At 42.5% G+C, this 72,089-nt stretch overlaps 2 protein-coding genes and 1 non-coding gene across 3 annotated transcripts; 1 reads left to right on the plus strand and 2 right to left on the minus strand.

The window, feature by feature from the left end:
• Positions 1 to 16,948: 16,948 nt before the first annotated feature.
• Positions 16,949 to 17,024, minus strand: trnav-uac (transfer RNA valine (anticodon UAC)). Its single transcript has one exon. It is a non-coding gene; the product is annotated as a tRNA-Val (tRNA).
• Positions 17,025 to 23,092: 6,068 nt separating this feature from the next.
• Positions 23,093 to 56,884, plus strand: LOC106574324 (ATP-binding cassette sub-family B member 6). Its single transcript, XM_014150166.2, has 20 exons — positions 23,093 to 23,315; positions 24,566 to 25,093; positions 26,887 to 27,030; positions 29,246 to 29,435; positions 29,697 to 29,789; positions 32,198 to 32,390; positions 37,567 to 37,688; positions 41,276 to 41,385; positions 41,641 to 41,706; positions 48,037 to 48,162; positions 48,964 to 49,040; positions 49,309 to 49,372; positions 49,988 to 50,073; positions 52,737 to 52,794; positions 52,952 to 53,056; positions 53,297 to 53,471; positions 53,844 to 53,956; positions 54,454 to 54,548; positions 54,845 to 54,913; positions 55,200 to 56,884. The coding sequence occupies exons 2-20, from the start codon at positions 24,578 to 24,580 to the stop codon at positions 55,357 to 55,359; spliced, it is 2,562 nt and encodes an 853-aa protein (XP_014005641.2). The 5' UTR covers positions 23,093 to 23,315; positions 24,566 to 24,577; the 3' UTR covers positions 55,360 to 56,884.
• An 11,531-nt stretch (positions 56,885 to 68,415) lies between these two features.
• Positions 68,416 to 69,751, minus strand: LOC106574382 (high affinity cAMP-specific 3',5'-cyclic phosphodiesterase 7A-like; the record flags this gene model as incomplete). The annotated part of the gene is made up of 1 exon (XM_045696697.1): positions 68,416 to 69,751. A coding segment is annotated over one exon (1,221 nt), but the record flags the coding sequence as incomplete, so codon positions are not given.
• Positions 69,752 to 72,089: the final 2,338 nt, after the last annotated feature.

A 72,089-nucleotide genomic window follows, 5' to 3' on the forward strand; every position in this document is an offset into this window, starting at 1 on the left:
GGTATTAGGTGAACAATAGGTAGGTAAAGAAATAAAACAACAGTAAAAAGACAGGCTATATACAGTAGCGAGGATATAAAAGTAGCGAGGCTACATACAGACACCGGTTAGTCAGGCTGATTGAGGTAGTCTGTACATGTAGATATGGTTAAAGTGACTATGCATATATGATGAACAGAGAGTAGCAGTAGCGTAAAAGAGGGGTTGGCAGGTGGTGGGGGGTTTTTGTTGTCTTCACTATTATTCTACAATGTAGAAAATAGTACAAATAAAGGAAAACCCTTGAATAAGTCGGTGTGTCTAAACTTTTGACTGGTACTGTATATTTGACTACTTTGAGTATTTGAAAGTTGGTATTTTTTAATAAACCACAAAATACAACTATTTTCTGTCCAGGTCTGGTTGCCATATTATTATCCAATTATTTAAAAGGGAGTGAGTCAGTATGAATCTGGGTGAAAAACAAAGTGACATACTGTATTTCATATTGAAAACCAGCAATCAAGTATGTAAAAAACGAAAATCCTTTACATTCAATAGAAATGAGTCAGCCTAAACAACGGAATGCACTGAACACAACTTGAGGCCCATCATTCAGCCAATTGTTCTCAAGATCTTTCTTTTGTTTGTATTATGTGGCAGGCAAATTTTTGTCTTTTGTTTTGTGAATAATAATTCAAATGGCCTTCTCATAATTTCCCTCAAATTACTTCTCTTTCATTACAGACTCCATTGAAGCGATAATAAAATTCAATAGCACTTCAATATGTTTCAGAATAATTGACAATGTTGTTACAACATTTTTTTTTTTGAGCCTATAAAGTTTGCCCATAAATAATCTGCATCTGAATTCACTCTTCTTCAACAAATGATTTACCCAATCTGCATTATTTAGCCAATCTAGTCATATTCCAACGGTTTAATAATTTTTAGAGTGAGAAGCTTGGGTGAATATGTTTCTGCAGTATGAAGGGGCTGGTATGGGTACGTTTCGCTGTTGGCGTTGGGACTGGTGTTTTGCGGGTGCTGTTTGGTGGGGCTGCCAGTTGAGGACTTGTGGGGCATCTGTTTCTCAAACTAGACACTCTAATGTACTTGTCCTCTTGCTCAGTTGTGCACCGGGGCCTACCACTCCTCTTTCTATTCTGGTAGAGCCAGTTTGCGCTGTTCTTTGAAGGGAGTATTACACTGCGCTGTACGAGATCTTCAGATTCTTGGCAATTTCTCGCATTGAGAAATTCAATTCTCAGAACAAGAATAGACTGATGAGTTTCAGAAGAAAGCGCTTTATCATTTTCTCTAGATATTTGTAATGTTCTTTTACATACTAACATCATTTGAGCCGGAATACAGTGAAGAGGAGTTGAGACAGCGAGAACAAGAATTGCGAGACCAGCAAGCAGCGATGGGGAGCCACGGGCAGACTAGTGGTGCCTATGCAGGTGCTGTCTAGCCATGCCGACAGAAGCGAACGTGGTCCCGTGTGGCTCAGTTGGTAGAGCATGGTGTTTGCAACGCCAAGGTTGTGGGTTTGATTCCCGCGGGGGACCAATACAGGAAAAAATGTATGAAATGTATGCATTCACTACTGTAAGTCGCTCTGGATAAGAGCGTCTGCTAAATGACTAAAATGTAAAAATGTTTACTTTATGTACTCTTTTAATGTTGACTGATGGTTTGTTCTGTTCATTTTCGCTCACTGAGTGAGCAGGGGTTTTGTTGACGGACGTTCCCATGCCTTGTAGGAGGTATGTTCACAGACCTTGACAGTGTGTGTCTGCGTGCCTGCATGCGTGCGCGCACATAAACACGCACACTTTTGTCCACGTGGACAAGTGCCCGCGTGTGTGTTTGCCCGTGTGTGAGTGTACTTTATGTAATGACCGTGATGATACCCCTCTCGGCTGATAGTTCTGTGCTGCTCTAAGTAACAGCACCCAGGGGAGAGAGGATTTACAACCCGTCAGCTGCTCAAAGACTAAGCTTAGCGTCATTCAAACAACTGCCTCCTACGTGCACACACGTGCACTTAAACACACTCAGGTACGCACATACACATGAAAGCATGCACCTACACGTGCACTCACACAGGTAAGCATACGCACGCATACGTGCACCCAAATCAGAACCTCTTTCAATCACTTATGAATGATGATATGGAAGTGGTCATGAGGAATTTATGGAAGACATATGGAATGTAGAATTTATCTTTGCAAATCCCAGGAATGTTCCTGCATGGTATTGTTTTAGCGAGAAGATGATTATGCCCAGTACAGGAGAAAGGAATCTCTAGGCACAGTGTGGTGAGACTCCGCACACACACACACACACACGCACACACACACACACACACACACACACACACACACACAAATACATAGAAGCGCACACACTAAGAGAGGAGGGGGTTGAAGATAGCTAGAAGACGGTGCAAGGATGAAAGAAATAGCTGGGGATGAAAGTAACGGAGAGAGAAGACAGAGGAAAGGTCATAAAGTCTTGTTTAATTTTTGTAATAAAGTAAAATATAATTGATAGGAAATAGGGCCCAATGCTGTTATCAGTCTCTCTCAAGATTTTATTTTGCAGGGCCTCTGAGACAAAGTTTTCATCCCAAATGGCACCCTATTCAATATTGGCACTGGTAAAAAAAATAAAAAATAGAACCTGAAAGTGTTCTTCGGCTGTCCCCATAGGAGAACCCTTTGAAGAACCCTTTTCTGTTCCAGGTAGAACCCTTTTAGGTTCAATGTAGAACCATTTCCACAGAGGGTTCTACATGGAACCCAAAACGTTTTTCCCTATGGGTACAGCCAAAGAACCCCTTTGGAACCCTTTTTTCTAAGAGTGTAGGGAATAGGGTGCCATTTAGGACAAAGACAAAACAGCACTGGGACAGTGGGACACTAGCTGTAAACAGTTCTCTGTAGGATAAGCAAGCCTCACAAAAGGCCTTCCTCTCATGAATAGACCGCACACAAAGAGGCAGCACCCGCACTTTCCATAAATACACTACACAAAACAACAAACACCCCAGAGTCGCCGGGCAAAATATATCTCCCCAAATACCACATAATGCATCAATATCCGGTCTTTATTTTTGAAACTGTTTAAAAAGGCGTCACCCTAGGCTTATTTGTGTGAATGCCCAGTGAAGGGACCCTTGGACTCGCCACCAACTGCCTGGCCTGTCCTGCAAACAAATGTGGGGAGGAAACACAGACTTCACACGTGTGTGTGTGTGAGCGGGGGTTGTATCTGGGGGGACTGTATGTGTGTGCACGTGTATATGCGCACACACACGTGTGTTCATTCGTGCATATTCAGTGATATCCTGAGCTCTGTATTTTGAGTGGGAGCCGTCCAACCTGTACTTGTAGAAACAACAATGGCTGTTATAATGAATGCAGTTGTACAGTAGGAAAGAAAGGGACACTGTGATTTCCTATGAACAAAATAACATAAGAACAGAGGTCAGTGGTGAGTCAAGCTTAACCATCAGTATCACATTTAAAGAAGAAATGTGTGCCCAGAAATGGCCCATCTGGCATGCAACATTAGTACAAAAAATATATATATTTCTTCCAGATGTTCCAACTCTTTGAATACACAAATTGTAACTGCTGAGTTAAATATGTGCATATTTGTGTAAAACATCAATGGCCCTTTGAGCTATTCAAGGTGATTTTCACATAGTAGTGGAAACAACAGATCATTCCCCAACAGACTAGGAAAGAAACTCAGTTTCGCTCTACTCCAGACACTGGCTCCCTGCTGGGCTTAGTCTGGGCGAGGGTGTCGAAAACTCAGAGACGTACCATAGAAAAATTATCCCTACGAATATGACTCATGAAATCTGCTGCATTCAATGTTTGTAAGAAAGAGTACGGGCAAATAAGATCAGTGTGTGTGCATTCTTGTCCGTGTGACATCATCTATGTACTGCGTGATTGTGTGTATGTGTACATGTACTTGGGTGATTCCATGTATGTTCGTGTGGTACCGTAACATGAAACATATTGGCAGGGGAACATGCCAGCCGGACACACCGTTATTCATCAAACAGTAGATGTTTCCCAAATTCCCAAGCCCCCAACCAAATAAATAATCGGCCCTGTTTGACAGAGTGAGAGCCCCTTGTCTCCAGATGCTCTGACCTGGCGTGTCACACACACACACACACACACACACACACACACACACACACACACACACACACACACACACACACACACACACACACACACACACACACGCCTGCCTGTCTGTCTTGTATCCATCTGCACTACACAAGGCCTCCCCATCCCCACCAACCCCACAGACAGACACCCAGAGGGGGATCGCATTGCCTGCAAATGATCACACACCAACATGATGGATGGCTATCCTGACTCGGTAATGCATAAATGCAATATCTGTCACGGTCTGTCCCGAGGCAGAGGTAGTAGCTCTTTTTAAAATTGACGCTTACGTGGCCTGGGGTGGCCTAGCGAACTGCCAGCATGGGTTTAAATCCAGCGCACTGCACTTTCAGCAATCTCTCTATCTCTCTTTCACCTCTGTCTTTATCCAAAAACATACAGACAAACAATATATGTGACTAAATGTTTTACACTTACTTTCCGGCAGTTTCTCCAGCCACCTGCCAGACTGGGAGTAGGACCCACTCTTGCGGAAAGAAGATACCCCTCCTCCGAGTGCTCCCCGGGTGCCAGATCACAACCCTTATACTTAATTGAACACTTCCTACAGTTCTTATAGTTCATTATTCATAGTTGCTATGATTGGGACAATGTACAGTGGGGGGGGGGAATATTTGATCCCCTGCTGATTTTGTACGTTTGCCCACTTACAAAGAAATGATCAGTCTATAATTTTAATAGTAGGTTTATTTGAACAGTGAGAGACAGAATAACAACAACAAAAATCCAGAAAAACGCATGTCAAAAATGTTATAAAATGATTTGCATTTTAATGAGGGAAATAAGTATTTGACCCCTCTGCAAAACATTACTTAGTACTTGGTGATAAACCCTTGTTGGCAATCACAGAGGTCAGACGTTTCTTGTAGTTGGCCACCAGGTTTGCACACATCTCAGGAGGGATTTTGTCCCACTCCTCTTTGCAGATCTTCTCCAAGTCATTAAGGTTTCAAGGCTGACGTTTGGCAACTCGAACCTTCAGCTCCCTCCACAGATGGTGTTCTTGGAGTCATAGGCAGCATTCCTCCTCATCCAAACACGGCGAGTTGAGTTGATGTCAAAGAGCTCCATTTTGGTCTCATCTGACCACAACACTTTCACCAGTTGTCCTCTGAGTCATTCAGATATTTACTGGCAAACTTCAGACAGGCATGTATATGTATTCTTGAGCAGGGGGACCTTGCGGGCGCTGCAGGATTTCAGTCCTTCACGGCGTAGTGTGTTACCAATTGTTTTCTTGGTGACTATGGTCCCAGCTGCCTTGAGATCATTGACAAGATCCTCCCGTGTAGTTCTGGGCTGATTCCTCACCGTTCTCATGATCATTGCAACTCCACGAGGTGAGATCTTGCATGGAGCCCCAGGCCAAGGGATATTGACAGTTCTTTTGTGTTTCTTCCAGTTGCGAATAATCGCACCAACTGTTGTCACCTTCTCACCAAGCTGCTTGGCGATGGTCTTGCAGCCAATTCCAGCCTTGTGTAGGTCTACAATCTTGTCCCTGACATCCTTGGAGAGCTCTTTGGTCTTGGCCATGGTGGAGAGTTTGGAATCTGATTGATTGATTGCTTCTGTGGACAGGTGTCTTTTTTACAGGTAACAAGCTGCGGTTAGGAGCACTCCCTTTAAGAGTGTGCTCCTAATCTTAGCTCGTTACCTGTATAAAAGACACCTGGGTGTCACGTCCTGACCAGTAAAGGGGGTTATTTGTTATTGTAGTTTGGTCAGGACGTGGCAGGGGGTATTTGTTTTATGTGGTTCGGGCTGGTTGTGTTAGTAGTTGGGTGTTTGATTTATTATTCCGGGTTTTGTGCACTGTTCTATGTTAATGGATTTCTATGTTTAGTCTAGTCATTTGTATTTCTATGTTTAGGTAATTGGGGGTTGGACTCTCAATTGGAGGCAGGTGTTTTCTAGTTGCCTCTGATTGAGGGTCCTATAAATAGGTATGTGCTTGTGTTAGTATTTTGTGGGAGATTGTTCTTGTTTAGCTATGTGAGCCTGACAAGACTGTCAAGTTCGTTTTGTGTTTTGTATACGTTTTTGGTGTTTTTTCCTTCTTCACATAAATAAAAGAAGATGAGTGTACATTTTCCCGCTGCATCTTGGTCTCAACCCTACGACAACTGTGACACTGGGAGCCAGAAATCTTTCTGATTGAGAGGGGGTCAAATACTTATTTCCCTCATTAAAATGCAAATCAATTTCTAACATTTCTAGCATGCATTTTTCTGGATTCTTTTGTTGTTATTCTGTCTCTCACTGTTCAAATAAACCTACCATTAAAATTATAGACTGATCCTTTCTTTGACAGTGGGCAAACGTACAAAATCAGCAGGGGATCAAATACTTTTTTCCCCCACTGTATGCTCACTTTGAGGACCCTGAACTGTGTGGCTCAGTTGGTAAAGCATGACTCTTCAATGTCATGATTGTGCGTTAAAATCCCTCAACTGAAAATGCATGCACGAGCCATTGTAAATTGTTTTGAATAAAAGCATCCGCAAAATGGCATATATTATTATATTCTGAACTACTACTAGATGTAGGCTGTATCTGTAAAAGCGCATAATGATAGAAATGAAAGTAATGTTCAAGGCAACCCAGTACATCAAGGCAAAGTCAGACCGTAGTGGTGTGCTATGCTAGCTCACATGCTAGCCTTCTTGAGGGGTTGGAGAGGCCACCAATGTGATCATCAAGATGCTGTAGCCTATACATCTACACTGAACAACAATATAAACGCAACAAGCAACAATTTCAAAGACTTTACAGTTATAGCTCACTGAGCCAAGACCTCAGAAATACATTTGTAGACCTCCACAAGTCTGGTTCATCCTTGGAAGCAATTTCCAAATGCCTGAAGGTACCACGTTCATCTGTACAAACAATAGTATGCAAGTGTAAACACCATGGGACTGCGCAGCCGTCATACCGCGCAGGAAGGAGACGCATTCTGTCTCCTAGAGATGGTGCGAAAAGTGCAAATCAATCCCAGAACAACAGCAAAAGATCTTGTGAAGATGCTGGAGGAAACATGTACAAAAGTATCTATATCCACAGTAAAACGAGTCCTATATCGACATAACCTGAAAGGCCGCTCAGCAAGGAAGAAGCCACTGCTCTAAAATCGCCATAAAAAAAGCCAGACTACGGTTTGCAACTGCACATGAGGACAAAGATTGTACTTTTTGGAGAAATGTCCTCTGGTCTGATGAAACAAAAATATAACTGTTTGGCCATAATGACCATCGTTATGTTTGGAGGAAAAAGGGGGAGGCTTGCAAGCCGAAGAACACCATCCCAACCGTGAAGCATGGGGGTAGCAGCATCATGTTGTGGGGGTGCTTTGCTGCAGGAGGGACTGGTGCATGTCACAAAATAGATGGCATCATGAGGGGGGGAAATTATGTGGATATATTGAAGCAACATCTCAAGACATAAGTCAGGAAGTTAAGGCTTGGTCGCAAATGGGTCTGCCAAATGGACAATGACCCCAAGCATACTTCCAAATTTGTGGCAAAATGGCTTAAGGACAACAAGGTCAAGGTATTGGAGAGTCCATCACAAAGCCCTGACCTCAATCCTATAGAAAATTAGTGTGTGTGTGCGAGCAAGGAGGCCTACAAACCTGACTCAGTTACACCAGCTCTGTCAGGAGGAATGGGTCAAAATTCACCCAACTTATTGTGGGAATTTTTTGGTACTTACTAATGTGTTGTACTGGGTTTGCCCCAAACATAACACTTTGTATTCAGGGAAAAAAGTGAATTGCTTTGCCACATTTCTTGCAGTATTACTTTAGTGCTTTGTTGCCAACAGGATGCATGTTGTAGAATATTTTTTATTCTGTATAGTTTCCTTCTTTTCACTCTGTCAGTTAGGTTATTATTATTAGTAACTAGAATGTTGTTGATCCATCCTCAGTTTTCTCCCATCCCAGCCGTTACATTTTGTAACTGTTTTACTTAAAGTCACGATTGGCCTCATGGTGAGCGGTTTCTTTCCTTTCCAGCAATTTGTCCAGCCAGTGACAAATCTCAGTTTAATCCGTTTTAAATTCAGGCTGTAACACAGCACAATGTGGACAAATGTAAGGGGTGTGACTACTTTCTGAAAACACTGTATTCTGTTCGCAGAAATTCTGGTGGGATGTCCCTTTTTAATAATAAAAGAATCTGTGATACTCCTACACTGTAACTACTGGAACATAAATGTTTTGAATACAATGTCGTATGACAACACCCAAGATGACAGTCAACAAAACAGTATAGTTACCACTGCTGCTTGTCATAAGTGTGATTGTTTTCAATATTTCACCAAAACTATAGGCCCATAGCAGGTCAATGGCAGGCAGACAGAAAGGTTGTCATTCTGACAGAGGAGTCCTGCAAATGTATTCTTTCCCTTGCCAGCTGCCAGTGCTTTCAGACCTTTGGTTACAGAAAGCCTCGGAGTCACTCTAGCTATGATACGAGACTGCCCCTGGTGACCAAAACGCACTGTTGCATGATAGACATAGTACTCAAATGAGTAAAGATGTACGAAAGCTGCTGCTTGTCAAGAAGAAGTCCATGGCATACTACCTTACTGTGCTACCCACCCACTCATATACAGTGGAGTTAATGCATCGCTCGTTCAAGCTACTTTTATTTTTGTCTCTCTCACAGCCACGCTCACTGACGTGTTCATTAAGCTTGTCTTAACTGTGGCACTATCTCTCACTCTTCCCTTCTTCTCTCTCTTCATATCTCCCTTTCTGGCTCTTTGTCTATGTGAGTCTCTCTCACCAACTCCCCCTTCTATCTCTCTCTTCCTCTCCCCCCTCTCTTACTCTCTCTTGAGAATGTATTAAACCTTTATTTAACTCAGCAAGTCAGTTAAGAACAAATTCTTATTTACAAGAAGTGTGGTAAAGGTTTAGTGTTTGCAGAAAGTGTCTGTGTTTGTCAGCGACAGCCTGACTGACAGAGAGATCTTCTCCCACTTCCCTCTTCTCCTTCCTTTCCTCTTCTCCCCTCTTCACCCCATCCTTTCCTCTTCTCCTCCGCTCCCATCTCCTCTTTTCACCCCTCCTCTTTCTTCCTCTCCGCTCTCCTCCTTTCCCTTCCTCTCACACTCCTCAATTAAGAGGACAGTGCTTACAGGGACCAATGACGTGTCCTTCTAAACCATTTCACCTGGGTGTAAAGTCTATTGAATACCTAAAGGATGTGGTATAGTGGTTAGTGCCGTACCTACACCACTCATGTACCAGTGTCTACGATTCACGTTCCGACCCACTTCCTATGAAACACTCTATTCCTATTATTCCCTTTGTCTCCTGTCCAATAAAAATATTAACAAATACTTTAAGAATTTTAGACAGGATATTGTGTTTAAAACAAGATAGTAGATTACCCTCACAGTGGAAACCGACATTATCTAAGTTGGTTTGTCAAGGCAATGATGTTTATTATGATCTTACAGAGAGTTGATGCTGGCAGACTGGCTTGTCTCTTCTGGAGGAGTTCAAGTAAATATTAAGAAAGACATTTGGAGTGCTCTCCTACCGTACTTATTCAAAGATAGAAGTAGAAAAAGATTTTTCCATATTTTCTGGGTAGATTTATAAAAGCCTGTGGCATTTGTGGTGCTAAACATGATGTCCTGCTCTTTCTGAGATTCTGAAATTTGACATTGCCATTTTTGGGATGGAACATCTACACAAACTGTGTACAATGAGAACAACCAAAGGTGTTAATATCACAATCTCAACTGATTCAACTGAGGACATGATCTGAAAACAAAACAACCCTCCCCTCCAAAGAAAGATATAACACAAAGTTGAATGGGTTTATAAACTGTTATCCCTTTGGTCCCTGTTGAGATCTGAATGTAACATTTCTCCATGCTCCAAAGTGCAAGAATATAGGCCTACCATTTTACCGCTGTGCCAAAGCTTTAGATTGATACACCCCCTATCCTTCTCTCACTCTGCCCATCAAACTGTCAGTCAACCCACTTCAGTTCAGACGGAAAGCAACAACATGGAGAGGGAAAAAGAAAAGGGAGAAGAATGAAATAAATAAAATATGGACCTAAAAGAGGCCTTTACGGTCCTGCTGTGCTGCACAGTGAGGTTGAGCCAGCCCCCACAATGAACAGGAGATATGAGCACTGTGAGTGTGTGTCCCAAATAGCACCTTTTTCCCTATGTAGTGCACTACTTTTGACCAGAGCCCATAGGTTGACATTTGGGACGCACGTTGTGACAGACAGGCCATGGCAGCCATCGAATTCATTGGGGACAAAGGAGACGTGTGAGAGGCAGCTGATTGACAGAGGGCCCATTTCCACTCGCACAAAAGACTGGAGAGATGAAGCAGATAAGCCACTCTCTAGACCTTTTGTGAGCGGGCCAAATGATAAGATTTCCCTTTTCGATTCCTACTTATGTGTGTATGCTGCATGGCGATGGACATAAGTTTTTTTAAAGGTTCTTTTATTCCCCTTCTTTTTAAGCAGCTCAGATGTGACAGCTGCCTTTTCATTTAATCTCTGGTCTCCTTTGTCCCTTGGCTGAATTGAAAGCAGGATACTGGTGATAGGCTATAGGGCTTAAAGTGTGGCCCTCATCATGAAAAAGTCGATATACTCCGATATCCTCCAGGATTAGGTGCATTCTGCTGCATTCTGTAGAATATAAAGCATACTTACACATCAGAAATATCTAATTGCAGGTATCTTCTTAAAAAGCATAAAACTGCCAATAAATGTAATATCATGTGTTGTTCTTCTGCCACATTGAATTTACTTTTTTTCCAATCCTCAACACCACTAACAGTAAATTGTTGACACCTTATGGACCTAACCTACTGCTCTGCAACAGTACCCATTGATTCTTGGAGAATATAACTACTACTAAATGCCTCATGAGTTTATTACATCTGTCTTATCCTATCATAACCCAAAATATAAGGTTGTAAATTATTACAATTATTCAAAAAATTGTATAACTTCACTCCTGGGCTACTGGGTGTGCAGGCTTTAGGTCCAGATCTGCAGTAACACACCTGATTGTGTTTTATGGTCCAGAGAGAAGTATTGTACTTTGCTCAGTACAATACCTGAATCAGGTGTGTTAGTGATGGGCAAGAACATAAGCCTGCACACCCACTTACTGTAAATTGGTCTGGATGAGAGCATCTGCTAAATAATGCTCTTGGGTAATGTGAATGCACAAAAACACATATTGTTACAATGATGTCTCTGTGACAGGGATGGAGTGGATAAAGAAGCACCTAGTCAGGTTAGAAGTAAGAAAGAGCATTTTCACATTAGAACATCAAAAAATGTATGTGGAAACCTTCAGTTGTCAAGAAGCAAGAAACAGGCCCATGATGCAATAATGGTTCACATCAGTATTTTCAATCTGTTATGTTTTAATCAGTGACCTTTACCACTGCACTCTGCTCTCTCATCACAAGCACTCAGCATTTCAGAGAAATTATTTAAATTTAAATAACAAAGGAACACAAAACGTACTCTGTTCGAGAAACGACCCAAAAGCAGATATGAAAAGTGCTACTGGCTGTTCTAGATATGTAAATGAAACGTGCTACTGAAGCAAGAAACAGGCCCATGATGCAATCATAGTTCACATCAGCATTTTCAATCTCTGATCTTTTAACCTATCAGTGACCTTTCCACTGCACTCTGTTCTCTCCTCTCATACGATAACTGAGCAAAAGCAGATATAAAGCTAGTCGTTTGTCACAACACATTAGCAGAGACAGAACGTGTACAATGACTTCTGTCACAAAGCTGAACATTCTACTGGCTGTTCTGATGGAAAACATCCATGATGTCTAAGAAATCTATTAGATTAAAATTATGCTTTTTACAACAATCTTGCTTTTTACAACTGTTTGATCTTTAAATCCGAAGCTGAAGAGAGCCTGTTTTTGTGGAACTCTTCTAACACTTCATCTGAAAATTCCACAGTGAATGCCGAATTAAGGGATCGAAATTGATTCATAACATTTCAACTATCCTGATCCAGAACATCGCTGTCAGACACTGGACTATATTGGGCCGAGTGCTGGACAGCTGGCAAGGTGAAACTCCAGAAAAGCATCAACCTCAGTGTCTGCACTACTGAAGCTGTATAATCAGTTTATACGTATGTATGCTCATTTGGGAGGGAAATTGGACCTGCAGTGTGGGGATTCTTGGAGGGATGGTAACTTTACAGTCAGATGGCTCCGCAAGCACTTTTGGGACATGAACAAATCCGCAAAGCCCTTCATGGAGGAAGTAAGGGGCCGGGTGCTGCTGCCTGACAACGGATCCTCTCTCCATATGACCAACTTCACATTTAATGCCGGGTAGTGGAGAGACAGCGTTGTGTTTACAGTCAAACCATGTTAACGATCTACTGTATAAGGCAGTGTTAAGTCACCATTATGTTGGAAAAAAGGCTGTGCTTCCCTGTTTCAACCCTGACCCCAATGGGACAAAGACATGGTGGGGGAGAATCCTCAGTCATCAAGGGAAGCAGACATCGTACGTCGTGAATGAAAGATTGTAAGGAAATTACTCCCTAGTCATCCCATCACTGATGCTCAACCACTCAGGGTTTTATGATTGCCAGAAGAAGCCGCCATCAAGAGTCATCATATCATATTGTCTAATGGTGTGCCCTAAGTCTGAGCCCCTCGAAGAGTTCTTCTCAGAGGGAGGAGAGGTTGCCCTCACATGCAGCTGATGTCCTACAGTATGACAGGGTGAAGTGGTAGAGGAAGACTACAAAGGTGGGCAATGTTATTCTGGACACAATATGTATGGCTAAGTATAAACAATTCCCTGATGTTTTGGAGGGCAGAATGAATGTATTTCACCCTTAGGTCTCTCTGGTCCTCTCTAACCTCTCACCAGAGGACAGTGGGACACTGGTGTGCTCCCATCTCTGACCAGAAGAACATGGTCTGTTTATCAATAACTACAACCTTCTTGATTGAAGGGTAGAGAGACCCGTTTGGCATCGACTCCACATTCTATGCTGTGTACTCTTCACTGCTGGGCTGTGCTATGGGGATGGACTTTGCTGTGATCACTGTGAACCTTAAGACCAGGAGAAGAGACCAGGCTTCCATAAAGACCAGGAGAAGTTACCAGGCTTCCCCTGAAGATCATGAAGTCTGCAGCCAAGACGCTGGGCAGCAGAACAGCAGAGTGGAAGAGGAGAGTGAATAAAGGGAAGAGAGAGAGAGGATACTGAAGAGAAAAGAAAGTGAAGAATAAAGAGAGGACTTTAACATTTTATCTGTTTTTTCACTTGCTCAATCGATCCAGATAGGTTTAAAGTGCACATTCGGCTTAAAAAAAAAATGGACAGTATTTTTGTGCATGTAACAAAGCTAATGTAATTGTGTAGGGCAGTTATACCTTAGCGCAAAAAAGATATATAATAATCCTTTTAAGTATTTCCAAAATAACCTGTACAGTGACTTTGTCTAGGAGTTTGGATATATGAATGTACACCGTTTGTTTTTTTAGACATAAAGCATTGATATTGAGTAAGTTTCGATAGGTCCACTCATTAAAAATAGCTCCACAAAAATGTTGCTTTACCTTAATAATGTGTTACTTCTATGTAAAATTGCGTTCAAGGATTTTGTTAATAGTTCTATGTTAAGTTTATTTTAAGGAATTTTGCTACAGCCACAATCTAGAAGATGTCCTTCATTTGATTTGTCATTTCAATTAATGTTATATACCCAGCTAATTGAATATAATGCCTCATAAGCTTAGTACAACTTTCTTACCCTATCATCATAACCCAAACTATAAGGTTATTAAAGACAAAAAAACTGCCTAATTCACAGTAATGGGATTTGTACCGCACGCAAATGGTTTCTTCACACACCACACTAAGACATTATATAAGTGCACAAGGCAAGACCCAGATGCAGACACAGGAGGCAGAAGGTTGGTGTCTTACAATATTTATTAATCCAATAGGGTAAGGCAAGAGAATGGTCGTGGACAGGCAAAAGGGACAAAACCAGTTCAGAGTTCAAAAGGTACCGAAGGGCAAGCAGAATCAAGGTCAGGGTAGGCAGGATGATCAGGCGGGTGGGAAAGTAGTCCAGAGTCAGGCAGGGGTCAAAACCGGAAGACTATCAAAAAGAGAATAGCAAAAGGCGTACGGTGAAACATACAAGACGAACTGGCACAGAGAGACAGGAAACACAGGGATGAATACACTGGGGAAAATAAGCGACACCTGGAGAGGGTGGAGACAATCACAGGAAAAGGTGAAACAGATCAGGGCATGACAGTACCGCAACCCCCCCACCCACCACCTGGCGTCATACCTGGGGACATACCTGGCTGACTGGGGTGTCGGCGTGGAAATCGGGCGATGGGGGCCGGGTCCAAGATGTCTTTAGCAGGGACCCAGCACCTCTCTTCCGGGCCATAACCCTCCCAGTCAACCAGGTATTGGATCCCCTGCCCCGTGGTCAAAACTTCAGGAGGTGTCTCACTGTATACGCTGGCTGGCCACCAATGACCCGGGAGGGAGGGATGGGCCTGGAGACAGAAGACAAAGGACAGTGAGACACAGGCTTAATCCTAGACACATGGAAGGTAGGGTGAATATGGAGGGTACGAGGTAACACAAGACGGACAGCAGTGGAACTCAGGACTCTGGAGATGGGAAAAAGACCAATGAACTGGGGAGACAGCTTGTGGGACTCTACCCGAAGGGGCAGATCCCGAGTGTAAAGCCATACCCTCTGCCCAATGCGGTAGTGGGGAGCTGGGATCCGGCAACGGTCTGCTTGTCGACGATACCTGGAGTTGGTCTTGAGAATAGGGGATGGAGACAATCACAGGAACAGGTGAAACAGATCAAGGCGTGACACATTATCCCATTCCACTACCGTTTGAAGATTTGTTTTTATACATGGAAGTAGACCATCAGGTTTGTTTAAGTGAGCTGTATTCACATTCTCAGTTGGAGTGCTGATCTAGTTTGGCCTTTTAGATCCAAATCAAGAACGCTACGTTATGTTACGAGAGAGCGACATCATCAGAGCGCACAACAGGACACTGTACTGTCTACACTCGGTTTGTTGTTTACATTAAAACTTTTTAATTAAATTGATTTTAATCTGAACTAAAGTTTGGTTATTCCACAACGCGCTTAGCCTTTACGGCTGGGACTGCAATTTTCCATTTTTTTTGCATGGATTCCGCGAGTGCTAGCTGGCTGTACTACAGACACCTGTCGTCATCGTGGGAAAGACTCATTGTTATCTTTTTGTAAAACAACTGATTGCAGTATAGAGCCAATCTGGATACCAAGCAGATCCTGAGGGAAATTGACGAGTACCAACAGCTTTACGGTATGGAGGAACAACATACTCCTTCGTGGAAAGATCCGACCACCTCACAAAATAACTTTAACCCGACAAAAAAAAGAAAAACAGATTCATCTACAGACACGGACGATTTACTTACCATTGAGGTATGGCTAGTGCTCTGGTTGGAATTCATGCAACACTGGAAAAGTTGTGTGAGGAGGTGGCAGGGCTGAGGGGGAGCTTGGAGTTCAGCCAGAGTGAAATTCTCACGCTCCAAAGAGAAAACGAGACACTCACAGCCAAGGTAAAAATCCACGATTCCAACATGGATTGTCTACTCAGGGAAAACAGGGTGATGAAGGAGACGCTACTAGACATACAAAGTCGTAGCATGTGTGAAAATCAATTTTCTTCTGGGATTCCTGAGACGCATCCAATAATCCAGAGGGCGCGATCAGAGAATTCATGCAATCCGCCTTGAAACTTCCAATAGAGACTGTAAACAAGGCGGCTTTCCACCGAGTACACAGACTTGGAGCTCGGAGCGACAAGACCAAGGGTCTCCGACCGATCATCGCAAAATTTGAACACTACCAACAAAAGGAGCTGATCAAAAGCAGGGGAAGGGAGCTTAAAGGGACTAAATTCTGTCTCAATGACCAATTTCCAAGGGAGATAAACGAACGTCGTAAGAGACTGTATCCGGTAAAAAGACAACAAAGGGAGAATGGTAAGCGTGTCTTTATCATTGTGGACAAACTCCTTATAGATGGACAGCTATTCCGAGACAGCTCCATAACACCGTGGCTGTACTAAATTCTACAGGGACTTCAGGTTACGAAAAAAAATAAGCTATGGGAACTGTTTAAAATATCTGAACACTATGAAGTGGATATGAACACACACGTACTGAACTACATGCTTGCTTACACATACGGACTTATACATACACACACACACACCTGATCTCGCTCTCTTCTCTCACTCTCTCTTTCTCTCTTTTCTCTTCTCTTCTCCTCTCTCCCTCTCTCTCTATTGTCAAGAACTGTTTTATAATTTAATGTGTTTATTGTTTGTCTATCTTTTTTATGTATTTGTCTACAAGTTTATATATGTTTACAACAAGCAAGGGGAAGACATCAAAATAGGGGCATTGGGGAATAATAACATATTGTACGGAATATATTTGTACTGTAGTGAAGCCGTCTCTAGAGTAATGCAAGGTCTCTTTCATGATCATGTGAAATGTCAATTGCTATGGAAATGCTGGGATGTGTTTTTCAATTATGTTAAAGGTAATTATGATTTACATTTTACATTTTAGTCATTTAGCAGACGCTCTTATCCAGAGCGACTTACAGTAGTGAATGCATACAATTTTTTTTCTGTGCTGGCCCCCCGTGGGAATCGAACCCACAACCCTGGTGTTGTAAACACCATGCTCTACCAACTGAGCTACAGGGAAGGCTACTATGATGGTGATACGATATGGATTACAATTATGAATATTAAGGCTATACGCACTACATGTTACACACATAGACACTCAAACATGCAAATTGGCAGAGTTATTATTTATTTGGACATCACACATTATAGTCTTACTCTTATTTAGACATCATACACACTCTCATTATATCATATCCAATATCATACACATCAACCTACTCAGATTTGTTACACACATAATTTGTCTCAATTTTCTAACATCTGTGGCATTGGCTCAATGCAAACAGGCAAACAGGGAAGGGAATACAAAAAAATAATGCTAGAACCTATTTCTTGAATTCTAAATATCAGACATTTGACCTTGATAATACCTCTGATGGCAGTAACTTTACAAGCAGTAATTGTGGTCAATTTAGCCTGAGAATAGTATCTAGTTATGGTAAGGGGTGAAATAAGTATAGCTAGTTATAATTGTAACGGTTTGGCAGATTATAAAAAAAGAAGATCAGTCTTTACTTGGCTAAAAGAAAAGTCATATAACATATACTATTTACAGGAAACTCACTCTACATCCTTAGATTAAATAATTTTCTGTCATGGACAAAGGAACTCAAAGGGTGTGATGATATTAATTAACAAACATTTTGATCTGAATGTGGAAATAATCAGGAATGATTCGCAAGGAAGGTGGATCCTTTTGAATATGAAAGTGGACGAAAAAGAGATTTGGCTCATTAATCTATATGGTCCAAATCAGGATGATCCACACTTCTTCGAAAACACTTATACCAATTTATTGAACTTACAGGCAACAAATGATCTAATCATTATGGTAGGAGACTATAACACAGTGTTAAGTACCTCTGGACCGTAAAGGTAATCACTCTACAAACTATCATCACCGTGCCCTTAAGGAAATCACAAATATTATGGGCACATTAGAAATAGTGGATATTTGGAGACTAAAAAACCCCGACCTAGTGAGATATACATGGAGGAGACTTAATCAAGCTAGTCGTCTTGACTACTTTTTTGTCTCTTTCACTTTTGCATCAAAGGTTAAAAAAGTTTTAATAGGAGACAGAATGCGATCGGATCATCATCTAATTGGCATTCACATAAAACTCTTATAGATTTTCCACGTGGACGGGGATATTGGAAATTGAATCAAAGTTTACTGGAGGACAACTTATTTTTAACTAAGACAAAAATAATTTAGAACTGAATTTTTCCAGTATAATATAGGTTCAGCAAATCCCCTTATTGTTTGGGATGCCTTTAAATGTACCTTCAGGGGTCATTCAATTCAATATTCATCAATAATAAAAAGCAGTTTCTGGCTAAAGAAACAAGACTAACAAGGGAAATCCATGAACTAATAGTACAGGTAGATAGCAATAAAAATGATACTACAGAGATACAAAATAAGTCATAGGAAAAACAAAAAGAACTTGACAAACTTATTCAAGAATTATCTAATGTAATCTATTACAAAAATAAATCAAACTGGATGGAATATGGAGAAAAATGCACAAAATTCTTCCTGAATCTCCAATACAGGAACACTAACAAAAATATTTTCACAAACTCGTTACTGAAGACGGAGTCATCTATGATTCTCCGAATTATATTTTAAAAGAGGAAGCTAATTATTTTAGGCAGATGTTCTCTTTTCCTTCTCATCCTCTCGCACTGAATGAAAATTACGATAAGGAATTCTTTCCAAATAATCTAAAAAATGGAAAATTAACAAATGTACAGAAAGATCAGTGCGAAGGCCAAATTACAGAGGAAGAACTTTTTGAGGCTATTAAATCCTTTCAGTCTGGAAAAACCCCAGGGCTTGATGGCATACCAGTAGAGGTATATCAAGTATTTTTTATATACTAAAAGCTCCATTGTTAGATTGTTTTAACTACTCCTATAGAAATGGTAGTCTGTCAGGTACTCAGCAGGTAGGTCTGATTTCTCTATTATTAAAACAAGACCCAGATGGCAAATATAAAGACCCGGGCTATCTGTAACGGGTTGGTAGTCGTGGTGAAGGAATGAGGCACAGGAAGCAGCGAGCACAGGCTAGTGGCGTATTTAATTTACACTCACACATAAAACAAATATTCCCAAACACAGGGGAGAAAACACACACGGCGTAAAACAGCGCCGACACGAACATGAGCCGTCAGTACCGAAATAATCCCGCACAACACGGAAGCGGACCAGCTAAAATAAATAGCCCCGCTAATTACCCAAACTAACCACAGGTGCACAAAACCAAAAAAAAGGGAAAACCAAAAAAGGGAATCAGTGGTAGCTAATAGGCCGGTGACGACGACCGTCGAGCGCCACCCGAGCAGGAGGGGGTGCCACCGTTGGTGGGAATCGTGACACTATCTAAAAAACTGGAGGCCCCTTACACTTCAATGTTGTGATGCAGAAATACTAGCAAAATGCATAGCATTCAGAATTAAAAGGGTTTTACCAGGTATTGTTAGAAATAGAAATAGTACTGTTAGGAGATCTGGAGAGACCGGGTCAGTCAGTTACTAATATACTAATACTCTTAGTAGAAGTATTTATCTTCAACAATCAATCTGTAGATTCTATTCGATTAGATAGATTGAAATTGTACGTTAAACATCATAGCATAGTTGAAAGATATGTGTTGCGTAGAAACACGAAGTGGGTGGCCAGCAGAGATAGATGGGATGGGCTGAGGGAAGCTGAGGGTTGGTATGTGAAATTGGAGACAAGTGGGAGTGGAGTTGCTGTGTGTGAGAGAGAATGATGGGCAAAAGATAAAGGGGGAAAAAGTCCAAATAAAACATAATAAAAGTACATTTGAATGACACTAAGTGGCAGTGTTTTTACAACTAATGAGGCTGATGACATGCAGGTGTTTGTACACATGCATATACACACACTCTCATTCAAATAAACACATACAAGAACACACACATACATGTAATAGTGCCAGACATGCACACAAACATATCAAGTAGGCATTGCTGTATGATTTCAGTTGTCCTTGATGTCCTTTGTTTTAAATTTATTATAAAAAAAGTGCATTGTTGTTTGCTGTTTTCTTCTGTCTTTTCCTTTTTTCCCTTTGGTTCATTCTCTTGGTTGTTGGTGCATTGGGGGGTTCTTGGGGGTGGGGAATGGAATTAATTGTATTTTTTATTTATTTTCTTCCGGGGGGGACTGTGGGAGGGTCTCGAATGGTTGAGGGACAGCTAATGGGGAACTTGGAGGGTTCGGGTTTCACAAGATTGTGATCATGAAAAAGGAAACTATGACATATATTTTATATCACTATCATGCACACTGTCACGTTCGTCGTAAGGATGGGACCAAAACGCAGCGGGAATGTGAATACTCATCTTCTTTATTACGAAGAAAATCAAAACAAACACTTAATCAAAAACAACGACGAAAAACAGTCCTGTAAGGCACACAGCTAAACACGGAACAACTACCCACAAAACCCATGGAAAAACACCCCTACTAAATAGGACCTTCAATTAGAGGCAACGAGGAACAGCTGCCTCCAATTGAAGGTCAACCCAATAAACTAAACATAGAAATAGAAAAACTGGAACGAACATAGAAACATACTAACATAGAACATTAACCAAAAATCCCCGAAACACACTAAACAAACACCCCCTGCCACGCCCTGACCAAACTACAATAACAAACAACCCCTTTTACTGGTCAGGACGTGACACACGCACCCTCACACATAAGGATGGCTCTGTTGCGGAAAAACTGATACATGTTTGATAGTGTCTTGATGCTGTATTGTTTGTCCTTCATGTTCTAATACTTTAATGTTACCCCTTCCTTGTGTTTTTTGTAATAAATAATTATATATATAAAAATATTTAAGAAATAAGACAATGATCCAAAACACACAATCAAGTCTATATGAAAATAGCTAAAAAGCAACAAATTTGAGGTTTTGGAACGGCCTAGACAAAGTCCAGACATAATCCCAATTGAGATGTGGCAGGACTTGAAACGAGCAGTTCATGCTTAAAAACCCAAAATGTCGATGAGTTAAAGTATTTCTGCATGAAAGAGTGGGCTAAAATTCCCCCACTGCGATGTGAGCGACTGATCAACAACTACAGGAAGTGTTTGTTTGGAGTCATTGCAGCTAAAGGTGGCACAACCAATTACTGATTGTAAAGGGGCAATTACTTTTCTCACACAAGGGCATTGGATGTTGCATAACTTTGTTTATGGAATAAGTATGTAATTGTTGTGTTATTTGTTCACTCAGGTTCCCTTTATCTAATATTAGGTTTTGGTTGAAAATCTGACAACATTCAATATCAAAAATACGTAAAAGTAGAAAACATTTGAAAGTGGGCAAATACTTTTTCACAGCACTGTAACTAGTACTCACATCTGTATTCATAAAAAGGTTTTGAAAGGCTGGTCAGGGCTCACATCAACACCACCATCCTAGATACCATGGACCCACTCCATTTCGCATACCGCCCAAACAGATCCACACATGACGCAATCTCTATTACACTCCACACTGCCCTCTCTCACCTGCACAAGAGGAACACCTATGTGAGAATTCTGTTCATTCACAGCTCAGCGTTCAATACCACAGTGCCATCAATGCTCTTCACTAAGGTAAGGACCCTGGGACTGAACACAGCCTTCTGCAACTAGATTCTGGACTTCCTGATGGGCTGCCCCCAGGTGGTGAGGGTAGGCAACAACACATCCACTATGCAGAACCTCAACACTGGTGCCTCTTAGGGGTGTGGTTTAGTCTCTTCCTGTACTCCCCGTTCACCCACGTCTACGTGGCTGCGCATGACTCCAACACCATCATTAAGAGTGCTGATGACACGACAGTGGCAGGCCTGATCACTGATGACAATGAGACCGCTTATAAGGAGGAAGTCAGAAACCTGGCAGTGTAGTGCCAGGACAACAACCTCTCCCTCCACATCAGCAAGATAAAGGAGCTGATCGTGGACTACAGGACACGAAGGGCCGAGGACGCCCCAGTCACATCGAACGGGCTGTAGTGGAGTGGGTCGAGAGCTTAAAGTTCCTCGGTGTCCACATCACTAAGGATCTATCATGGTCCATACACACCAACACAGTCGTGAAGAGGGCACGACGACACCTCTTCCCCCTCAGGAGGCTGAAAAGATTTGGCATGGGCCCTCAGATCCTCAAAAAGTTCTACAGCTGCACCAGTGAGAGCATCTTGAATGGCTGCATCACCGCTTGTGATGGCAACCGCAAGGCGCTACAGAGGGTAGTGAATACGGCCCATCCATGTCCTCTATACCAGGCTGTGTCAGAGGAAGGCCCTAAAAATGTCGTAAGCAGTACCGATGCGCCAAGTCTAGAACCAACAAGAACCTGAACAGCTTCTACCCCCAAGCCATAAGACTGCTAAAGAGTTAGTTAAATAGTTAACCAAATAGCCACGCGGACGATCTGCATGGACCCTTTTTGCACTAACTTTTTTGTCTCATCACATATGCTGCTGCTACTGTTTATTGTCCATCCTGTTGACTTGTCACTTTATTTCTAGTTATATGTGTATATCTATCTCAAATAACTCGTACCCCTGCACATCAACTCTGTACTAGTACCCTGTGTATATAGCCAAGTTATCGCTACTCATTGTCTATTTATTATTACTTGTATTATTACATGTTATTACTTTTCTATTATTTCTCTATTTCTTTCTCAATTAATTGTTGGGAGCGGCCGTAATGAAACATTTCACTGTTTGTCTGCACCTGTTGTTTACAAAGCATATGACACATACAATTTGATTTGATTTGTAATGCATTGAAATTGCTACTCCTCATTTTGATAGGAACGATCAAATGTATTTTCTTATACATTTTAATCTTCTGTAGCTAAGATATTTGTATATTGACTGACTGTATACTGTAGCCTATTCTTTTACGTAGGCTATGATGAGACCCAGCGTTCAGATGCCATTTTTATGTGAGGTGTGATGTCTTTGTATATACTCTCATCTACTGGCCATATATGAAATTGCGTAACATTATATTTGAACATCCTTGTTATCCAGGGGGGCGCTAAAACCCGGTTCAGACAGTAGTGTTTTGTAAGAAAGTGTCGATTGCCGAGTGATGGAATACTTTGCTCCATGCATGCCACAAGAAGAATAAGGACAATTTACAAGATTACCATTATTGTTGTTTTAGACTTTTAATATCTCTTCGCGTAAAACGGGTTATTTGTTTGGTGCTTCAATTCACTAAATCGCTTTCCAGCACCAGCTTGTCTTGAGAAGGTGGGTGTTGTTATAACAGCAACAGATCTAAGCTAGCTAATGTAGCTAGCTAGCTATCTTGATAGGTCAGACAGATAACGCCACAAATGTATTTATTTTTATTTTTATTTAACTAGGCAAGTCTCACAAATGATAGCTAGAGAAAAACTGCTAAGGTTATTCTGAAGCTCTGTCGTTGTTGTCACATTGTTTAAATATGCTCTGTATGTCAATGAGCGGGCCACCAAGAAAAACAGGCTAAACAATGCCACTGGGACAAATCCATCATGGTTACCATGATGATATCTGTAGTGCTGAAGAAATGATTCCATGAGAGCAACAACATCTGAAGCATTTGTTTAGAAAGTTCCATATCATATGACAACAAAAACAATGGAGTAATAGGGGTTAATAGTTTTGGGGGGGTTATGATAATAAGGTACAGTTGTTCTTTCATTAAGAACATTTATGTACATCCAAATGAATCATTTTATTAGTTGAAATTACAATGTGCACTCTGACCTCTGAACTGGAGCTTGTGAGGGCTTCATTCCTACATACCAAGCTACTCCATGGTACATTAGCCGTGTGTCGGCATAACCTGTAACCTAATTCTATGATATTTTGTATGAATGTTTCAGGTGTCTTAAGTGCCTTGACTGAATCAGAATTGGCCCACTGCCCACCCCAGATGACTGGCTGGGGTGCTTTTAGGAGCCATGACTGAAGCACTAACCATATCGTAAAGTTCACAGCCCAATATAGCAGGGTTGGCCTGGATCTCGTAGGCCTATTAGGTCTGTTGAATGATTATAGACTTGGAAGAGATGCTTGCTGTGTTTTGCTTCATAGTACAACACACACACCTCAAGGAGATTCAATCTGCTCTTGATCCCTGATACATTAAGTAGGGTATAGCATGATTGTCCTGCAAAATAATGAACAGGTGTTCATTGTGTTGACTAACTTCACATTTGATCGCTGCTGGGGGAGTTATGAATGGAAGACGTTTGACTAGTTGAATTTCATCATGAATAGCAGTTTAGAAGAGGATACTAATAAGGTCCGGTGAAAATACTGCAGAGAATGTATTTTTGAAAACTAATTTCATGCAATCAACTGTATGATTTCCTTTGCCGGTCTGGCCTTTTTAAAGTCTCTTAACGTACATGCGGACCAGGTTTATGATATTGAGCCCTATGTGTAGGGTTAATGTGGTAGTAATATGTCTGTTATAGTGAATACTCTCTTTCCCCTCCCTGTCTCCCCAGCTCCCAGCCACCATGGTGGTAGTGCAAAGCTACTGTGAGGCCAGCGCTTCCATTTCCGAAGCCTGGCTGGAGGGCGGCATCTCGCCCTGCTTCTACTTCACCCTGGTGCCCACCGTCCTGCTTACCCTCTCCTTCTTCTTCGGCGCCTTCCACTGCGTCTGCTACCGCCGCTACGGCACCGAGATGGAGCCCAAGTTCGTGCCGCGCTCGCGCCTCTATGGCCTCCAACTGGGAGTCTCCCTGCTCCTCCTGCTGCAGTTCCTAGGGGGGCTGGTGTGGAGGGCCGCCGGGGGAGGGGAGCTCCCCGGCTATGTGGTGCTGTACGGCTGCCTGTCCATGCTGGGCTGGGCCTGGGCCGTGTCCCTGCTAAAGCTGGAGAGGAGGTGGGTGCTGGTGAGGGACCGGACAAGGGGCCACAGCACGGTGCTGCTGCTCTTCTGGGCTGTGGCATTCTCAGCGGAGAACCTGGCCTTCGTCTCCTGGGCCAGCCCCTACTGGTGGTGGGGCCTGGAGAACACACAGCAGCAGGTGAGAGAGGACCAGCGGTATTGTTGAGGGTTTAACATTATAGAATGTCCCCAATAGAGCTGACGTGACTCCTCACTCTATATATCACTCAAAGAGACACGTCTGTTCTACATAATGTATTTATATCTGAATGTTTCACAACCTTGCCTACTGAACGTGGCACTGGGGTCTGTTCAGGAGGGTGTCGTGTTAGAGGACCTTCAGATAGAAACGTATTTGTGTAGAATAAACATGTTTATCTGTCAGGTTAAGTTGGAAATGGTGTTAGATCTGTTCCTTGCATTTCTGTCTGCATCGTTTGAAACGTTCCACCTCTTTGAATGAACCCCAAAACATTGACATATAATGTTACTGGCTATTAGTATTAAACTTAACATTGAGTTTTTACATTCCATCACACAAGTCTAATAATTGTTAGTCTACCCATAGGGTAGTGTTTAATACTGTATCTGCGTAAATGGGACACATAGGCAAGGTTTTATGTTTCTTAAATTCCATTTCGTAATGACTGTTGTGATTGTTAAAAAAATATATATATATATATATATTTACATTACATTACAAAGCAGTTTCTCTCAAGAAGACTGCTAATATAGAAACTGGCATTCCAACCATGACACAACAGTGAAAGGGGGCGGAACCATTATCATTAGTCAGCTATGAGTAACTCTAGAAGTGCTGAGTCATTGCCCTATCTTGTCATTCTACATCCCTCTCCCTCTGGCCATGCCCCCAAATATACCTTTTGTAACCAATCAGATCACGCCTTTTCTTAGTTCCACCCTGTGGCTGTCATTGGTCGTCCCACTCAGCATGACTTTAGGTTGTACAAGTCATGTCTGGAAGTATGGCTGTTTAATATGTCTCCCAGTTGTGTTCAACTGATGCATTCTGAATGCATCTTCATTAGCTTTTTACCAAGCTTTCACCATCTTCGTTCTTCCAATGGGTTGTTATACCACAAAGTATATGACCCGGTCCACTGTTTACTTTGTGTCATATGTGCTGTATTTTACTTTGTAGTCAGTCTGACTGTAACCACTGACTCACCTCTCCTCCGATCCTGAATGATCCAACAACTCCTGAGTATATAACTTTTGAATGATAACCTCGGCCTCACAGAGCAGACTTGATGACAAATCTGCTGATGTGCCCTTGAGCAATGCACTTAACCATAATTGCTCCTGTAAATCGCTCTGGATAAGAGTGTCTGCTAAATGACTTAAATGTAAATTGTATGTGTTGAATGGAGTATTGAAATATGTTTTTTTCTGTGTTTTATGCAGTATCACTTATTTAAAGGAATACTACACTCCCATTTTTTTACATTTTGATTGCTGACGTGCACCATTTGTGATTGTGATGGGATTGTATTAACAGTCCCATTGGGATTGAATTGTCAGTGGACAACATACTAAAATATAGTATATGAGTGCAAGATTCTTTTAAAGAGTCAATCTGTAATTGCTACATCCATTTTTGGACTAATGATCTATACCCATTGATTCATGAAGATTATAACTTATGGAATGCCTCATCAGAACCCAAAATATGAGCTTGTTTTACTTTAATGTTTATAACATTGTAAATGTAAACAAACAGTGTATAACCTCTAAAGATGGTTAAAACTATAATGTTGATACCGTGGATGGTCAGTCCTTGCATCCATAGCTCTGTCTATGTATTTGAATGGTTCCATTTCTCCAGGCCATTCCCTCAGCTTTTTACCAAAACTGCAGATTGCCCCTTTAAAGGTTCAGTCATGACTTAGCATTTTTCAATCATTACCTCAGGTGGAATTTTGTCTGTGGTTGATGCGCTACATCGGCACAGGAACACTCTTCTTCCTGGGCCTGAAGGCTCCGGGATTACCACGGAGACCGTACATGCTCCTGATCAACGAGGACGAACGTGACGTGGAGGGCGGCACTGACCAGGTAACCTAGTAATGACATCAAATGTTATTTGTCACATGCGCCGAATACAACAGGTATAGGCTTTACCGTGAAATGCTTACTTGCAAGCCCTTAACCAACAATGCAGTTTTAAGAAAATAGAGTTAAGAAAATATTTACTAAATTAACTATTAAAAAAACACAATAAAATAACAATACAGGGGGTACCAGCACCGAGTCAATGTGCGGGGGTACAGGTTAGTCAAGGTAATTGAGGTAATATGTACAGGTAATTAAGGGTAAAGTGACTGCATAGATAATAAACAGTGAGTAGCCGCAGTGTAAAAAAAGGTATAGAGGTCCTGGATGGCAGGACGCTTGGCCCCAGTGATGTACTGGGCCGTACGCACTACCCTCTGTAGCGCCTTACGGTCGGATGCCGAGCAGTTGCCATACCAGGCCTTGACGCAACCGGTCAGGATGCTCTCAATGTTGTAGCTGTAGAACTTTTTGAGGATCTGGGAACCCACCAATCTTATCAGCCTCCTGAGGAGGAATAGGCATTGTCATGCATTCTTTGCGACTGTCTTGGTGTGTTTGGGCCATGATAGTTTCTTGGTGATGTGGACACCAAGGAACTTGAAGCTCTTGACCCGCTCCGCCACAGCCCCGTCGATGTGAATGGGGGCGTGTTCGGCCCTCCTTTTCCTGTAGTCCATGATCAGCTCCTTTGTCTTTCTCACGTTGAGGGAGGTTGTTGTCCTGGCACCACACTGCCAGGTCTCTGACCTCCTCCCAAAAGGCTGTCTCGTCAGTGATCATGCCTTCCACCGTTGTGTCGTCATCAAACTTAATGATGGTGTTGGAGTCGTGCCTGGCCAGGCAGTCATGGGTGAACAAGGAGTACAGGAAGGGACTAAGCACGCACCCCTGAGGGGCCCTCATGTTGAGGATCAGCGTGGCAGATGTGCTGTTGCCTACCCTTACCACCTGGGGGGTGGCCCGTCAGGATCCAGTTGCAGAGGGAAGTGTTTAGTCCCAGGGTCCTTAGCTTAGTGATGAGCTTTGTGGGCACTATGGTGTTGACTACAGCTCAGCATTCAATGATCAGCATTCTCACATAGGTGTGCCTTTTGTCCAGGTGGGAAAGGGCAGTGTGGAGTGCAATTGAGATTGCGTCATCTGTGGATCTGTTTGGGCTGTATGCAAATTGGATTGGATCTAGGGTTTCCAGGATGATGGTGTTGATGTGAGCCATGGCCAGCCTTTCAAAACACTTCATGGCTACCAATTTGAGTGCTACTGGGCGGTAGTCATTTAGGCAGGTTACCTTGGCTTTCTTGGGCACAGGCACTATGGTGGTCTGCTTGAAACATGTAGGTATTACAGACTCGGTCAGGGAGAGGTTCAAAATGTCAGTGAAGACACTTGCCAGTTAGTTCACACATCCTCTGAGTACACTTCCTGATAATCTGTCTGGCGCCATGGCCTTGTGAATGTTGACCTGTTTAAAGGTCTTGCTCACATCGGCTACGGAACAGCTGGTGCTCTCATGCATGCTTCAGTGTTGCTTGCCTCGAAGTGAGCATAAAAGGCATTTAGCCTGTCTGGTAGGCTCGCGTCATTGGGAAGCTCGCGGCTGGGTTTCCCTTTGTGGTCCGTAATAGTTTAAAAGCCTTGCCACATCCGACGAGCGTCAGCGCCGGTGTAGTAGGATTCCGTCTTAATCCTGTATTGACGCTTTGCCTGTTTGATGGTTCGTCTGAGGGCATATCAGTATTTCTTATAAGCATCTGGATTAGTGTCCCGCTCCTTGAAAACGGCAGCTCCATGGCTTCTGGTTGGGATATGTACGTACGGTCACTGTGGGGACGACATCAATGATGTACTTATGGATGAAGCCGATGACTGAGGTGGTATATTCCTCAATGCCATTGGATGAATCGTGGAACATATTCCAGTCTGTGCTAGAAAAACAGTCCTGTAGCTTAGCATCCGCTTCATCTGACCACTTCAGTATTGAGCGAGTCACTGGTACATCCTGCTTTAGTTTTTGCTTGTAAGCAGGAATCAGGATGATCTAAGTTTTTATTTTTTTCTTCTGGTTGTACAGATGACATGTTGGTAGAAATTAGGTCAAACCGATTTACGTTTGCCTGCATTAAAGTCCCTGGCCACAACCCTTTTTGTTGTTTATTGTCTCTGTCTGTATTTATTAAGTTCACAATAACCCCTAATATCTCTATCTGTATGCCAGCCCCTGTTGGATGGGGCAGAGGAATCCCAGTCTACCTGGCAGGACTTTGGGCAGAAGGTGCGTCTGCTGGTGCCCTACATGTGGCCCAAAGGCAGCATGCTGTTACAGGGCCTGGTGGTACTCTGCCTGTGCCTGCTGGGTCTGGAGAGGGTCATCAATGTCTTCGTGCCCATCTACTACAAGAACATTGGTGAGAGAGCATCCCTCGTTTCGCAACATCTGCCCTAGATCCAGCTTTTATCTGGATTCCTTTTTAAATTCCTACTTGTTTGCTGTCACAGCCTTATTGGTTGTGTTGCAGGTTGTCTTTATTGGTGCTGCACTGCATATTCTCAGAAGTATTTTGTGATATCATTGCGGCTGACATATGATAATCTGCCCAGCAAAACTGCAGAAAAGATGACCTGGGACTGTCAACACTTTTCAAAACCTCTCTCTCTCACTCTCATAGTGAATGAGCTGACTGATGGAAGCAGCTGGAAGACCTTGGCCACCACTGTGTGTGTCTATGTCTTGCTCAAGTTCCTGCAAGGTGGAGGGGCAGGTGAGTGCAAGGCTCTAAAGTGCGACTAATTTGGTAAATAATACTTTGCTGTGCGACTACATTTTATTTTGGGAGCACTGTGCAAGTATGAAAAAAATCTCCCAGATAATTCTTGTAATGATAAGACTTAGCCGTACCGTTGTTTCTGAGTGCCCTAGAGAAACAAGCGAGTGCAGATTCGTTAGTGTCCTTGTTGCACCATTACTACAGCAAAAGCGGCTTGTTGCTAGCCCAACCAGGTCAAAAGATCTGACCCGTATTACTGCCGCAACATTTTTATCTTCCTATAGCGGATAGCTGGGACCACATTTAACATTCATAAACCATGTTGTGGGCCGTTCTAAAACTACTCGCAAACCATTTGTTGACACTTTGTTCTGTCATGTTACTGCATTGGCTTGGTAGCTTACAACCTGGTGACTTGACCAGTATATCCAGACATTTGGGGGCACAGAAAGAAAGGAAAAGGGATAGCTTCTTCAGGAGATCAATGAATATCAAATCAAATGTATTTATATAGCCCTTCTTACATCAGCTGATATCTCAAAGTGCTGTACAGAAACCCAGCCTAAAACCCCAAACAGCATGCAATGCAGGTGTAGAAGCACGGTGGCTAGGAAAAACTCCCTAGAAAGGCCAAAACCTAGGAAGAAACCTAGAGAGGAACCAGGCTATGAGGGGTGGCCAGTCCTCTTCTGGCTGTGCCGGGTGGAGGTTATAACAGAACATGGCCAAGATGTTCAAATGTTCATAAATGACCAGCATGGTCAAATAATAATAATCACAGTGGTTGTCGAGGGTGCAACAGGCCAGCACCTCAGGAGTAAATGTCAGTTGGCTTTTCATAGCCAATCATTGAGAGTATCTCTACCGCTCCTGCTAGAGAGTTGAAAACAACAGGTCTGGGACAGGTAGCACGTCCGGTGAACAGGTCAGGGTTCCATAGCCGCAGGCAGAACAGTTGAAACTGGAGCAGCAGCCTGGCCAGGTGGACTGGGGACAGCAAGGAGTCATCATGCCAGGTAGTCCTGAGGCATGGTCTTAGGGCTCAGGTCCCCCAAAAGAAAGAAAGAGAGAATTAGAGCGAGCATACTTAAATCCACACAGGACACTGGAGAAATACTCCAGATATAACAGACTGACCCTAGCCCCCCGACACATAAACTACTGCAGCATAAATACTGGAGGCTGAGACAAGAGGGGTCAGGAGACACTGTGGCCCCATCCGATGATACCCCCGGATAGGGCCAAACAGGCAGGATATAACCCCACCCACTTTGCCAAAGCCCAGCCCCCACACCACTAGAGGGATATCTTCAACCACCAGCTTACCATCCTGAGACAAGGCCGAGTATAGCCCACAAAGATCTCCGCCACGGCACAACCCAAGGGGGGGCGCCAACCCAGACAGAATATAGCAATGAATGAATGAGAGATAACTTGGATGTCATCCTAACAAACCTGACTTTCTAAAGAGACCGTGTAAAACGTTTTATCTAATGCGTCTCAAACAATATGGTGTATTTGCAGACCGCAATTCGAGGCATTTTCTGATCAGGAAACGTCCATTGGTGCCTGCCATTGGTCAATTCTGGTGTTATGCGACGGATGGTTTCTCGACACATGATTTGTTTACATAGCAGGTTAGGATAATTAACGTGGCAGGTTAGGTGAATTAGCTTGACAGGTTGGGAGAAGACTAAAGTTAGGAAAAGGGTTAGGCTTAGCTACAGTGCTACAGTTGTCAACAACTGTTGTCCCCGACGTGAAAGAAGCGGCCAAGGACCAATGGCGAGCAACAATGGGTGTAACTTGATATCAAGAAATGCCTATATATATATAAAAAAAACGCCCCTAATTGCGGTCTGCAATTACACCCTTCTCTCTCAATAGGAAAATAGTGCTTTTACACAATTTAAAAACCTAATATTCCACAAATTACATTGTAATTTCAATGACAGGTATTTGTATCAATGTTTTAGCTTTTATAATAAACTCATGTATTTACAGTGGTACATATTAGTTTCCAGGGCACAACATGTGCTTCAAAAGCAGCTATAATTCATAAAAGCCTAATATAAGCTATATATCAATTCATGAAAAAAAATATATATATATTCTGGTGCTCCTAAATTTCATGTGGTGCTCCTAACTTTTTAAAATTGGGAACACCAGTGATACCAATACATTTTTAGATAATATAATAATTTAGAACCCTAGGTGAGGGGGAATTTCACCTCCCATATTTTCTTTCTCTGCTACACCCATTCCTTGGACTCCTTGAGTACTGTTATTTTAATTGTCTCTCTCGCTCTATATATCTCCTCTCTCCTCTCCCCAACCCCACTCTTACACCCTGCCCGCCCTCTCTCTCTTCTTCTCTTTCCTGAACCTCACTTTCTCCCTAGGTGCGTCCGGCTTTGTCAGTAACCTGCGCTCCTTCCTGTGGATCCGCGTGCAGCAGTACACCAACCGGGTGGTGCAGGTGCGTCTGTTCGGCCACTTACACTCGCTGTCACTGCGCTGGCACCTGGGCCGGCGCACCGGGGACGTCCTGCGTAGCATCGACCGCGGCACCTCCTCCATCAACAGCCTGCTCAGGTGAGTCTCCTAATAATAAATTGTGTGTGTGGTTTTCTGAGCCACACCCCTAACCTTTTTTTTAAGGTATGCAAATCTGTATTCCCATTCTTGAGAAATACATAGATTAGGGCCTAATGAATTCATTTCAAGTAACTGATTTTCCTTGTGAACTGTAACTCAGTAAAATCTTTTAAATTGTTGCATGTTGCATTTTATATTTTTGTTCAGTGTATATACTGTACAGTGCCTTCAGAAACTATTCATAACCCTTGACTTAAAAAATAAATAAATGAAATAATTGAAAAATGAAAAGCTGAAATGTCTTGAGTCAATAAGTATTCAACCATTTTGTTATGGGAAACTTAAATAAGTTCAGGAGTAAAAATTTGCTTAACAATAACATTTAAAAAAGCAGACATTGAATATCCCTTTGAGCATAGCGAAGTTAGTAAGTATACTTTGGATGTTGTATCAATACTCCATGTCACTACAAAGATACAGGCATCCTTCCTAACTCAGTTGCCGGAGAGGAAGGAAACCGCTCAGGGATTTCACCATGAGGCCAATGGTGACTTTAAAACAGTTAGAGTTTAATGGCTGTGATAGGAGAAAACTGAGGATGAATCAACAACATTGTAGTTACTCCACAATACTAACCTAATTGACAGAGTGAAATGAAGGAAGCCTGTACAGAATAAAAATATTCTAAAACATGCATTCTGTTTGCAATAAAGCACTAAAGTAAATCTGCAACAACAACAAAAATGGCAAGAAATGTACCATGTTTGAGGCAAAACCAAGACAACACATCACTGAGTGCCTGCATCATGTTATGGGTATGCTTGTAATCGGCAAAGACTAGGGAGTTTTTTTGGATACAAATAAATGGAATGGAGCTAAGCACAGGCAAAATCCTAGAGGAAAACATGGTTCTTTCTGCTTTCCACCAGACACTGGGAGATGAATGCCCCTTACAGCAGGACATGAACCTAAAACACATCGCCACAATCTAAACTGGAGTTGCTTACCAAGACGACATTGAATGTTTCTGAGTGGCCTAGTTGTAGGTTTTGTCATCAATCGGCTTGAAGAATTTTAAAGTGCTAATATTGTACAATCCAGGTGAACAAATCTCTTAGAGACTTAACCAGAAAGACTCACAGCTGTACCTGCTGCCACAGATCATTCTAACATGTACATGCATTGACTCAGGGTGTGAATACTTATGTAAATAAGATTTCTGTATTTATTTTCTGTAAAGTAGCAAAATATGTTTATTTTGTTACTTTGTTATTATGGGGTATTTGTGTGCGTTTTTAGATGGGTGAGAACAAAACGTCTATTTAATCAATTTTGAATTCAGGCTGTAACACATCAAAATGTGGAATAAGTCAAGGGGTATGAATACTTTCTGAAGGCACTGTGTGTATATACACTACCTTTCAAAAGTTTGGGGTCACTTAGAAATGTTCTTGTTTTCCATGAAAACATACATGACGTGAGTTGCAAAATGAATAGGAAATATAGTCAAGACGTTGATAAGGTTATAAATAATGATTTTTAATTGAAAAAATAATTGTGTCCTTTCGTCAAAGAATCGTCCATTTGCAGCAATTACAGCCTTGCTGACCTATGGCATTCTAGTTGTCAATTTGTTGAGGTAATCTGAAGAACTTTCACCCCATGCTTCCTGAAGCACCTCCCACAAATTGGATTGGCTTGATGGGCACTTCTTACTTAAACTGTCCCCAATTCAATGGAATGCAACCCTCTGCATGCACAGTGCATTCTTCCATCACATGTGCAGTGAATTCTTCCATCACATGTACAGCTGATTCTCAAGACCTTGCACACTAGTGAGATGCTATTGTGCCCACACTACTACACAGTCTGAGCCAAGAACTACATGCTTTCTGGTAAGTTTTGATTACAGTACTGGGTGGTGTGAATATATTTTATACGACATGCATGATTTTTTGTTAACTAGTAAATAGTAGCCAACAGCAAAGTGTGTTTAAATAATTTCTAACTTTTTATCAATTTCTGCTAGTTAGTTTTTGCTACCATGTGGGCTTTAGCTCACTTGCGCCTGCTAACTGAGGAGTTTCCATACATGTTTAATTTTAAAACATTTATTTTACAAAAGAGTTGTTTAATCTAACTGCTTAACTATTTATCTGTACATGGAATTGTATTTTTTTTTTTTTTACAAATTTGTTTCTAATCTTTACAGAAAAATGCCACAGGCACAATCTGATGTGTGGAGACATTTCACTGCAGCTAATGTAGAAGGAAAAGCTGTGTACATTTGCAAAAAACTGTGCCAAATCATATGTGAAGAATATAACAAAGATGCAGAATCATCTGGCCAAGTGCATTAAGTTCCCTCAGCGCTCACAACAAGCAACCTCTGACAAATGTCCATGTACTTCAATTCGAGGTGAAAATGATGAATCAGAGACATTATCGATAGCAACAGCTCATGGTCCTCCTGGGATCAGAAGTTTTTTTGACTCAATGGAGGAACGTAGTCAGAGAAATGCTGATGAATGTCTTACTTGAGCTGTGTATGCAACTGGTTCTCCTCTGATGCTCACAGGCAATGTGTATTCGAAGAGATTTCTGAATGTTTTTCGCCCAGTATACACCCCTCCAACCAGACATGCTTTATCTACTCATTTGCTGGATGCAGAGTTCAAGTGAAGGTCAAGCAAATCATAGAGAAAGCAGACTGTATTGCAATCATCTCTGATGGGTGGTCGAATATTCGTGGGCAAGGAATAATTAACTACATCATCTCCACCCCTCAACCGGTATTCTACAAGAGCACAGACAAAAGGGACAACAGACACACCGGTCTCTACAATGCAGATGAGCTGAAGGCAGTCACCAATGACCTTGGACCACAGAAGGTATTTGTACTGGTGACCGACAATGCTGCGAACATGAAGGCTGCTTCGTCTAAAGTGGAGGAGTCCTACCCTCACATCACACCCATTGGCATGCATTGAATCTGCTCCTCAAGGACATCGTGGCACTGAAAACAACGGATACACTCTAGAAGAGAGCCAAGGAAATGCTTAGGTATGTGAAGGGTCATCAAGTTATAGCAGCAATCTACCTCACAAAGCAAAGTGAGAAGAAGAAGAGCACCACATTGAAGCTGCCAAGCGACACCATTTGCGGTGGTGTTGTCATCATGTTTGACAGTCTCCTGGAGGGAAAGGAGTCTCTCCAAGAAATGGCCATATCACAGTCTGCTGATATGGACAGCCCCCATCAAGAGGATTCTCCTGGATGATGTATTTTGTGAGAGAGTGGTAAGCAGCCTGAAACTCCTGAAACCTATAGCAGTAGCCATTGCACAGATTGAGGGAGACAATGTCATCCTGTCTGATGGTCAGACTCTGCTTGCAAATCCGTACTGCCCTGCCCACTTCACTGTTGCTCCAAGCAGAGGAAACTGCAGATCTGAAATACATCAAAAAGCGTGAAGACTTCTGCCTGAAGCCCATAAATGCCTCAGTGTACATGTTGGACCCCAAGTATGCTGGCAAGAGCATCCTGTCTGGTGCAGAGATCAACAAGGCCTATGGTGTCATCACTACCGTGTCTCACTAGCGTGTCTCGTCACCTTGGCCTGGATGAGGGCAAGGTTCTTGGCAGTCTGGCGAAGTACACTTCCAAGCAAGGGCTTTGGGAGGGAGATGCAATATGGCAGTCGTGCCAACATATCTCATCAGCCACTTGATGGAAGGGACTTTGTGGATCTGAGGCTCTTTCCCCTGTTGCCTCCATCATCCTCCAAATCCCACCAACATCAGCCACCTCAGAGCGCAACTGGTCCTTGTTTGGGAACACACACACCAAAGCACGCGACAGGCTGACCAATACAAGGGTTGAAAAATTGTTGGCCATCCAAACAAATTTTAGGCTTTTTGAGCCTGACAACGAGCCATCCTCAACAAGGTTGGAAAGTGACAGTGAAGATGAGGCCTCAGAGTCTGATGTTCAAGAGGTGGACATTGAGGAGGTCCAGGGAGAAGACATGGAAGCCTGAGAGGAAGACAACCAAAGATTTAGTTTCTAGACTATCATTTTACAGATGTATGTTGAAAACGTTTTTAGGAGATGCAATGGATCATTGGGGATCATTCAATATCTCCTTTCTTTTGTTGTTCAGTGAAATCATCCCATGTGAAGAGTAAACTCATTTAATTAAAGTTCAATACGTAACTAAATTGTTCTCTTTATTTCTATTGGAAGGATTTCATCATTTGCAAGTATGTCTACTTATCATAAGGTAAAAGGTTTATGTTTCTGTCTCAATATGATATGGTAAATATATCCAATGCAAAAAAAAACATCTACATTTAAATGGTATTCATATTAATTTGCATATATTTCCGTTAATTCCCATGGAAGGTTTCCACCTCTGAATATTCCCCAAAATGTGCAACCCTACGTACCATACGGTCAAGCTGCTCCCACAACAGCTCAACAGGGTTGAGATCCGGTGACTGTGCTGGCCTCTCCAATATAGAGAGAATACCAGCTGACTGCTTCTTCCCTAAATAGTTTTTGCATAGTTTGGAGCTGTGTTTTGGGCCATTGTCCTGTTATAGGAGGAAATTGGCTCCAATTAAGCGCCGTCCACAGGGTATGGGCATAGCGTTGCAAAATGGAGTGATAGCCTTCCTTCTTCAAGAACCGTTTTACCCTGTACAAATCTCCCACTTTACCACCACCAAAGCACCCTCCAGACCATCACATTGCCTCCACCGTGCTTGACAGATGGCGTCAAGCACTCCTCCAGCATATTTTCATTTTTTCCGCGTCGCACAGATGTTCTTCTTTGTCATCCTGTCCACCTCAAACTTAGATTCGTCTGTCCATAACAATTTTTTCCCAATCTTCCTCTGTCCAGTGTCTGTGTTCCTTTGCCCATCTTAATCTTTTCTTTTTATTGGCCAGTCTGAGATATGGCTTTTTCTTTGCAACTCTGCCTAGAAGGCCAGCACCCCGGAGTCGACTCTTCACTGTTGACGTTGCGGGTACTATTTAATTAAGCTGCCAGTTGAGGATTTGTGAGGCATCTGTTTCTCAAACTAGACACAAATGTACTTGTCCTCTTGCTCAGTTTCTGTGTTTGAACCCAGAGGTAAACCTGGCCTCCCTCTCTTTCTCTCCACAGCTACATTGTATTCAGCATCTTCCCTACCATCGCAGATATCGTCATCTCCATCATCTACTTCATCACCTACTTCAACGCCTGGTTCGGACTCATCATATTCGTCTGTATGTTCCTCTACCTCAGTGAGTACAAGGCCTCCTTTCCAGAACCAATTCAGTTATATTTATAAGTTAATAATAATCTGATCTGAGTCAAATATGTGAAATACTTTCAAATGACTTGACCTTCACCAATGGAATAGTCCCAAAAGTGTACATTAAATCAAATCAAAATGTATTGGTCACATGCGCCGAATACAACAGGTGTAGACCTTACAGTGAAATGCTTACTTACGATGCTTACTTACGAGCTAACCAACAATGCAGTTAAAAATAAAAAATACAGATAAAAAATAAAAGTAATAAGTAATTAAAGAGCAGCAGTTAAATAACAATAGCGAGACTATATACAGAGGGGTACTGGTACAGAGTCAATGTGCGGGGGCACCGGTTAGTTGAGGTAATACAGTATCTCACAAAAGTGAGTACACCCCTCACATTTATGTAAATATTTAAGTATATCTTTTCATGTGACAACACTGAAGAAATGACACTTTGCTACAATGTAAAGTAGTGAGTGTACAGCTTGTATAACAGTGTAAATTTGCTGTCCCCTCAAAATAACTCAACACACAGCCATTAATGTCTAAACCGCTGGCAACAAAAGTGAGTACACCCCTAAGTGAAAATGTCCAAATTGGGCCCAATTAGCCATTTTCCCTCCCCGGTGTCATGTGACTCGTTAGTGTTACAAGGTCTCAGGTGTGAATGGGGAGCAGATGTGTTAAATTTGGTGTCATCACTCTCACACTCCCTCATACTGACTGGTCACTGGAAGTTCAACATGGCAAAGAACTCTCTGAGGATCTGAAAAAAATAATTGTTGCTCTACATAAAGATGGCCTGGGCTATAAGAAGATTGCTAAGACCCTGAAACTGAGCTGCAGCACAGTGGCCAAGACTATACAGCGGTTTAACAGGACAGGTTCCACTCAGAACAGGCCTCGCCATGGTCGACCAAAGAAGTTGAGTGCACGTGCTCAGCGTCATATCCAGAGGTTGTCTTTGGGAAATAGACGTATGAGTGCTGCCAGCATTGCTGCAGAGGTTGAAGGGGTGGGGGGTCAGCCTGTCAGTGCTCAGACCATACGCCGCACACTGTATCAAATTGGTCTGCATGGCTGTCGTCCCAGAAGGAAGCCTCCTCTAAAGATGATGCACAAGAAAGCCCGCAAACAGTTTGCTGAAGACAAGCAGACTAAGGACATGGATTACTGGAACCATGTCCTGTGGTCTGATGAGACCAAGATAAACTTATTTGGTTCAGATGGTGTCAAGCGTGTGTGGCGGCAACCAGGTGAGGAGTACAAAGACAAGTGTGTCTTGCCTACAGTCAAGCATGGTGGTGGGAGTGTCATGGTCTGGGGCTGCATGAGTGCTGCCGGCACTGGGGAGCTGCAGTTCATTGAGGGAACCATGAATGCCAACATGTACTGTGACATACTGAAGCAGAGCATGATCCCCTCTCTTCGGAGACTGGGCCGCAGGGCAGTATTCCAACATGACAACGACCCCAAACACACCTCCAAGACGACCACTGCCTTGCTAAAGAAGCTGAGGGTAAAGGTGATGGACTGGCCAAGCATGTCTCCAGACCTAAACCCTATTGAGCATCTGTGGGGCGTCCTCAAACGGAAGGTGGAGGAGTGCAAGGTCTCTAACATCCACCAGCTCCGTGATGTCGTCATGGAAGAGGGGAAGAGGACTCCAGTGGCATGCCCAAGAGGGTTAAGGCAGTGCTGGAAAACGATGGTGGCCACACAAAATATTGACACTTTGGGCCCAATTTGGATATTTTCACTTAGGGGTGTACTCACTTTTGTTGCCAGCGGTTTAGACATTAATGGCTGTGTGTTGTGTTATTTTGAGGGGACAGCAAATTTACACTGTTATACAAGCTGTACACTCACTACTTTACATTGTAGCAAAGTGTCATTTCTTCAGTGTTGTCACATGAAAAGATACACTCAAATATTTACAAAAATGTGAGGGGTCTACTCACTTTTGTGAGATACTGTATATACATGTGGGTAGAGTTATTAAAGTGACTATGGATAGATGATAACAACAGAGAGTAGCAGCGGTGTAAAAGAGGGGGAGACAATGCAAATAGTCTGGGTAGCCATTTGATTAGGTGTTCAGGAGCCGGTGTAGTACGATTCGATCTTAGTCCTGTATTGACACTTTGCCTGTTTGATGGTTCGTTGGAGGGCATAGTGGGATTTCTTATAAGCTTCCAGGTTAGAGTCCCGCTCCTTGAAAGTGACAGCTCTAGCCTTTAGCTCAGTGCGGATGTTGCCTGTAATCCATGGCTTCTGGTTGGGGTATGTACTTACGGCCACTGTGGGGACGACGTCATTGATGCACATATTGATGAAGCCAATGACTGATGTGGTGTACTCCTCAATGCCATCGGAAGAATCCCGGAACATATTCCAGTCTGTGATAGCAAAACAGTCCTGTAGCTTAGCATCTGCTTCATCTGACCACTTTTTTTATTGATCTAGTCACTGGTGCTTCCTGCGTTAATTTGATTGTCAGCAGGAATCAGGACGATAGAATTGTGGTCAGATTTGCCAAATGGAGGGCGAGGGAGTGCTTTGTATGCATCTTTGTGTGTGGAGTAAAGGTGGTCTAGTTTATTTTTTTCCTCTGGTTGCACATTTAACATGCTGATAGAAATTTGGTAAAACGGATTTAAGTTTCTCTGCATTAAAGTCCCCGGCCACTAGGAGTGCTGCCTCTGGGAGAGTGTTTTCTTGTTTGCTTATGTCGGAATACAGCTCATTCAATGCTGTCTTAGTGCCAGCCTCTGACTGTGGTGGTATGTAAACAGCTATGAAAAATACAGATGAAAACTCTCTAGGTTGATAGTGTGGTCTACAGGTGTGGTCTCTACCTCAGGTGAGCAATAGCTTGAGACTTCCTTAGATATCGTGCACCAGCTGTTATTTACAGAAATACATAGTCCGCCGCCCCTTGTCTTACCAGACGCCGCTGTTCTATCCTGCCGATACAGCGTATAACCAGCCAGCTGTATGTTGATAGTGTTATCGTTCAGCCACGACTCCGTGAAGCATAAGACATTACAGTTTTGAATGTCCTGTTGGTAGTTTAATCTTGCGCGTAGGTCATCTATTGTATTCTCCAAAGATTGTACGTTTGCTAGCAGAATGGAAGGAATTAGGGGTTATTTGATCGCCTACGAATTCTCAGAAGGCAGCCCGCCCTTTGGCCCCTTTTTCTCCACCTCCTCTTCACGCATATCATGGGGATCTGGGCATGTTCCCGAGAAAGCTGTATATAGTTTGCGTCGCGTAAAAGGAAAAAAAGGATTCTGCCAGCCTGTGGTGAGTAATCGCAATCCTGATGTCCAGAAGTTATTTTTGGTCATAAGAGACGGTAGCGGCAACATTATGTACAAAATAAATTACAAAAAACACAATCGGTTGGGGACACGTAAAATGTCTGCCTTCTTCTCCGGGGACATTTTAATAAACTCCAAGCTAAATTAATCACACCTATTTGAAAGTATTTTACATGTGCATTCGACCGAGGTCTGATAGTACCAATGTAATATTTCATAATGGTCCATCAATACATCTCTTCAGCCCTTACCATCATCATCACGGAATGGAGGACCAAGTACAGGCGAGACATGAACACCCAGGACAACAACACAAAGTCCAAGGCGGTGGACTCCCTGCTCAACTTTGAGACGGTACCAAGATGGTCCCATTGACCTTTAACCTCTACTTGGATTTTGTTTTTTAGGGCACACAACAGAAAATGTTTAAAAACATTATTCAACGTAAAAATTCCAGGTAGTCCCTCCCAGTTTGTCTGTTTGATGCCTAATGAACACAACCCAGAATCCCTACTTGCCATGGTGGCACATGAAGATTCCCGCAAACATATTGCATTTCTTCAACTTCAGAGTTGCTTCATGGCTGCGATTGTAACGTTTTTCCTACAGGTGAAGTACTACAATGCAGAGAATTACGAGGTGAACCGTTTTGAGGACGCCATTCTGAAGTATCAGGTAATCCAGGCTATAGATGTCAAACTCTGAAGAGTTGAGAATATAGATCTGAGTTAATTTACACCAGAGTGCTTGCTTTGGTTTTTCACATGCACAGTCCCAAGACCCCAGCAAAAATCTGCTTTTCATATATATGACTTTCATTTATCTGTCCAGCCTTTTATATTTAGCCTAACAATTTAGTTTATTTTTATTTTTTGTTATCAGGACAACCAGGGCCACAAGTAGGACACAAAACAATTTGACATAAACCGTTGCATTCATGAGTTGTATTGACAAATGTCAACAATAAAAAGGTCAGCCAAAGCAAACACCTGATAAACATGAATTTATATGAATGCTGTAAGTACAGAAGTTGTTTGCTCATTGGGAAATGAATGTCCAACTAGTCAGTGACAACTGTGGAGTTTGACAGCAACTATGTAAGCGTATTACAGTATTATATTACAGACACTTTGTCCTGGGATTTCCTATGATCTTCTATGTAGAAGAACCCCCTCTAACGATTCTTGTGTAGCTTGTGAGTGTTCGTGGGAGTCTCATCTTTTCATATACTGTATAGCTTTTAATAGTTTGTAGCTCAAACCATTCGGACTCTACAGATGTTTTTGTTTACAAAACCCTGCCCTGGTCCCCTTCGAGATCCACCCTTGTCTCACAAATACCACTCTAGCTCAACCCCCGTTAATCACACAGACTATGGATGCAGAAGAAATAGACAAATCCAATGTTACAGTCCAGAAGTCTGTAGCGCAAACACACAATCTATAAAATTAAAGTCCTAAATCACGCCTTCATTACGGTGGGGCTCATTGTGTTAACTTGCAAGCCCTACCCAGCAGTGCAGTATTCAATATAATATCAAAAAAGTAATAACTAATAAGAAAATGTTTTGTAATAACACAAGAAATAAGAGAGGAAGCTATATACAGGGTACATGTACAATGTGCAGGGATACTAGACTTAGGTATGTACATGTAGGCAGGGATTAGGAGAAAGTGACTGGTAGCAGGATAAATAATAATAGTAAACAGGATGGCAGAAGCGTGTGTGTGTGTGACAGGCAGATGAACACACAGTGCCTTCAGAAAGTATTCATACCCCTTGACTTATTCCACATTTTGTTTTTACAGCCTGAATTCAAAATAGATTAAATACACTGCTCAAAAAAATAAAGGGAACACTTAAACAACACAATGTAACTCCAAGTCAATCACACTTCTGTGAAATCAAACTGTCCACTTAGGAAGCAACACTGATTGACAATACATTTCACATGCTGTTGTGCAAATGGAATAGACAACAGGTGGAAATTATAGGCAATTAGCAAGACACCCCCAATAAAGGAGTGGTTCTGCAGGTGGTGACCACAGACCACTTCTCAGTTCCTATGCTTTCTGGCTGATGTTTTGGTCACTTTTGAATGCTGGCGGTGCTTTCACTCTAGTGGTAGCATGAGACGGAGTCTACAACCCACACAAGTGGCTCAGGTAGTGCAGCTCATCCAGGATGGCACATCAATGCGAGCTGTGGCAAGAAGGTTTGCTGTGTCTGTCAGCGTAGTGTCCAGAGCATGGAGGTGCTACCAGGAGACTGGCCAGTACATCAGGAGACGTGGAGGAGGCCGTAGGAGGGCAACAACCCAGCAGCAGGACTGCTACCTCCGCCTTTGTGCAAGGAGGAGCAGGAGGAGCACTGCCAGAGCCCTGCAAAATGACCTCCAGCAGGCCACAAATGTGCATGTGTCTGCTCAAACGGTCAGAAACAGACTCCATGAGGGTGGTATGAGGGCCCAACGTCCACAGGTGGGGGTTGTGCTTACAGCCCAACACCGTGCAGGACGTTTGGCATTTGCCAGAGAACACCAAGATTGGCAAATTCACCACTGGCGCCCTGTGCTCTTCACAGATGAAAGCAGGTTCACACTGAGCACATGTGACAGTCTGGAGACGCCGTGGAGAACGTTCTGCTGCCTGCAAAATCCTCCAGCATGACCGGTTTGGCGGTGGGTCAGTCATGGTGTAGGGTGGCATTTCTTTGGGGGGCCGCACAGCCCTCCATGTGCTCGCCAGAGGTAGCCTGACTGCCATTAGGTACCGAGATGAGATCCTCAGACCCCTTGTGAGACCATATGCTGGTGCGGTTGGCCCTGGGTTCCTCCTAATGCAAGACAATGCTAGACCTCATGTGGCTGGAGTGTGTCAGCAGTTCCTGCAAGAGGAAAGCATTGATGCTATGGACTGGCCCGCCCGTTCCCCAGACCTGAATCCAATTGAGCACATCTGGGACATCATGTCTCGCTCCATTCACCAACGCCACGTTGCACCACAGACTGTCCAGGAGTTAGCGGATGCTTTAGTCCAGGTCTGGGAGGAGATCCCTCAGGAGACCATCCGCCACCTCATCAGGAGCATGCCCAGGCGTTGTAGGGAGGTCATACAGGCAAGTGGAGGCCACACACACTACTGAGCCTCATTTTGACTTGTTTTAAGGACATTACATCAAAGTTGGATCAGCCTGTAGTGTGGTTTTCCACTTTAATTTTGAGTGTGACTCCAAATCCAGACCTCCATGAGTTGATAAATTGGATTTCCATTGATTATTTTTGTGATTTTGTTGTCAGCACATTCAACTATGTAAAGAAAAAAGTATTTAATAAGATTATTTCATTCATTCAGATCTAGGATGTGTTATTTTAGTGTTCCCTTTATTTTTTTGAGCAGTGTATAATTTTGTCTCACCCATCTACACACAATACCCCATAATGAGAAAGTGAAATGTGTTTTTAGAAGTTTTTGCAAATGTATTTAAAATGAAATACAGAAATATCAAATTTACCTAACTATTCACACTCAGGAGTCAATACTTTGTGGGAGCACTTTTCGCAGTGATTACAGCTGTGAGTCTTTCTGGGTAGGTCTCTAAGAACTTTCCACACCAGGATTGTGTAATATTTGCCCATTTGTATTCTTTAAAAATTCTTCAAGCCCTGTCAAATTGGTTGTTGATCATTGCTAGACAACCATTTTCAAATCTTGCCTTAGATTTTAAAGTAGATTTAAGTCAAAACTGTAACTCAGCCACTCAGGAACATTTACTGTATTCTTGGTAAGCAACTCCATTGTAGATTTGACTTTGCGTTTTAGATTATTGTCCTGCTGAAAGGTGAATTCAACTTCCAGTGTCTGGTGGAAAGCAGACTCAACCAGGTTTTCCTTTAAGGATTCTGCCTGTGCTTAGTTCCATTCTGTTAAAAAAAAAAATTCTGAAAAACTCCTCAGTCCTTAATGATTACAAGCATACCCATAACATGATGCAGCCACCCCTATGCTTGAAAATATGGAGTTACGGTACTCAGTTAATTGCTTTGACACCTTTCTTGCAGCAGGTAGCCTAGTGATTAGAGTGTTGGGCCAGTAACAGGAACGGTTGCTGGGTCGAATCCCCGAGCTGACAAGGTAAAAATCTGTCCTTCTGCCCCTGAACAAGGCAGTTAACCCACTGTTCCCCGGGCGCCGTGGACGTGGATGCAGCCCCCCGCACCTCTCTGATTGAGGGGTTGGGTTAAATGCGGAAGACACATTTCAGTTGAATACATTCAGTTGGACAACTGACTAGGTATCCCCCTTCCCTTTCCCTATTACTTTAGTGCCTTGTTGGAAACAGGATGCATGTTTTGGAATATTTTTATTCTGTACAGGCTTCCTTCTTTTCACTCTGTCAATTAGTTTAGTATTGTGGAGTAACTACAATGTTGTCGATCCATCCTCAGCTTTCTTCTATCACAGCAATGTAACTGTTTTAAAGTCACCATTGGCCTCATGGTGAAATCCCTGAGCGGTTTCCTTCCTCTCCGGCAACTGAGTTAGGAAGGATGCCTGTATTTTTGTCGCGACTTGGTGTATTGATACACCAGCCGAAGTGTAGTTAATAACTTCACCATGCTCAAAGATATTCAATGTTAGCTTCTTTTTTTTAATCTACCAACAGGTGCCCTTTGCGAGGCATTGGAAAACTCCCTGGTCATTGTGGTTGAATCTGTGTTTGAAATTCACTGCTCGACTGAGGAACCTTACAATTATCTGTATGTGTGGGTTACAGAGATAAGGTAGTCATTCAAAAATCATGTTCAACACTTATTGCACACAGTGAGTCCATGCAACTAATATGACTTTAAGCACATTTTTACTCCTAACTTATTTAGACTTGCTGTAACAAATACTTATTGACGCAAGACACTTTAGCTTTTCATTTTTAATTAATTTGTAAAGATGTCTAAAATTATAATTCCACATTATGGGTTATTGTGTGTGTAGGCCAGTGACAAAAAATCTAAATTGAATCCATTCAGGCTGTAACACAACTAAATGTGGAAAAAAATAATGAATACTTTCTGAAGGCATTTTACATGTAAAAAAAAGTGACTGGTAGCATATATTTAAATACTATGGTAATATACTAATGATAATATATACAGTTGAAGTCGGAATTTTAGATAAACCTTTGCCAAATACATTCAAACTCAGTTTTTCACAATTCCTGACATTTAATCCTAGTAAAAATTCCCTGCATTAGCTTAGTTAGGATCACCACTTTATTTTAAGAATGTGAAATGTCAGAATAACAGTAGAGTGATTTATTTCTTTCATCACATTCCCAGTGTGTCAGAAGTTTACATGCACTCAATTAGTATTTGGTAACATTGCCTTTCAATTGTTTAACTTGGGTCAAGCGTTTCGGGTAGCCTTCCACAAGCTTCCCACAATAAGTTGGGTGAATTTTGGCCCATTCCTCCTGACAGAGCTGGAGTAACTGAGTCAGGTTTGTAGGCCTCCTTGCTGGCACACGCTTTCTCAGTTCTGCCCACAAATTTTCTATAGGATTGAGGTCAGGGCTTTGTAATGGCCACTCCAATACCTCGACTTTGTTATCCTTAAGCCATTTGGAAGTATGCTTGGGGTCATTGTCCATTTGGAAGACCCATTTGCGACCAAGCCTTAACTCCCTGACTGATGTCTTAAGATGTTGCTTTAATATATCCACATCATTTTCCATTCTCATGATGCCATCAATTTTGTGAAGTGAGTCAGTCCCTCCTGCAGCAAAGCACCCCCACAACATGATGCTGCCACCCCCGTGCTTCACAGTTGGGATGGTGTTCTTCGGCTTGCAAGCCTCCCCCTTTGTCCTCCAAACATAACGATTGTCATTATGGCCATACAGTTTTGTTTCATCAGACCAGAGGACATTTCTCCAAAAAGTACGATCTTTGTCCCCATGTGCAGTTGCAAACCGTAGTCTGGCTTTTTTATGTCGGTTTTGGAGCAGTGGCTTCTTCCTTGCTGAGCGGCCTTTCAGGTTATGTCGATATAGGACTTGTTTTACTGTGGATATAGATACTTTTGTACCTGTTTCCTCCAGCATCTTCAAGAGGTCCTTTGCTGCTCTTCTGCGATTGATTTGCACTTTTCGCACATAAGTACGTTCAGCTTCTTCCTGAGCGGTGTGACGGCTGCGTGGTCCCATGGTGTTTATACTTGTGTACTATTGTTTGTACAGATGAACGTGGTACCTTCAGGCATTTGGAAATTGCTCCCAAGGATGAACCAGACTTGTAGAGGTCTACAATTGTTTTTCTGAGGTCTTGGCTGATTTCTTTTGCTTTTCCCATGATGTCAAGCAAAGAGACACTGAGTTTGAAGGTAGGCCTTGAAATACATCCACTGGTACACCTCCAATTGACTCAAATGATGTCAATTCGCCTATCAGAAGCTTCTAAAGCCATGACATAATTTTCTTGAATTCTCCAAGCTGTTTAAAGGCACAGTCAACTTAGTGTATGTAAACTTCTGACCCACTGGAATTGTGATACAGTGAATTATAAGTGAAATAATCTGTCTGTAAACAGTTGTTGGAAAGATTACCTGTGTCATGCACTAAGTAGATGTCCTAACCGACTTGCCAAAACTATAGTTTGTTAACTAGAAATGTGTGGAGTGGTAAAAAACGAGTTTTAATGACTACAACCTAAGTGTATGTAAACTTCCGACTTCAACTGTACATGTGACCAGTAGCAGAATGAATAGATTATACGAAATGTGTTTGACCACCTCAGAAGCATAGTTAAATAGAGCTTGCCATCATTAATGATGTTCTAGGATTTTAGAACTTCAACCAGCAGACATTTCTTTAGCTTTTGTATCTCTATCCTGGTTCCAGGTCTGTTCAGCAGTGCAAACAGACAGCACAAACAGATCTGGGACCAGACTATAACGCTTTTGATTGTACTGTTGCGTTTGTGGCCTGTTTGTCTGTCCCCTCCCGTCTTAGACCTCAGAATGGAAGACACAAGCCTCTCTGGCCTTCCTGAACCAGACACAAAACCTGATCATCGGTTCAGGTCTACTGGCCGGGTCACTGCTCTGTGCCTACTTTGTCCAGGAGGGCAAGTTTAAGGTACTGAGCTCGGAGCCTTTACTAGCTTAAAGGGAAAGTTGAGTATTTTACAAAGTAATGTTAGATGGTTCCTCACCCTGACAATAGTCTATGAGCCAGGACTATGATCTTTAATCCTTGTTTGGTTTTTATTAAATAACCACTTTCAGGGTGTGAAACCATTTAACATGAAGTTGTGAAATACTGAAGTTCCCGTTAAAGGTCTAGATGCTCATTCTACTACCCTTTTCACCCTATCGAGCAGACCGAAAACTAACTGCCCTGGCTCTTTTCACATTGTCCTTATCAGCACTTTTCCAGCAACTATGGTAAATGTCTGGATGTGTAACCTGACCAGTGCAGCTTGGTTTGCCTCGGTAGTGTGAAAATCCCTATTGACCCACCTCAAGCTCTCTCCACCCATCCACTTTTTTCTCCTCTATGCTAGGGCTATGTTGTTTTTTGGCTCTATGTCCTACATTAGATTAGGAAACGTTTTTGTACTCTATTAAGGAAATGATTTGTAACTTGCCTTGCCGCCATAAGCAATCAATACAAATGCATTGTATCACTACTAGGCCACGTAGCCTTGCTGCTGTATGTATGTTTTCATGCTTGTTTGAACATTTGCTAAAAAACTTACCTTTGACACAGTGTTGTGGTACTACATGTTTTTCTCAGTAATACATGTGGTGTATGAAGTATACATTCAAGTCAGCTGCTGTGAACTTTAGCCTGGTTAAACAAAACTGAACGAAGTGAAACAATAGTGAGCCAAGTGTTCGGTCCGGTTTAACCAGGCTAAATACACTCTATTTCCAGGTTGGAGACTTTGTCCTCTTCGGCACCTACATCATCCAGCTCTACACCCCTCTCAACTGGTTTGGAACCTACTACAGGTGAGAGGTGTTATGGTCTGGGTTTAATTTATACTTCCTGTCATCCTTCCCTAGTCTCTTTTATGTCTGTCACTTATAGCTAAATGGACTGTATTGGTTTCCAACATTGTGCTTCCACATGTCAGTTTAGATCAGGAACGACACAAGCAAATTCAGCTAGACTATTGACACAGATCTATGGAAGGCATTGTTTATAGCATCATGTACTACAGTACCCATAATGTACAACAAGTGCTCTTTATAATACATATGTCCTCAACCTCTACAGAATGATCCAGAACTCCTTTATCGACATGGAGAGCATGTTTAAGCTCTTTACAGAGGAAGAGGAGGTAATTTTGAAATTGGTTGTCAATGACCAGCTTTTTGGTGTGTATGGGAGATACTCAATTGGAAAAGTCTGTCCTCTCCTCCACCCTCCGTGACCCGGAAAAACAATAAGTGATCGAGAAGTGCCAATTCGAGTCTTCTCCCATCCTTGATGACCTACTTCGACCGAGGATGCACAATAGTATCCTCATAGCAGGTAGCATGGAAGTGTTTTAAAATCCCTTCGAATCAGCTTTTGTTTTCGCGGAGGAGAAAAGCATGTACACATTTAAAATCAATACACTACTTATCCTTTTATCTATAAAATGTCTTGCACAACTAGCATTTTTTTTTTATCACTACACATTTATTTTGTTGTAAGCGTCATTTGCCTGACGATGCGTGAGTGGAGAGAGTCTCATTTCATGAAAAGCTTATTTGTTTCCACGTTCCTTCTCCTCGCCACCTCTCCTTGATTACCTTCAACCTTTTTCAAACGAGGCGAGGATGGAAGAGAGGAGGGAGGAGGCAAGCAAAACCAATCGAGATTCTCCCTGTGTCAGAATATAATCTTTGCATTTCATTATGGGAAATACATTTTTTGTAATTTGATGTGCTTTATCTTGATTTCTCTTCAGGTGAAGGATGTGGTGAATGCAGGGAACCTTCTCTATAAACTGGGAAAAGTGGAGTTTGAGAATGTGTACTTTAACTACACTGACGGGTAAGTCCCAAGATTTTTATTTATTTATATTCAGATCTTGTTTGGACTGATGAAACGTGTGTAGGCTATACACAGAGACTGATTCAGAAACAGTTTGATGAATAATCATAGTTGTGGTAGTTCCAGCGTTCTCCTTTGATCGGCGACGTAGGTCTGGGTGCCTTGTAAGGATCTGACGGCGAGTGGGTAATCTCCCTTTACCATCGGTCCTATTAGCCAACGTACAATCATTGGATAATAAAGTAGACAAACTACGAGCACATGTATCCTGTATAAGACCATAAGCAAACAGGAAAATGCTCATCCAGAGGCGGCTCTCCTAGTGGCCGAGGACTTTAATGCAGGGAAACTTAAATCTGTTTTACCTCATTTCTACCCGCATGTTAAATGTGCAACCAGAGGGGGGAAAAAACTCTAGACCACCTTTACTACACACACAGATGCTTACAAAGCTCTCCCTCGCCCTCCATTTGGCAAATCTGACCATAACACTATCCTCCTGATTCCTGCTTACAAGCAAAAACTAAAGCAGTAAGCACCAGTGACTCGGTCAATAAAAAAAGTGGTCAGATGAAGCAGATGCTAAGCTACAGGACTGTTTTGCTAGCACAGACTGTAATATGTTCCGGGATTCTTCCGATGGCATTGAGGAGTACATCACATCAGTCACTGGCTTCATCAATAAGTGCATCAATGACGTCATCCCCATGAATCATCAAACAGGCAAAGCATCAATACAGGACTAAGATTGAATCGTACTACACTGGCTACGACGCTCATCGGATATGGCAGGGCTTGCAAACTATTATAGACTACAAAGGGAAGCACAACCGCGAGCTGCCCAGTGACACGCGCCTACCAGATGAGCTAAATTACTTCTATGCTCGCTCCGAGGCAAGTAACACTGAAACATGCATCAGAGCATCAGCTGTTCCGGACGATTGTGTGATCACACTCGCCATAGCCGATGTGAGTAAGACCTTTTAAACAGGTCAACATTCACAAGGCCGCAGGGCCAAACGGATTACCAGGGCGTGTACTCTGAGCATGCGCTGACCAACTGGCAAGTGTCTTCACTGACATTTTCAAACTGTCCCTGTCTGAGTCTGTAATGCCAACACGTTTCAAGCAGACCACCATAGTCCCTGTGCCCAAGAACAGTAAGGTAACCTGCCTAAATGACTACTGACCCGTTGCACTCACGTCGGTAACCATGAAGTGCTTTGAAAGGCTGGTCATGGCTCACATCAACATCATTATCCCAGAAAGCCTACTGCCCCAACAGATCCACAGATGATGCAATCTCTATTGCACTCCACACTGCCCTTTCCCACCTGGACAAAATGAACACCTATGTGAGAATGCTATTCATTGACTACAGCTCAGTGTTCAACACCATAGTGCCCTCAAAGCTTATCACTATGCTCAGGGCCCTGGGACTAAACACCTCCCTCTGCAACTGGATACTGGACTTCCAGACGGGCCACCCCCAGGTGGTAAGGGTAAGTAACAACACATCCGCCACGCTGATCCTCAACACGGGGGCCCCTCAGGGGTGCGTGCTCAGTCCCCTCCTGTACTCCCTGTTCACTCATGACTTCATGGCCAGGCACGACTCCAACACCGTCATTAAGTTTGCTGAAAGCCTGATCACCGACAATGATGAGACAGCCTATAGGGAGGAGGTCAGAGACCTGGCAGTGTGGTGCCAGGACAACAACCTCTCCCTCAACGTAATCAAGACAAAGGAGATGATTGTGGACTACAGGTAAAGGAGGACCGAGCACAACCCCATTCTCATCGACAGGGCTGTAGTGGAGCAGGTTGAGAGCTTCAAGTTCCTTGGTGTCCACATCACCAACAAACTATCATGGTCCAAGCACACCAAGAGACAGCCGTGAAGAGGGCACGACAAAACCTATTCCTCCTCAGGAGACTGAAAAGATTTGGCATGGGTCCTCAGATCTTCAAAAGTTTCTACAGCTGCACCATCGAGAGCATCCTGACTGGTTGCATCACTGCCTGGTATGGCAACTGCTCTGCCTCCGACCGCAATACACTACAGAGGGTAGTGCGTACGGCCCAGTACATCACTGGGGCCCAGCTTCCTGCCATCCAGGACCTCTATACTAGGCAGTGTCAGAGGAAGGCCCTAAAAATTGTCAAAGACTCCAGCCACCCTAGTCATAGACTGTTCTCTCTGCTATCGCACGGCAAGCGGTTCCGGAGCGCCAAGTCTAGGTCCAAAATGCTTCTTAACGGCTTATCAATTGGCTACCTAGACTAGTTGCATTGTCCCCCTCCCCCTCTTTTACGCTGCTGCTACTCTCTGTTTATTATCTGTGCATAGTCACTTTAACTCTACCTACATGTACATATTACCTCAACTAACTGGTACCCCTGCACATTGACTCTGTTCCGGAATCCCCTCTATATAGCCTCGCTATTGTGATTTTGCTGCTGCTGTTTAATAAAAAAAATTAAAAAATGTACTTATCTGTTTTTACTTAACACTTATTTTCTTAAAATTGTGCTGTTGTTTAAGGGCTTGTAAGTAAGCATTTCACAGTAAGGTCTACACCTGTATTTTTCGGCGCATGTGACAAATATAATTTGATTTGATTAAATATATATTTTGTGCTTCTGTGTGTTTTCTTTTTAAGGAAGGAGATCCTTAAGGACGTATCATTCACTGTGCAGCCAGGCCAGACTGTTGCATTGGTAAGATTGGATTCGAAGCTTCCGAGCATTACCCAGAGGTTACACACTTGAGCAGTGTTTGATTTCTCTCTATCAGTCATGTGATGGTTTGTGTCTGGACCATGTGTAGTACAGATGTTTCTTGCTTAACAGTTTGTGTGTTTGTTGACATCCCTAGGTTGGCCAGTCAGGGTGTGGTAAGAGCACCATCCTTCGCCTGCTCTTCCGTTTTTATGACGTCCAGGGAGGATGCATCCGCATCGATGGCCAGGACATCTGTAAGGTGAGTAATTTGCCCAGTTGCAAAAAAATAGTTCCCAGACAAACTGCCTTGTTAGCAGATGTTGTATATAACATTAGGTTTGTTATATGTTGGTGGTCTACTGTTTCAGTTATACAGTATAGTTAATATGATACACTTGGGTGCAGGACATGCAACGCATCGTTTTTCCATTGCGTGTCCTAATGAGCTTGACCTTGTATTAATATAGTGTATTCTGAGCCTCTTGGTATCTGGGTGCAGGTGAAGCAGGTGTCTCTGCGTGCCCACATTGGCGTGGTGCCCCAGGACACGGTCCTCTTCAACGACAACATCCGCGACAACATCCGCTACGGACGCATCTCCGCCAGCGACCACGAAGTGGAGGAGGCGGCTATCGCCGCAGACATTCACGAGAAGATCCAGACGTTCCCAGAAGGTACGGAAATACCACGGCCTCTTTTGCTGGTTTCCAGGCACAGATTAAGCCTTGTCCTAGACTAAAAATCTATTTCAGTGGAGATTCTCTATTGAGTCCAGGACTAGGCTTAATCTGTTCCTGGAAACCAGAACTGTATGTTGCCGTTATATTTCTGGCTGTAGTTAACCTGAAGGTGGCTTATGGGTGTCAATATTGTTGTTTTAAGGGTTTGTATTTACTAACCACATTTGCCGAATCATTTTGATATCTAAATCTCCTCAAGCAAGTGGGGAGATTTGCGGCGTTCACACAGTAGCTGCCAGGTGCATTGTTACTGTATGAGGTGAGTGAAGTTTGTGTTTGTGTTTTCTCTGTCTGTCCCCCTCCCAGGATACGACACCCAGGTGGGCGAGAGGGGTCTGAAGCTGAGCGGGGGGGAGAAGCAGAGGGTGGCTATCGCCCGGACCATCCTCAAGGCCCCTCGGATTATCCTGCTAGATGAGGTAAACTTTCAGGAAGGTTCACCAGTAGGCTCAATGACCCTGTTCAAGGTGTAGGGTGAAGATGCCTCGAGACACTGATCTTGGGTCAGTGTAGCATTTTTATCATTTTTTTGGCTAAGTTTAGGATTGGGGAGGGGAAGCTGGTCCTAGATCTTTACCTAGGGAAACGTCACCCCAGTACGTTCAAATACTTTAAAAACGCACACTTCCTCCCTCCTCTCCTTGAAATTGAGCTTTGCTGAGCTTACACAAATTGATAGGTGAACACAATGGCTCTATCACTTAGCTTTCACCAGTCCAGCCATGTTCGATAAGATATTTTTTCAAGAACGAGAGGAAGCAAGGATGCATTCTTAACGTATTTGATGAGGGCAAATATTTGCCCCGACACCACTGATTCCCCCTGTCATATTGTTTTACAGTGGATTAATACAAGTTCACTGAACTTGATTATTTTAGTCATGTAATTTATCTCATAAAGTTTTCCCTCTGCACAGGCCACATCTGCTCTAGACACACAGACGGAGCGCAACATTCAGGCGTCGCTCACAAAAGTGTGCTCCAACCGGACCACCATCGTCGTGGCTCACAGGTAAGGGATGGGTCTCAGGTGGACAAAAATGCATGTATAGAGGGAACCCATACATTAGGATCAGTGGAGGCTGCTGAGGGGAGGATGGCTCATAATAATGGCTGGAATGGAGCGAATGTAATGGCATCATGGTGTATTGGATACCATTCCACTCCAGCCATTACCACGAGCCTGTCCTCCTCAATTAAGGTGCCAACAACCTCCTGTGATTAGGACACACACATTTCTCCCCTCTAATGCTGAGTTTATATGGTTTGGATCTGTCTTTAGTCTGATTGTGAATCGTCTGTCTTCAGGTTGTCGACCATCATCGGTGCCGATCAGATTCTTGTTCTAAGTGATGGTCAGATAGCAGAGCGAGGACGGTGAGGGAATGGTTGAAAGAGTGATTGTTCTATTGGTGCACACTCCACAAGTCTATTCCAATCAAAATATTGTTTTATGCTCTTCAAGAAACAAACACCTAAAGAATGTATGTAAATGCCAAGAATGGGACAGGCCAATGTTTATGGTGCTTCTCACACTATAGTCCTATTCTCAAAACCATACAGTGCCCATGTGGGAACATCTTGGCATAGTACATGATGATGACTTTAATGGTGATTGTGTGTCCCCATTGTAACTACATATTCTCCACTTTCTCCCTCCCAGGCATGATGAGCTGCTGGCTAAGGGAGGGTTGTACTGTGACATGTGGATGAAGCAGCAACATGCCCAGGACTCAGACTCAGCCTCTGACACAGAAGCCAAAGACAGGAAGTCTGAGAAACTACAGCCCCCATCAGTCACTGCAGGCCACAGGAGCCACTGAGGATAGAGTGAGAGGTCAAGGATATGTAGATATTGTGAGGAGACGGACGAGGGACGCAGGGAGAGGATTAGATACCTCAAAAGGCTGTTTTGCCTGCACTTTTTTAGGGTATCTGTCCATTGAGGTTCATTCTGTTATGAGTGAAGTTTTAAGCACATTTATTGGGTATTTAATGTTTGATCATTCAATCAAAATGTCTGTGCCATGAATGCCTCAGGCCAGTTTGTTTTAAGTGTATTCAGGATCGTGTTCATTAGGTTAATTAACAGAAAATGTTTTAAAACGTTTTAAAATCTAAAATCTGTGTTACTTATAGGACAAGTCCAGGAAGTCCCTCCTTATTGCAGTCTGTTTTGATCCGTTTTGTGCGTAATTAATCTCATTTTCCCCACCCCAATATTTTTTTATTGAGTCAAATGCTTGTTAACGTGTCGGAAAAGATACTAGAACGAGTAGCAGAAGCAGGGCGGTACCTCCCTCCCACACACACACTCTTTCTGCAAGTTACGGGCAAGTCAAGGGGCCAAATGTCCCCTCCCCTTCAAAAATGTGCAAGATGCGAATACCTGCAATATCCTGATTTCTCCAAATGATCAGTGGCAAAACATCTGTACACCAGAAACAAATTTCCTTGCTGTTGTCGCATCCCACAGTCTGTTGACATACACTACGATACCAGTTCTGTTACGTGCATCTGTCCTCGAGATTAGTGCCTAATGAACAGGACCCAGGACTCAGTATAATTTGTCCTCTTGCTGTCTGAAGTCGGCTGACTGCAACAGTCCAGAGAAGTGGAAACAAGTCCAAAGTAGACTAATCCCTTCCTAAGCTCAGGAATAGGCAGTTTGTCACAGTGTCTCACAACTTTGAATTGTTGACTAAGGTTTAGGGGTTGACAAATGTATTAGTTTTATTTACAGCATCTAGAGATGATTTTATTTTTACTATACCCACTTTAAGCTTATTTTGTTAGCTATTATACAAGCAATAGACTTATAATACTTTATAGACTAATGAAAAGATTCAGACCGATTTGAATGTTTAACAAAGAAATCAGTTGCACTCTGATTGTTTCGTACACATACAAAGGTATGTGTACGAGAACTTCAACTGTAACATTTGAATTTGGTTATTAGTAAAACAGATATTTAGTCTGTGTTTGGTCTGTTTCACATCCAAGCTGCATCAATTTGACCCCAATCTGACTCGGGTATTATCATGTACAGTCTAGGTGTTGACTGATGCATGCCAAATTATCCTGGTTGTAACTTTTATTTGTCACCAATGGTGATCAATAAGAAGTACTGGTAGAAAATTAAAGAGAACAGAATTGACTAAATTCCCAGCAGAAAAGCAAACCTTTCTCTATGAATGAACTCAAGCCTGTCTGTGCTGCTACCTGTTTTGCGTAAAGAACTGCTGTTAGTGTATCTTTATTTTAATGGAAGAAATTAGTCTGTATTTGAATTTGTTAGTGTGGAGTTTGTCAATATCTGTTGATAATAATCACACTCCATTTACAGTATGTATTGTCATTCTGTTTCATTTATTTAAAAAGGGCCATAAGGGAAGGTCTAGCCATTTAGCTGAACTTTAGTTATTAGAGAGAGAATGGGGACTTTATATCTACGTGAAGTCCCCTGGGTTAGAGAGAGAATGGGGACTTTATATCTACGTGAAGTCCCTAGGGTTAGAGAGAGAATGGGGACTTTACACTACCGTTCAAAAGTTTGGGGTCACTTAGAAATGTCCTTGTTTTTGAAAGAAAAGCTACTTTTTTTGTCCATTAAAATAAACATCAAATTGATCAGAAATCAAATTGATCAGAAATACAGTTAATGTTGTAAATGACTATTGTCGCTGGAAACGGCACATTTTTTTAAAATGTTTAATGGAATATCTACATAGGTGTACAGAGGCCCATTATCAGCAACCATCACTCCTGTGTTCCAATTTTGTTGTGTGTTGTGTTAGCTAATCCAAGTTTATCATTTTAAAAGGCTAATTGATCATTAGAAAACCCTTTTGCAATTATGTTAGCACAGCTGATAACTGTTGTCCTGATTAAAGAAGCAATACAACTGGCCTTCATTAGACTAGTTGAGTAAATGGAGCATCAGCATTTGTGGGTTCGATTACAGGCTCAAAATGGCCAGAAACAAAGAACTTTCTTCTGAAACTCGTCGGTCTATTCTTGTTCTGAGAAATGAAGGCTATTCCATGCGAGAAATTGCCAATAAACTGAAGATCTCGTACAACGCTGTGTACTACTCCCTTCACAGAACAGCGCAAACTGGCTCTAACCAGAATAAAAAGAGTGGGAGGCCCCGGTGCACAACTGAGCAAGAGGACAAGTACATTAGAGTGTCTAGTTTGAGAAACAGATGCATCACAAGTCCTCAACTGGCAGATTCATTAAATAGTACCCGCAAAACACCAGTCTCAATGTCAACAGTGAAGAGGCGACTCCGGGAGGCTGGCCTTCTTGGCAACGTGTCATTGGAACACAGGAGTGATGGTTGCTGATAATGGGCCTATGTACGCCTATGTAGATATTCCACAAAAAATCAACCATTTCCAGCGACAATAGTCATTTACAACATTAACAATGTCTACACTGTATTGCTGATCAGGTTGATGTAATTTTAATGGACCAAAAAAATGCTTTTCTTTCAAAAACAAGGACATTTCTAAGTGACCCCAAACTTTTGAATGGTAGTATATATCTACATGAAGTCCTTAGGGTTACGGGTTTGGGGTTGAATCGGAATTGGAAACTGCATTAATCAAGTGAAAACTGACATACTTACGGTAACATCCATATAGTGCACAGCGGACTTTACATCATGAAAAGTTGTCAGACTGTGAAATAATTAGATGAATCCCAATGCATTTGAGCATTTGTGACTGCAGAAGTAATACCAAAGAGCTAGAGTGGTTCTGCTAGCAAATCATTGCTCTACCACTACAGCAGTCAATCATTTATAGGTGTACAATGTGCACAAATTGTTGCAGTCAAATTACTTACACTAATGCACCATGAGTTTGAAATGTTCTGTGCCAATGAGTGACATTGACACCACAGGAGGTTGGTGGCACCCTAACTGGGGAGAACGGGCTTGTGGTAATGTCTGGAGCGGAATCAGTGGAATGGTATCAAATACATCAAACTATTGGTTTCCATGTGTTTGATGCCACTGCATTTGCGCCGTTCCAGCCATTCTTTTTGAGCAGGCCTCCCCTCAGCAGCCTCCACTGATTGACACAGAGAAAAATGTGTTTGTTTTTTCCTTTCTATTTCTATGTTAATAAAGGGTATAATTAAAGGTGTATTATGACAAAGTGGGCTCTTTTTTTTACTAATTTACCATATTGCTAGCTTTATATTATTAGACAATATTTTGAAGCCATACAGTAACTTGCATAACTGTTCCCAAGACTGTTCCCTCCCTCCCTTCATCTCAGCTGTTGATTGGTTTCTAAGCGGGCTTGTCAGCCATTACAACGGGGGTTACTGCTGTGCTAGCTAGTGCCGTTTTATAGATATTCAGCTAGAGTTTTCTCTTTCTGGTATTTGGCTAATGTTGGATAGACAGCATGGATTTCAACTAATTGTTTAGTGAACAAACATTTACATTTTCTGACTTGGAGACCTGAAAGTAGCTGTGCAGCGCCGCTCCCCATCCAACCTGACAGAGCTTGAGAGGATCTGCAGAGAAGAATGGGAGAAACTCCCCAAATACAGGTGTGCCAAGCTTGTAAGCGTCATACACAAGAAGACTCGAGGCTGTAATCACTGCCAAAGGTTCTTCAACAAAGCACTGAGTAAAGGGTCTGAATACTTATGTAAATGTGGTATTTCAGTTTTTTTTTTTTTACAGTTTTTTCTTTGTCATTATGGGGTATTGTGTTTAGATTGATGTGGGTAAAAAAAAAAAGATTTAATCCATTTTAGAATACGGCTGTAACATAACAAAATGTGGAAAAAGTCAAGGGGTCTGAATACTTTCCGGATAAACTGTATATGAAAAGTGCTACTGGCTGTTCTAGATATGTAAATGAAACGTGCTACTGAATCAAGAAACAGGCCCATGATGCAATCATAGTTCACATCAGCATTTTTAATCTGTGATCTTGTAACCTATCAGTGACCTTTCCACAGCTCTGCTCTCTCCTCTCTGACATGTCAGGCCCTCAGCGTTTCAGAGAAAGATTTTTCTTATTTTTCTTTTATTTAACCTTTATTTAACTAGGCAAGTCAGTTAAGAACAAATTCTTATTTACATTGACGGCCTACCCTATCCAAACCCTAATCCGGACGAAGCTGAGCCAATTGTACGCAGCCCTATGGGACTCCCAATCACGGCCGGTGGGAAACAGCCTGGAATCTAACTAGGGTCTGTAGTGACACCTCTAGCACCGAGATACAGTGCCCGAGTAGATATTGGGCTCAACGTCACAGGGTCCCCAGTATTGCAATATCGAGGCATAAGAAAACAGCAAAAACAGATATACAGTCAAATCCAAAGGTATTGACACCCTTGATAAAGACTATAAAATAATAAAAATACTGAGCAATACTAAATGCTCAAAAGTGTATTATATTATTTTAGTCTAACACAAAATTCTTAAAAAGATAGGTGTCAAAATAATGAGACTGAGCTTTTATCTGAAATGTTTAATGAGATTGGAGAACACATTGGGAGGGATCTTAGACCATTTTTCCATACAGAATCTTTCCCGATCCTTGATATCATTCATCTGCGCTTATGGGATGCCCTCTTCAATTCAAACCACAGGTGTTCAATATGGTTCAAGTCGGGAGACTGCGATGGCCATTGCACTATTTAGATTTTATGGTCAATTAACCATTTCTTTGTGGATTTTGATGTGTGCTTGGGGTTATTGTCTTGCTGGAAGATCCACTTGCAGCCAAGTTTCAGCCTCCTAGCAGAGGCAACCAGGTTTTGGCTAAAATGTCCAGGTACTTAGTAAAGTTCCTGAGCCATGCCAAATCTGGAAAGATTATGTATGGAGGAATGGTCTAAGATCCCTCCCAGTGTGTTCTACAATCTCATAAAACATTTTAGATAAAGGTTCGGTGTCATTATCCTCACAAGTGGAGGCTGCTGGAGTTTTGAAAACAGGGGTGCCAATAATTTTGACATCTTTTTTTAGCAGAAAATGATTCCTTTTTAAACAAAATCTCTTTGTGTTAGACTAAAATAATATATACTGAACAAAAATATAAACGCAACATGTGAAGTCTTGGGCAAATGTTTAAAAAAAGTGGAAACTTTCAATTGACAGGGACAGGCCCATAATGCAAACATGGTTTACAAAGCCCCAGTTAGCTCTGGTTTTGCCACTATCTGCATTTTCAATCTGATGTTTTGACCCATCAGTAACCTTTAACACTGCACTCTGCTCACTCTTCTCTGACATGTCAAGCCCTCAGCGTTTCAGAGAATGATATGAGTAGATATTAGGCTCAACATCATGGGGTCACCAGTATTGCAACATCGAGGCATACGATAACTGAGCAATAGCAAATAAATAGCTAGTGGTTTGTCACAACACATCAGCAGAGACAGAGTGTGTACAATGGCCTCTGTCACAAATCACTACATTCTACTTTCTGTTTTGATGTGAACCATCCATACTGTCCAAGAAGTCTATGAAATTAAAGCAGAAGGAGAAAATGACGATTTTTACAACAATGTGGGAAAGGACTACTGTTTGATCTTTAAATCCAAAGCTGAAGAGAGCCTGTTTTTGTGGAACTCTTCTAACACTTCACCTGAAAATTCCACACTGAATGCAGAATTAAGGGATCGACTGAAACTGATTCATAACATTTCAACTGTCCTGATCCAGAACATCACTTTCAGACATTGGACTATATTGGGCCAAGTGCTGGACAGCTGGCAAGGTGAAACTCCAGAAAAGCATCAACCTCAGTGTCTGCACTACTGAAGCTGTATAATCAGTTTATACGTATGTATGCTCATTTGGGAGGGAAATTGGATCTGCCGTGTGGGGATTGTTGGAGGGATGGTAACTACAGTCAGATGGAAATTTTGGGATATGAACGAACCCGCAAAGCCCTTCATGGAGGAAGTAAGGGGCCGGGTGCTGTTGGCTGACAACGGATCCTCTCTCCATATGACCAACTTCACATTTAATGCCTGGTATTGGAGAGACAGCGTTGTGTTTACAGTCAGACCATCTTAGCGATCTATAAGACAGTGTACTTTATAATCAGCATTATGTGGGAGTGAATGCTTTGCTTCCCTGTTTGAACCCTGACCCTAATGGGACAAAGACAAGGTGGAGGAGAATCCTAAGTCATCAAGGGAAGCAGACATTGAATGTTGTGAATGGAAGATTGTAAGGAAATTACTCCCTAGTCATCCCATCACTGATGCTCAACCACTCAGGGTTTTATGATTGCCAGAAGAAGCCTCCATCAAGAGTCATCATATCATATTGTCTAATGGTGTGCCCTAAGTCTGAGCCCCTCGAAGAGTTCTTCTCAGAGGGAGGAGAGGTTTCCCTCACATGCAGCTCTGATTTTCCAGAGTATGACAGGCTGGTGTGGTACAGAAATAGTACAAAGGCGGGCAATGTTATTTTGGACACAAGATGTACAGTATGAATAAGTATAAACAATTCTCTGATGATTTGTTGGGCAGAATGAATGTATTTCTCCCTAACGTCCCTCTGGTCCGGTCTAACAGTGGGAAATACTGGTGTGCTCTCGTCTCTGACCAGAAGAACATGGTCTGTTTATCAATAACTACAACCCACTTGATTGAAGGGTAGAGAGACCCGTTTGGCATCGACTCCATGTTCTATGCTGTGGACTCTTCACTACTGGTCTGTGCTCTGCTGGGGATGGTCTTTGTCGTGATCAATGTGAACCTGCAGACCAGGAGAAGAAACAAGGCTTCCCTGAAGAACATGAGGTCTGCAGCCAAGACGCTGGGCAGCAGAACAGCAGAGTGGAAGAGGAGAGCGAGAGAAGAGCGTGAATAAAGGGGAGAGAGGATAGTGAACAGAAAAGAAAGTGAAGAATAAAGAGGACTTTTTCACTTGCTCAATCGATCCAGACAGGTTTAAAGTGCATATTCAGGTTGTTTTCTTACTTTTAGTAGCTTCTGGCGAATCTTTTTGTGCATGTAACAAAGCTAATGTAATTGTGTAGTGCAAAACAAAATAAATCTAAAGTTATTTTTAAGTATGTCCAAAGGAACCTGTACAGTGACTTTGTCTTTGGAATTTGCACATATGAATATATATAATTCGTTTTTTAGACATAAAGAATTGATATTGAGTAAGTTATGATAGCTTTCAAGGATTTTGTTAATACTTCTATGTTAAGTTTAAGGAATTTTGCTAAAGCCACCATCTAGAAGATGTCCTGCACTTCATTTGATTTGTAATTTCCATGAATGATATGTACCCAGAAAATGGAATGATGAGCTTAGTACTACTTTATTACACTATAGTCATAATTCAAAATATTAGGTTATTAAATACAAAAAACTCCCTAATTCACAATAATGTGATTTGTACCGCATGCAAATGGTTTCTTCACACACCACACGAAGACATTATCCCATTCCATTTTATGACGTGAAAGTAAGCTTTGCTTTTATACTTACAAGACCACCAAGCTTTTTTCAAGTGAGCTGTTTTGTCTTGTAGTAATGTGTTGCCTGCCTGTATTTCCTTAAACCTTTATTTTAGCAATACATGTTATTGAGATTTTTATTTTTATAATACCATCCCCTTTTTGGTCAGTAGGTGCCCAACATAACGTGGTTGTGTGTTGGACACAGGCACTCATATAGATATAATGAGCTAGCCTGTCTGCATTCCTGATTTCTGTAACCGCTAGTTTATGTAATATTGACATAAACTCAGAACCACTTGTTTTGCAAACATGTTCCTGTTTTATCCATTTCTGTGCTGATCAATGGACAGTTCATTACCTCTGTCAAATTAATATGTAGCTTTAAGTTATCTTTGTATTTATATTTATTTTTGCAGTGAAGATGATGACGCTACAATAATACACATTTACAATAGGCCTATATCTAAAAATACATACAGCCTGATGATAGATACATACATGGATGTCCCATGTTTCAGAAGCTGAAATAAAAGATCCCAGAAATGTCTCCTAAGCACAAAAACCTTATTTCCATCTAATTGTGGGCACAAATTTGTTTACTTCCCTGTTAGTGAGCATTTCTTCTTCGCCAAGATAATCCATCCACCTTACAGGTGTGGCATATCAAGAAGCTGATTAAACAGCATGATCATTACACAGGTGCACCTTCTGCTGGGGACAATAATAGGCCACTCTTAAATATGCAGTTTTGTCACACAACACAATGCCATAGATGTCTCAAGTTTTGAGGGAGCGTGCAATTGGCATGCCGACTGCAGAAATGCCAAACAGAGCTGTTGCCAGAGAATGGAATGTTCATTTCTCTACCATAAGCCAACTCTAATGTCATTTTAGAGAATTTGGCAGTACGTCCAACCGGCCTCACAACCGCAGACGACATGTATGACAGTGTGTGGGCGAGTGGTTTGCTGATGTCAACGTTGTGAACAGAATGCCTATGGTGTCTGTGGGGTTATGGTATGGGCAGGCATAAGGTACGGACAACGAACACAATTGCATTTTATAAATGGTATTTTTTTGTTCTTTTTTGTTGTATATTACCCCCTTTTTCTCCCCAATTTTTGATCTTGTCTCATCGCTGCAACTCCCCAACGGGCTCGGTAGAGGCAAAAGGTGGAGTCATGCATCCTCCGAAGCATGACCCTCCTAACCATGCTCCTTAACACCCGCCAGCTTAACCCTGAAACCAGCCGCACCAATGTGTCGGCAGAAACACCGTTCAAATGGCGACCTGGGTCAGCCCACAGGCACCCGGCCTGCCACAAGGAGTCGCTAGAGCGCGATGAGCCCAGTAACGCCCCACTGGCCAAAGCCTCCCCTAACTCGGACGACACTGGGCCAATTGCGCGCTGTGCTATGGGACTCCCGGCCACGGCCGGTTGTGGCACAGCCCGGAAATGAACCCGGGTCTGTAGTAACGCCTCTAGCAAGGCAATGCAGTGCCTTAGACCTCTGCACCACTCGGGAGGCCCCTATCGAATGCACAAAAATACCGTGACGAGATCCTGAGGCGCATCGTGAGGCCCATTTTTTAAAGGTTTCTGTGACCAACAGATGCATATCTGTATTCCCAGTCATGTGAAATCCATAGATTACAGCCTAATGAATTTATTTCTATTGACTTATTTCCTCATATGAACTATAATTCAGTAAAAGCAATGAAATTGTTGCGTTTATATTTTTGTTCAGTATATACAGTATCTGTCAAAAGTTTGGACCCACCTACTCATTCCAGGGTTTTTAGAATGGAATTATCTAGTAACCAAAAAAGTGTTAAACAAATCAAAATATATTTTAGATTTTAGATTCTTCAAAGTAGCCACCCTTTGCCTTGATGACAGCTTTTGACACTCTTGGCATACTCTCAACCGGCTTCACCTGGAATGCTTTTCCAACTGTCTTGAAGGAGTTCCCACATATGCTGAGCACTTGTTGGCTGCATTTCCTTCACTTTGTGGTTCAACTCATCCCAAACCATCTCAATTGGGTTGAGGTCAGGTGATTGTGGAGGCCAGGTCTCTTGATGCAGCACTCTAACACTCTCCTTCTTGGTTAAATAGCCCTTACACAGCCTGGAGGTGTTGAAAAACAAATTAAAGTCCCACTAACCACAAACCAGATGGGATAGCGTATCGCTGCAGAATGCTGTGGTAGCCATGCTGGTTAAATATGCCTTGAATTCTAAATACATCACAGACAGTGTCACCAGCAAAGCACCCCCACACCATCACACCTCCTCCTCCATGCTTCATGGTGGGAACCACACATGTGGAGATCATCCGTTCACCTACTCTGCATCTCACAAAGACACGGTGCTTAGAACCAAAAATCTAAAATCTCGACTCATCAAACCAAAGGCCAGATTTCCACTGGTCTAATGTCCATTGCTCGTGTTTCTTGGCCCAACCAAGTCTCTTCTTCTTATTGGTGTCCTTTAGTAGTGGTTTCTTTGCAGCAATTCGACCATGAAGGCCTGATTCACGTAGTCTCCTCTGAACAGTTGATGTTGAGCTATGTGAAGCATTTATTTGGGCTGCAATTTCTGAGGCTGGTAACTCTAATGAACTTATCCTCTGCAGCATAGGTAACTCTGGTGTCACACCCTGATCTGTTTCACCTGTCTTTGTGATTGTCTCCACCCCCCTCCTGGTGTCGCTCATCTGCCCCATTATCCCCTATGTATATCTACCTGTGTTCTCTGTTTGTCTGGTTTGTTTTGTTGCGTCAAGCCTACCAGCGGTTTCCCTCTGCGCCTGTCTCTCGATTGTTCCTGTTTCCTAGTTTTCCCGGTGTTGTCCATTCTGCCTGCCCTGAGCCTGCCTGCCATCCTGTACCTTTGCCCCACCTTTCTGTATTACTGACCTTTGCCTGCCCTGAGCCTGCCTGCCGTCCTCTACCTTTGCCCCACCTAACTGGATTACCGACCTCTGCCTGCCCTGGACCTGCTTTTTGCTTGCCCTTGTTCAATTAATAAACTGTCGTTACTTCGACGTTGTCTGCATCTGGGTCTTACCTGAAAGGTGATATCTGGGTATTCCTTTCCTGTGGCGGTTCTCATGAGAGCCAGTTTCATCATAGCACTTGATGGTTTTTGAAACTGCACTTGAAGAAACTTTAAAAGTTATTGACATTTTCCACATTGACTGACCTTCATGTCTCAAAGTAATGACGGACTGTCGTTTCTCTTTGCTTATTTGAGTTGTTCTTGCCATTATATGGACTTGGTCTTTTACCAAATAGGGCTATCTTCTGTATACCACCCCTACCTTGTCACAGCACAACTGATTGGCACAAATGCATTAAGAAGGAAAGAAATTCCACAAATGAACTTTTAACAAGTTACACCTGTTAATTGAAATGCATTCCAGGTGACTACCTCATGAAGCTGGTTGAGAGAATGCCAAGAGTGTGCAAAGCTGTCATCAAGGCAAAGGGTGGCTACTTTGAAGAATCTCCAATATAAAATATATTTTGATTTGTTTCACACTTCTTTGGTTACTACATGATTCCATATGTGTTATTTCATAGTTTTGATGTATTCACTATTAGTCTACAATGTAGAAAATAGTAAAAAATTAAGAAAATCCCTTGAATGAGTCGGTGTGTCCAAACTTTTGACTGGTACTCTATATATAATATATGTAGGCCAATAAAGTGCATTCAGAAAGTATTCAGACCTCTTGACTTTTGACACATTTTGTTACGTTACAGCCTTATTCTAAAATTGATTACATTTTTATTTTTTTCTCATCAATATACATACAATATCCCATAATGACAAAGCAAAAACAGGTTTTTAGAATGTTTGCAAATGTATTAAAAACAAAAAAACGGAAATACATTATTTACATAAGTATTCAGACCCTTTGCTATGAGACTCGAAATTGATCTCAGGTGTATCCTGTTTCCGTTGATCACCCTTGAGAGTCCACCTGTGGTAAATTCAATTGATTGGACATGATTTGGAAAGGCACAAGTTCCCACAGTTGACAGTGCATGTCAGAGCAATGATCAAGCCACGAATTGTCCGTATAGCTCCGAGACAGGATTGTGCCGAGGCACAGATCTGGGGAAGGTTACCAAAACATTTCTGCAGCATTGAAGGTCCCCAAGAACACAGTGGACTGTAACCACCAATGTATGGGGTATTGTGTGTAGAGTGATGGATGAATAAATTAATTTAATCCATTTTAGAATAAGGCTGTGATGTAACAAAATGTGTAAAAGGTCAAGGGGTCTGAATACTTTCCGAATGCACTGTATACATCATTTTAATAGCAGGACACTGTAAAGTTTATTATCCATCTGAAGAAGGTTTGAATCCTTAGCAACCTGCCTACACTGTCACGCCCTGATCTGTTCCACCTGTCCTTGTGCTTGTCTCCACCCCCTTCCAGGTGTCGCCCATCTTCCCCATTATCCCTTGTGTATTTATACCTGTCGTTTGCCTGCCCCTGTGGTTACAATAAACGTTGTTACTTCACACAGTCTGCACTTGGGTCTTACCTTGATTCCTGATATACACATTGTTTGAAGTACAGTAGACCAACATACAAACTGTAGTAGTTCAAAGCTTTGTGCATGTAAACCTTGGTAGAGCATGGGTAGAGTAGGCATTGTGGCGCTCATGTGAATTTCCTTTCTTTTTCGGCTTCAGACCAATGCCTTCTTCTCACTTAAAACATATTTTTTGGTATTTAATTTCCATGGTTTTTACACCAAAACGTGATTATGCAACATTATTATATAACATTATAATACAGCATAACACAGCAATACAAACAAAGTAAAAATACATAATGACAAATGGCAACAGAAATAATGTAGTTATTAGTATTAATTTAATATTAACAATTGATTTTCCAAAGGGAAGTGAAAAAACACAGACCTATTTAAGCCAATATGGAGGAAACTGGAATAAAAATCCCTGGTCTCAAGACAATTGAGCAAGTTCCTAAAAAATACACAAAATTATCAACATGTACCCATTAAGAGGGCTATTTATATATGAAATTACAATGCATGTAGGTAAACACAGACACATAGTGTACATATACGCTCACGCATCGATACACATGCACCCACACATGGGTGTACACGCACACACCTGTTTTTCTATCCTTGTGGGGACCTAAAATTGATTTCCATTAAAAATCCTATCTTCCCTAACCCCTAACCTCTAAACCTAACTCCTATCCCTAAAACTACCCCCTAACCCTAATTATAACCCTAACCCCTAAGCTTAAAATAGCCTTTGTCCTTGTGGGGACGTGGGAAATGTCCCGATGAAGGAGAATTGTCCTTGTTTTACTATCCTTGTGGGTACTTTGGGGTATGTCAGGTCCCACAAGGATAGAAGAACAAGACATTTACATTTTACATTTAAGTCATTTAGCAGACGCTCTTATCCAGAGCGACTTACAAATTTCACTCTTTCTCACCTCACCGTGGGCGCCAGTCATGCTTGGCATGTCATGACCCTTTGCTTCCCTGAGGTAATACTTTGGAGTTTGAGTCTTTGGTGGCAGGAGTCCTCTGTTCCTCTGAGACCCTACTAGAGCTAGCCTCCTGCTTGTCCTTCCCCTCCTTCCAGCCTTGCTTGTTCAGGCTCAGGTGGCTCATCATGGTCATGGAGAGCCGTGTGTCAGAGAAGCGTGACCATTCCACAAAGAGAGGCTCTACCACGTACGCCATGAAGCCAATCTGTATATTGGCAACCGAGTTGGATTGCCTGTCACAGAGTGGGGTTACTTCAAGATTATGTTTCCGCTCAATGTCACCTTGGTGGAAGAACTCCTCCGTCACTTTCTCGCTCCACTGTTTGCTGAGTTTCCACGGGCGGCAGGGGTTGCAGATGTCCGCACACTTCAGAGCCATCTGAAGGATAAAGTGTCGATGTCCTCCGTTAGTGAGGCAGAGCTCTCCCTTGTCCAAGTGTGTCCTGAACTCTGAAAGATAGTCATTCTGCCTGCTGATGTCCGTAGCCAGAATCAGGGATCCAAGCCTCTCCTCCATGTTCAATCTGTCTTCAGTGGGGAGGTGGGACAGCAGGTCTGATTCACGGAGCAGGCCCACCGCAGACTTCCAGTGGTGATTCTCCAAAACTGAGCTATTCTTGTACAGTGCTGCAAGGTAATGGTCCGTTTTGATGAGGAAAGGCTGGTTGACACCTGGATGGTCCAGATCATGGGTGGCAGCAGCAAGCAGACCCAGCAGGATATCACAGGAGGTCAGCGTCTCAGCAAGCTTGGGCTCCTGCAAGTAGCAATACATGGCCTGAGTCACATCTGCAGCGTGGACTGCATTGTGGTAGGGGTTCTGGCAGTGGTAGTCCTCTTGAATCATGACTAAAAATCTCCTAAGTTTAACCATGTCCAACTGGAAGAGCTCAATTAACCCATACGTGTTGAATAAGTGAAAGGTCAGGTTGACGAGGCTGTTCCCGTTCGTAAGTCTGTCAAACAGGAAAATATCAAAGTTCCAGTTTCCAACCTTCTGCAGCATTAACTTGGCTTGACCTGTGAAGTCATCGTCAAGGATGTAGCCTAGAGGGTTGGAGGCTGGGATGCCGTGAAAGAACCGTGACGAGTGGAGGTACCTCTGAAAGCTCAGCAGCCTTCGGACATTCCTGGCAGACACAGGCCGCGCAGCCTCAGGTCGGGCTATGGAAACATAAGTACAGAACCATTTACATTAGCTATGGTTGAAATGCACTGACTTTCTTTTAAAGCTAAGCCAAGTTTATATAGCTAACAACTGAATCCATTTCCAGTAAGAGTAACATCATGCTTTGTTGCATTATCTTTCAAGAAGATGTCTATATTTTCTTTCTTTTCCATAAAGTCTACTTTCAAGTTGCAGTTAGCTAGCTAGGTCACATGTTGTTAAAACAAACACTAGGATTTGTCTGACCACACACATTGTGTGACTGTCAGTCATATGAAGGCTGAAGTGCTGCAGTTTATCATAACGTTCTCTGAGTAAGTTATCTAGGGTTTATTTCCAGAAGATAGAAGAAGCTGAGGAGATAATATAAGGACATATGGAATAGTGTACATGTTATCAACAGGTCCACTCAAGGTCAGAGCAACTTCACTGTGTTATTTGATTGATGCCCAATTAGCTGAGGTCATCATGCAGGCCTTAAAGAGGGGTTTATTATTAAAGGAATTAACAAACTTTTACATTGATTTTATTTATTTGAAGCTAATTCTAGGGCTACAATACCTCTTTTGCCAATTGGCCTGGAGCCCTTAATTGTCGACATGGAGCCCCGCCGATCCATCAGGACTGGTCTGCCGACGTAATCGTCTGATATGGTTTTAACAGGCTTTTCCATTGCGATGTCACCGAAGACCCATCTGCTAGCCCAGGCCCGTTAGCTTTCTGAACACTGTGTCTCCCGCTCGCCTAGCGTAGTAGCGACTAACGAACGGCTCCCTGACTCACCTATTGCTGCTCATTGGACCCTATGATCACTCGGCTACACAGCTGATGCCTGCTGGACTGTTCATTAATACTGTACCTCATTTTGTTTATCTGTAGGCCCCAGCCTCGAACTCAGGTCCTGTGTGTACCTAACTGACCCTCTCTGCCCATTCATTGCCATTTACCCGTTGTTGTCTTAGCTCTCCCGACCAATCACCTGTGATTGCTTTATGCCTCTCTAATGTCAATATGCCTTGTCTACTGCTGTTTCGGTTAGTTTTATTGTTTTATTTCCCTGTAGAGCCCTCTGTCCCACACAACATGCCTTAGATAGCTCTTTTGTTCCACCCCCCACACATGCTGACACCTCATCTGGCTTAACTGGTGCCTACCGATACACAACCGCTCTCATCGTCACTCAATGCCTAGGTTTACCTCCACTGTACTCACATCCTACCATACCTACCATTATGCTCCAAATGTATTCTGCCATGCCCAGAAATCAGCTCCTTTAATCCTCTGTTCCCAACGCACAAGACGACCAAGGTTCTTATAGCCTTTAGCCATACCCTTAGCCTACTCCTCCTCTGTCCCTCTGGTGATGTAGAGGTTAACCCAGGCCCTGTAGCCCCCAGTACTACACCTATTCCCCAGGCACTCTCATTTGTTGACTTCTGTAACCGTAAAAGCCTTGGTTTCATGCATGTTAACATCAGAAGCCTCCTCCCGAAGTTTGTTTTATTCACTGCTTTAGCACACTCCGCCAACCCTGATGTCCTAGCCTTGTCTGAATCCTGGCTTAGGAAGGCCACCAAAAATTCAGAAATTTCCATCCCCAACTACAACATTTTCCGTCAAGATAGAACTGCCAAAGGGGGCGGAGTTGCAATCTACTGCAGAGATAGCCTGCAGAGTTCTGTTTTACTATCCAGGTCTGTGCCCAAACAGTTCAAGCTTTAAAAATCCACCTTTCCAGAAATAAGTCTCTCACTGTTGACGCTTGTTGTAGACCCCCTCAGCCCCCAGCTGTGCCCTGGACACCATATGTGAATTGATTGCCCCCAATCTATCTTCAGAGTTTGTACTGTTATGTGACCGAAACTGGGATATGCTTAACACCCCGGCCATCCTACAATCTAAGATAGATGCCCTCAATCTCACACAAATTATCAAGGAACCTACCAGGTACAACCCTAAATCCGTAAACATGGGCACCCTCATAGATATCATCCTGAACAACTTGCCCTCCAAATACACCTCTGCTGTCTTCAACCAGGATCTCAGCAATCACTGCATCATTGCCTGCGTCCCTAACGGGTCCGCGGTCAAACGACCACCCCCATCACTGTCAAACGCTCCCTAAAATACTTCAGTGAGCAGGCCTTTCTAATCAACCTGGCCCGGGTATCCTGGAAGGATATTGACCCCATCCCGTCAGTACAGGATGCCTGGTTGCTCTTTAAAAGTGCTTTCTTCGCCATCTTAAATGAGCATGCCCCATTCAAAAAATGTAGAACTAAGAACAGATATAGCCCCTGCTTCACTCCTGACTTGACTGCCCTTGACCAGCACAAAAACGTCCTGTGGCGTACTGCATTAGCAT

Source organism: Salmo salar, chromosome ssa16 (assembly GCF_905237065.1).
Source record: "Salmo salar chromosome ssa16, Ssal_v3.1, whole genome shotgun sequence".
Classification (NCBI taxonomy): Eukaryota; Metazoa; Chordata; class Actinopteri; order Salmoniformes; family Salmonidae; genus Salmo; species Salmo salar.

Coding starts and splice junctions, on each gene's coding strand:
- LOC106574324 (XM_014150166.2), top strand. CDS start 24,578: ATGGTGGTAGTGCAAAGCTACTGTGAGGCCAGCGCTTCCATTTCCGAA. Junction 29,790..32,197: donor CCTGCAAGGTGGAGGGGCAG/GTGAGTGCAAGG, acceptor CTTTCTCCCTAG/GTGCGTCCGGCTTTGTCAGT. Junction 41,707..48,036: donor ACGCCATTCTGAAGTATCAG/GTAATCCAGGCT, acceptor CTCCCGTCTTAG/ACCTCAGAATGGAAGACACA.